This window comes from Pinus tabuliformis, chromosome 4_2, assembly GCF_031772625.1.
Source record: "Pinus tabuliformis cultivar Carrire ecotype Pingquan chromosome 4_2, CPIR1, whole genome shotgun sequence".
Lineage (NCBI taxonomy): Eukaryota > Viridiplantae > Streptophyta > Pinopsida > Pinales > Pinaceae > Pinus > Pinus tabuliformis.
The window spans coordinates 273,486,291-273,558,379 of record NC_142304.1 but is presented as its reverse complement, the minus strand read 5'-3'; the positions used below and the strand labels follow the sequence as shown (position 1 = coordinate 273,558,379).

The following is a 72,089-nucleotide window of genomic DNA, read 5'->3' as shown; positions in this document are numbered from 1 at the left end:
ATGTCAGCGAAAGAATTTTTATGTCCTGGAATGAATTCAATTTCAAAATCATACTGACTGAGAGTCATTACCCATCTTACCATAGCGGCATCTTCAAATTCACACTTGTGAATAGCAAACTTTAAAGCTTGGCAATCTGTCTTAACCAGGAACTTAGTGTAAATAACAAAGTCTTTAAACTTTTTTATTCCCAAACAAACTGCTCTGAGCTCTTTCTTGAGGCTGGCCCAATTTGCTTGAGATGTCGACCATAGTCCAAAAGCATATTGACAAATTTCCAGTGAGTTCTTCTTTTTTGGATCTTCTTGACAAAGAACAGCTCCCCATCCAATATCACTGGCATCTATCATAATTACTTTCTTCCATTGTTCTTGGATCGGACACAAAGGCTGAATTCTACGAATCCTATCCTTGATTTTCTTGACTGCATTTGTGTAATCTTCATTCCAAGGAATGGGATCTTTCTGTAATCTCTTATTCAGTAATTTCCTTTCTTGTGCACAATGATGAAGAAATTTGGAGACATAATTTAAGCTTCCTAAGAATCTTTGCAACTATGTTTTGTCTGAAATTTCATCGGGAAAATTATCTATTAAATCTAGACTTCTTTGGATTACTTGATATGAACCATACTGGATATTATATCCAAGAAAATCTATCATAGTTTTGAACAATTTCATCTTAGTTTCAGAGAGGACTATCCCTTTTTCTTTTATCCTCTGGAGAAATAGTTTCAGATGCTTAATATGAGATGGTATATCATCAGAATGTACAAGAATATCATCAATGTATTTTTTTATAAATTCCTCCATACCTTCAAACGTCTCATCCATTATGCGCTGGAAGGTTGATGGAGCATTGATGAGTCCGAATGGCATTATGTTCCACTCAAAATGACCTTTAGGAACAGAAAAAGTTGTTTTCCATTTGTCAGATTCCTTGATGCCTACCTGCCAAAATCCTGATTTCAAATCAAATTTTGAGAAAATCTTTGATTTTGAGATTTGTGTTAGGATTGTGGAGGGCTTTGGAAGGGGATAAGAATCATAATCCAATAGATTATTCAGTGGTTTGTAGTTTACCACCAACCTTGGTTTTCCTCTGGCAATCTCTGCATGTTTGTTTACATAAAAAGCAAAGCAGGCTATTGGACTTTTGCTTTTTCTGATCAGGCCTTTTTGTAAAAGACTCTTGATCTCTTCTTTACAGTGAACCATCTGTTCTTGGTTCATCGGAACAGCTTTTGATCTTCTTAATTTACCACTGAAGTCATTTTTCAATGGTAACTCAACTTCATGCTTATGCACATGCCAAAAGGCATTTGGGTCTTCAGAGCAGCATTCCAAAAATTTATTTTTCAGATTGGCTATCTCCCTGTCAAACTTTCCTTGTTCAATGTTTTCATCAATTTTTAAAATCTCCTTCTTCTTTTCCATTTTTGACAGTAAGGTTTCTAGTCATTCAATCCTTTTGATTCTATTGGGTGAGCTGGAATTTATAAAAGGAAAAAACAGCTATTTACCTTTCAGTTCAAGAAAATAACCATATCTCCTTGTTCGCTGATCAAATTTCGCTCCATGCTTTTGGAAATTTTGGAAGAAAGTTGTTCCCAAGTACATTGTGCAATCCATCCCTGTAACAATTGGGAAGACCACATTTATTCCAATAGAATCAGTTAGGAAAATATCAACTTGAACTTCTGAAGTAGTGATGATATCTCCACTGGCTATTGTAACCTTTGGACAAGTAGTTGGCCTTCTGAGATGAGTATCAACTACTGTATTATTTACAATATTTAATCTTGAACCAGTATCCATAAGGACTTTCCAATATTCCACTTTGGAACCAATTCTGACTTTTAATTTGATGCAATACATTACATCTCCATTAATCTTATTACAACCTAATCCTACCCTTTCATCATCATTCTCATCATCAATGTTGGGTTCTTGAATCTGTATACCTAGAAAGGGTTTCTGATGGAATGTCCAATTCTGTGTCTGTGCAGAAGTTGAAGGTTGTTCTGCTTTCATTTTCCTGAGTTGGAAATCTTGGTGACTTTCAATACAAAGCCTTCTATTTTCTTTTACTATCTTCCTTAGATCTTTTATTGCCTGGTGGATACTGGGCAAAGTCTAGGGAAGATCTTCTCCAAAATCTTCCTGCCTGAATTGCCTAGTCAAGGCTTCTACTGAGAAAAGAGAAGCTGGAGGAACATATCCTCTGTTAGGATTGCTTTGCTTGGCTGTCTTAGAATTTAAGTGATTGATTAGCAACTCTTTATACATATATTTTAATTGTGGATCTGTTGTTGCTGTCATTTGCATGAAAAGATTTCTAGCCTATTCATCAAATTCGCCATTCTTCATCATATTCAAGGAATGACACTGGCAGACATCTGGGTCACTGCATTCACAATTATCTTTGAAACATTCTGCACAATGTGGATCATTGCAATATTCTTCTTCCAAGTCAGAAGTATTAGAATCAGAATTAAATTTATTGATGTAATCTGATTCTTCTCCACTTGTTATTTCCTCACAGCTATCAGGAAGATTTAAACAATTTACCTTACCAGATTTATTTCTGTAAAATACTTTCTTCTTACCTTTCTCTGGTTTCTTTTTTTCTTTCCCCAACTCTGGACAGTTTGGAGAAATGTGTCCTTTTTTGTTGCAGTGGTAACATTGAACTTCCTTTTTTCTTGTAAATAGCTGTGTCTGTTTGTAGTCTTTTGGCTTCTTTTGGTGGATGATCTTTTTGCCTGAAAAATTATTTGTTGCATGATTCTTTTTCCTGTGAGCACGCACATCTCTCCCCTCTGAATTTTTTGGAGCAGAAAGGTGCCATTGCTTGCACATTTGCTGGTAACCATGCGGCTTCTTTGGATTCGTGGCTGCTCTGGCTATCTTCATTTGGGAGCAAAGTTCAACAATTATGGCTTTGACTGCCTGCCTAATTACTCCAAATTTGTAGTCACCAATGCTTCCTGGCAATTTGCTGACTATTGTTGTTGACACCCATAATGGTAATGATGAAACAAATATTTCCTTCCATTTGGGTTCAAGAATGAGTTTTGGTGACAAAGTATGCAATCTATGCAGGAACTCATTAAAGTATTCATCAAAATGCTTCACATTATGAAGTTTCATAGCAACAAGGCTAATGGCAGTCAGATCATTATTTATATGTGGGAAGCCAATAAAGTTAACAGTAATGCCATAAAGTAAACAACCAATCATACTGTTTACTGGAAGTGAGGTAAACGGATCCATGTAAGTACTTCCGTCGGCATTCTTTACCTGTGAATTTTCCCAATTAGTCAGCAATAGAGGATCTTTGATCGTTTCTGCTTTTAGCCAAGAATCTAAAGATCCTTCAAACCCGCCAATGATTCTTCTTGTAGAATTTATGGGTCCAATATCATCAGCGAAATAGGTCATGTAGCATACTAACATGGAGTGCATGACTGTTATAGACATTTTTGTGCCTTACAGCTCTAAGCATGAAATGTCCATAAACCAAGGGATCCTAAGTCTCTAAAAGTGTTCTTCCTACCCCTAGAGGAACAAGGTCAACCAATTACAGCTTCTCCCAGAAGTTCTCCACCAAAAACTGCTCAGAATCAGTCAAATCAGGATCATTTCAGCTGCTCCACTAGCTAGCTGTGTTGCATAGCACCCAAGTACACTAGCTAGGTGCGTTGCAACGCACCTAAATGCACTACCAGGGTGCGCTGAGCGTGAAATGACAAACGGCAGTGTCATTCCGCGAGGTGGACAGACAATGGAAGCTTCCAGAATCTTCCCCAATGACACTTGCCTCACTGAGTTCGACCAAGGATGAGTAAGAGGCTCTCAGTCTCCAAGTGGAAGCAAGAACTGACAGAGAGAAGCCACTAGTCAAATCATAAGCTGACTCATCCTCTTTGCATACATCTATATATGGATCCCTCATCCCAGAGATCCAGAGGTTGGAATTTTGTACATTGCAGAGAATTACTGTTGGTTTTGAGATAGAGATCAGTGTATTGGGTGATTTATGCTTTGTTGGAGGTGAAGAGGGGATTCCTTTGCTGGGGGGTTGATGCTGGATCAGGAATCATCGGTTGTAACTCCTCCTGGACCTTCTTGTTATATCAATAAAACTATTTGAGTTTCTCCTACATGCTTGTGTATCAATGATGTTTTGTTATAATTGCATGTTTAGCTTAAATCTGATCCTAAGCTATTTATGAATATAAATCCATGTCTTTGTGTAGTTTTCTTCTTCTGTGATCTTGCAGGAACTTGGTGAAGCTGGGCAAGTAAGGGAGCAGGTAGCTGGAAGCTGTCAAAGAGGAGAGAGATTGGATCAAAGGACTAGCGCAAGACACAGGTCGGTTCATCCTATTCCTCTTCGTTTATAGTTCATAAAGAAGAATACGAAAATAGTTTTCTCTGTTTGTTTCTAAGGTACTGTCACACCTTAGTGGGATAGGGGCGTTTTGAGTAGACACTTTTCCCGTTAACAAAATGGCGACTCCGCTGGGGAGCGTGTCTAGTTAGTTTGTTTGTGTTTCTCTTGTTGTTTGTTTCATAAATACAGAAGTAGCAATCGAACTGCATTTGCCATTATCAAATGCAAAGTAGACACCTACTACTTCAATCCATTCACTGGATTTGTTTATGATTTGAACAGCTGATTCACAAATGATCTGATTACCCTTTGTGATAGCTCTTAGACCTCCTTTAAATCCACCCTCTGATTGTGCATTACTGATTGCTTTTACTCGGCCAAAAACCATAGATTAAACTGCAAACCGTGACCCAGAACCCGGAAGGAATTCTCGTTTCTGCCCCAGCACAGGCTCTGTAAAGAGATTCTGCATTTCAACGCAGTTCCCGAGAGGGCTACCTGCGCTGCAATCCAGTTTCTCTATGTAACAGGTGCGCTGATCAGCCTAGCCCTGTGCAGCTGAGGTTATTTGCTTCATTTTTCAGTTTTGTCTCTGATTTTTGCAGCCTGTAATTAGTGTGTGTCTATTTAAAAACCCCTTTTTCTTTGCCTTAATTCTGCCTCCTTTGTACAAAAAGACTGTAGATGTTCTTTGTGTGTTTGTTACATCATTTACAGTTTTCCATTGAAAAAGTAGAATAGTCATACTGTCATCCTTTGATTTAGATCTGTCGTAAGTGTCGATTTTGATCTTAGGAGAAAGTTTATTTGCTGTTGACAGTCGATTATGCTTTTACTTTTGCCTTTGGTTTGAATTTGTGACTTTCTAGTGTCGAAACGAGTATTTATTTCAAAATCATAAAGTGTCGTAATCATCTCTACCTTTTGATTTCGAAAAGAAGCTTGTTTGTGTTTCTCACTTGAAAGCAAATTCAAATTTGTACATCAACTTTCTTTTTAGGCATCAATATTAAGAAAGTGAAAAACAAATACATGCACATGTGCATTTGCATATTGATAGTCTGTTTGGCTTGATTTAGGAAAAGTGCATTTACAGTGTGCTCTTTGCTCTTTGAGAAAAGATTGTGTCTTTCTTTTCCCCTTGTAGCTAGGATTTTCATTGCTGAAAAAAGATAAAAGTTTGCTTATCATCTTTAGATTGCATTTTAGGAATTACATCTACATCTCGTGGTGAACCCAAAAGGCAAACTTCATAAGAAAGATCAACTTAAAATAAATTGAATGAATCTAACAACGCTTTGGAACTTAACGCACAACATTTAGAGGTCTAGGCTAGAGACGTATTCCGGCGTCGTAAAGCCTGGTAACTGTTGTCCTCACTGATGGTTGGGTGATTCCTCCACTTTGAGACGATAAGTGCCAGTATGGACTTGTGCTCCCACGTACCGTCGAGTATATATTGGGAGACCCCTATAGGCTTAAAACCTTTTATCCATAGGAAGCCGTGTCGGCCACCCTACTGATCGCAATGCACCGAACACAGCATTCGGGAAGATTGACTGTCGTACCGTAAAAAGTATTCTGCAGTTTTGCGATTGGTTTGGTACTCCCTCTACCTAGATCTCCATAGCAGTCCCTTTCGTTCATTTTCAGACTCCTTAACGGAAAAGGTCCATCTGAGCACTTGTCACTTCAGGCTCATTAAAAATCGAAGGAGACTAGAGTCATCTTTTGTTTTTTCTCGACTCTTAAAAACTGAAAAAACGAGTTGTGTCAAGGCGTCTAAAATTTATTTTAAACGGAATAATCATCACCTTTCCCTCGTTGATCTTCGAAATTAGTCTCCGTTCATCACAAGCTCTTGTAGAATCGCTAGGAAATCTTTTGAATAGATTAGATATGTCTGAACAACCATCAACATCCAGGACTGTGTCATCCGATGCAGCAGTGGCAGAGCCTCCTGCGGCTACTCCAACGATGTTCGATGGTATACCAACTGTCCCGGCAAGTTATCAACAAGAAGCCGGAGTCCAATCGGGGACTGTTTCGACGACATGGTCAGTTCCTATTTCTTCATCCGGATTATCATCTGGTATTTCTTATGTTGAAACTCAACAAGTTGATCCAATGTGTCTTCAAAGGCCAATCTACCCTTTAAGTACTGGATTTCCACCATATGGAGGGCAGTATGCCTTTTCATTGTTCCCTCCCGGAGAACAACCATATGGGAGTTTACAACAAAGTTCAGGTCAAACTGGAATTACATCCAGCGGTTGGGTACCAATACTGCCTCAGCAACCAAGGGTTGTATATTCAATGCAACCAGTCCACCCTGTGTCAAATATTCCCACTATACCTGCTATGGTGACTGCATCGCAAGTACAAGCGTTACCTGTTGTATGTCAACCCCAAGTTTCTCAGGTTGCAATACAACAGCCTCTTGTCTCAACGACTCAATCACAACCTCAGGTTAGTGCCTCCTTATCTGGAGCGACTCAGGCTCAAAAAAGTATTATGACTCCTCATCTTGGTCAATCATCCAGTATTGGACAACAGAAAATGGTCCAACAACCAGGGCTGGTTCAATCTCAACAACCGCCATTCTAGCAATCATATCAAGGACCTGAGCAACAAGTCTTTGTAAGTAATGGGCAACCACATTTCCAAAGCGGTTATCAACAACCATATTATAGTGGTTATGCCCATCAACCTTGTCAAAGTTGCCAACATCAAATACATTATGCTGGTATGCAAAGACCCATTGCTCAGGCGATTCCATCTTATCCTGGGTATGCTTCGCCTAACCTGAATCAACAGTTGCCCTTTGTAGCAACTCTAGAATTACCAAATCTAAACCGGCTGACGAATGATCCAATTGCTTATGCCCCTTGGTGGCCAGCGATTCCGCATAAACTTCCGTCAGATATTCCTAAATTTAATGGAAATCTGGGTGAAGATCCATCGAATCATGTGATGACATTTCATCTGTGGTGTTCATCAAACACCCTAAACGATGATTCGATTAGGCTTCGCCTTTTTCAGAGGACGTTAACTGGTCCGGCAGCAAAATGGTATATCGAATTGCCTAGAGCTTCATTCGACAACTTCAATACCCTAGCCACAACCTTTTTAACCCATTTTCAGTTACCGATAAGGTACGAAACGGGAACCGAACTTCTTACCAACTTCAAACAAACGACGGACACTCACATATCTGATCATATACATGAATGGCGACGTCGTCGTAGAATGGTGAAAACGTATGTTCTCGATCAGCTTTTAGCTGAATGGTTTATTAAGTCATTACTGCCTTCCATCACGGAAGATGTGGCAAAAGGGGGAGTCGTCACAGAAGAGCAAGTTATCGCTCGTGCACAATATTTGGACTTGATTTACACTCAGTCCGGCACGCTCTACGATAAAATACCTGACGCCCCTAGACCGGAATTCTCAGTTCCTCCTCCTAAATCAAACAATGACTCTCATGCCATCGATGGCGTGATTGGCGCGACAGACACGAAATCGACAAAGGCTACATCTAAAAAGGCCTGTAAGATTTCTAGTCAAAATGCAAATGAGGAACTTCTTACCTCGGAAGTAAATGTCGTGTCGACTGACGAGGGCAAACAACTGAAGCAACCAGGGGGCAAGAAGAAAAAGAAAGGGAGAAAAAGGAAGCAGGATGAGTCATCTCCTGAAAAGCCTTCTACAAACCCTTCTGGGCAAAGGAAACCCCCTGCAGGGTGTCATATATGCGATGAGGATCATCGGACGAGAGATTGTCCACATAAAGCTGAAGTTAAGAAACTCTTTAAGAGTTCAAAAACCTCAGCAGTATTGACTGATCCGTTTCCAAGCCCGGGAACCAAACTGGTTGCTAATCAAAATGCTTCCCGATCCCAAGTGCTTATGTTGTCTATCTCAAAGCAGCAAAATGATGCTTTGGCAAGGAATAAAGATTACGGGAATCCACAGGTGTCGAATAACAAGGCTAATGAAAAACCTAGTAGTTCGACAACAACTTTGACCAAAGTTGTGCCACCCATCATTCCTGAACAAATGATAAAGTCGCCAAAGGGAGTAGTGCACAAATCGACATTTAATCCTCGTGCAAAAATAGCACAGAATTATAATATAATAGAGGACCTGGCCCAATCGCCGTCCGCTATGTCAACACTTGAGGTACCGCAAAATTGCCTCTCCCAAGAGCAAGCTTTATTATTAGCAATAGGTGGGATTGACCCAATGGATTCCAATCTTGTGGCCTTTAATCATAAAGGATATGACCCTCAGTTACCAGCTCAACTAGCTTTCCTTATTCAAGTGAAAGCCCTCAACAAAACTGTTCATCGAACAATTATTGATGAGGGGGAATCTACATGCATTATGTCGATGAGTTGCTGGAAAACTTTAGGATCTCCAACCTTGTCGCGATCTTCGACGACATTAAAAGCATTCGATGGAAGGAAATATACACCATATGGTATCCTAAGTAACTTGAAAGTTGAACTAGGAGGGAAAACAGTAGAAATTGATGTTGAAGTAATCGACGGAAACCTTGATTACAACATCCTATTGGGAAGACCCTGGATATATGCCATGGCCGCAGTTGTGTCGACCTACTTCAGGAAGATTGCATTTCCCTTCCAAGGAGGAATTACAATCGTCGACCAACAAACATTTCTCCCCAACAGTTCACAAGTTACGGGAAGCATTCCAATGATCCATGGAAGAAATCATTCGCTCCAAAATATCAGAATAGGTCTCCTAAAAGACCCTGCCTTAATGGGTACTTTTGCCCTACCGCCTCCGAGTAATCTGGCGGAAGTGGCCACAGTGGAATATGAAACCTTCTATATCTAATGGATTTGGACTCTGAGGACGGTTCTTATCTCGTGTCAACCTCGTTAAAAAATGAAACAAGGAGTCATGAGGATAGTTCTTTTACTGTGTCAACCTCATTAAAAAATGAAACAAATCCCCTTTTCAAATCTCAAAGGTAAACCTTCATTCCAACCACCGAGTTGAATGCAATGAAGCTTGGGGGGGCATGCACCTCGATTTGTGTTATTATGCTGGGGGCATGCAAACTTATCATCGATTTGCGTTATTATGCTGGGGGCATGCAAACTTATCATCGAGCAGTGTTACCGCAAGGTTCAAGCTCGTTAAAAAATAAACCCGCACCGAGCAAATGTTTCCACCCGCGTTTAAGCTCGTTAAAAAATGAACTATCCCCGGTAAGTAACCACCGTGAATGAAGCATTTCAGCCATTAAAGCCTTGGTCGTGTTTGCACCGTCACCTCCACTTTTCCATTGGCCGATCATTCACCTCCATTTGATTGTTTACCCATTTTGAGGAACAGCTACGAAGAGTGATTTCACTAGCCATCCTTGTGACACTGCCGTGATTGGAAAATTCCAAACCTTACCTGGAATCAGCTGCTACCCATTTTATCACTCGTTCCTCAAAAGACGAGTCTTCTTTAAGCTCTTTTCAACTGACTCGTAAAATATGAAAAGATTGCCGAGTTTTGGCCTTCCAGCTCGTTAAAGCGACCGGAAGTGTTATCCCTCCTCTAAATTTTAATCTTTTTGGACCTGATGGATTATTGCACAAAAAGATCGAGCGCTTGTTTTGTTCGGCTCGTTAAAACTATCGAAAATTCATCCCTTCTGTATTGTTTTATACTTTTTCGGACTTAAGGGATTAGATGACAAAAAAGGAATTTTGGAGTTACCTTTACGTACCTTTTCAGACTCTCTAAAGATGAAAAGGACCGAGTTATCTTTGTCGTTAAACTCGTTAAAAAGATTAATAGCGACAAACTTGTTTTTAGACGAGAACGAGTTTCACTATCGCTAGGCTCGTTAAAACATAGCGATGGGTTTGCCCGAAGGGCAAATTATAGAACAAGCATATGTTATCCTCCTCAAGCTTGACAAAAATAAAGAGGTACTGGTCAGCAATGACTGGGGAAAAATTGGGAAGAAACTCAAAGAATCTTTATTGGTAGCAAGTCGCTCTTGAACATGACACTTCCACTCCGTGCCTAAGTAGGGTTAGGTTGTTTCATTCACCGGTCACATCGCCATGGTCACACCATACCATCCACATTTGGGGTAAATGCTACCAATCCATCACATAAGTGTCGCTGACATGTTCAAGAGAAGTCATCCGTGTCCCATCCACTACCATACATTACACTTCATTCTTTCATGACCGCCATCCTGAACCATATATCATCAGATCGTTTTCACCTTCATCAAAATCATTTGCTCCGTTCTGTGTCATTGATGTGGGATTCATCAAGGCCCTCCTTTGACGGATCACTTCTTGTCGACATCAACTCATTATCCAAGAAGTTGATCTAGGAACACCCCATTCAGTACTTTGAAGCTTGCATGCCTCAATGGCAAGTTTCTCACTTCCGGCGACAGGTATACATCAATGACCTTCGACCGAAAGATTTTGCGTGGTGTTCGACGCCAAGTCCTTTATTCACACCACGTTAATTGTATTGCAGTACCTTGAGGGTCATCGTCATTATCGGTGATTCCTCTCACGCTTGTTAACAGTTTACATCATCGACTGGTAATCAAGCGATGTCTTTCCATGTTCGACTTCAAAACATTTTTCACATGGATCGACTTGTACTTCGAGTGAAGATCGGACGAGATTGAAGACCCCGGATCTAGTTTCATCCATCTGGGCTGCGATATATATTCAGGAAAAATAAAGACATTGACATGTACAGCATTGCAGCACAGATAATCATCCTACCAAAAGGATGATGACTTCATCAGAATCATCAGTCTACCATCAGACGATTGTCTGTCCTGTGTACATAAAAATGAATTTATAAAGCTGAGCATGGGAATGCCCGCCTCAGCTAGATCATGAAAACAGTATGAAGATAATGTATTGTATTGTATCTTATTACAGGTCTCCTCCCAGCATTGAAAGAACTTCGGATCCTCCTAATAAAGCATTTCACCCGATAAACGGCCTCATACTTTAGGCGGAAACTGTTATAGACATTTTTGTGCCTTACAGCTCTAAGCATGAAATGTCCATAAACCAAGGGATCCTAAGTCCCTAAAAGTGTTGTTCCTACCCTTAGAGGAACAAGGTCAACCAATTACAGCTTCTCCCAGAAGTTCTCCACCCGAAACTGCTCAAAATCAGTCAAATCAGGATCATTCTAGCTGCTCCACTAGCTAGCTGCGTTGCATAGCACCCAAGTACACTAGCTAGGTGTGTTGCAACGTACCTAAATGCACTACCAGGGTGCGCTGAGCGGGAAATGACAAATGGCAGTGTCATTCCGCAAGGTGGACAGACAATGGAAGCTTCCAGAATCTTCCCCAATGACACTTGCCTCACTGAGTTCGACCAAGGATGAGTAAGAGGCTCTCAGTCTCCAAGTGGAAGCAAGAACTGACAGAGAGAAGCCACTAGTCAAATCATAAGCTGACTCATCCTCTTTGCATACATCTATATATGGATCCCTCATCCCAGAGATCCAGAGGCTGGAATTTTGTACATTGCAAAGAATTGTTGTTGGTTTTGAGATAGAGATCAGTGTATTGGGTGATTTATGCTTTGTTGGAGGTGAAGAGGGGATTCCTTTGCTGGGGGGTTGATGTTGGATCAGGAATCATCGGTTGTAACTCCTCCTGGACCTTCTTGTTATATCAATAAAACTATTTGAGTTTCTCCTACATGCTTGTGTATCAATGATGTTTTGTTATATTTGCATGTTTAGCTTAAATCTGATCCTAAGCTATTTATGAATATAAATCCATGTCTTTGTGTAGTTTTCTTCTTCTGTGATCTTGCAGGAACTTGGTGAAGCTGGGCAAGTAAGGGAGCAGGTAGCTGGAAGCTGTCAAAGAGGAGAGAGATTGGATCAAAGGACTAGCGCAAGACACAGGTCGGTTCATCCTATTCCTCTTTGTTTATAGTTCATAAAGAAGAATACGAAAATAGTTTTCTCTGTTTGTTTCTAAGGTACTGTCACACCTTAGTGGGATAGGGGCGTTCTGAGTAGACACTTTTCCCGTTAACAATGACTGGTAATACTTCTGCTTATGTGCAGTTGTCAATATTCCAAGAATATGTCCAGGAGGCTGACCAATCTTTGTGATACTCGGATTTCATTGTATCCCTCCTGTCTAGAGCAGGGGACCAAGTGGAATTCCATGTGGATCTGGAAGTAGTTGCATGAACTGCTTCTTCATTTGGAATATTAAAATGAACTTTATCTTGAGGAGAAAAATCCTGTACAAATTCCTCAAGACTTTCTAGTGAAGGCTCATCATTGTTTATTTCAAGTTTGTTCAATCCTGTCTCTTTGTCTTCTTCTAAGTTTTCATAACATTTCTTTTCTTCTTTGTCTTCTTCATCTTCTGAAGCATTTTTCTTTATCCATTTTGTGAAAGAAGAGCTAGCTGATGGATCTGTTTTTGAAGAAACACAGGGATTTGGCTTTAGATGGCCAAAGAAACTAGGTGCAGCAAAAGGTGCCTAAGAATATGAAATCCCTGGTTTTGGAAACTCAATCTCTACTGGTTGTCTTATGAGACTAGAGACAGAGGATGAAATAGTATAAGGCATTTGAGAGTGAGGTTCACTAAAAAGAGTGGTAGATTTGTATGAATCTGTAGGATGTCTCTTTTTGAGTGAATCAACAGAAATAGAGACATTCGAGACTTGCCTCTTGAGTATGTCAAGGCTAGAATTAACCTTAACAATTTCTCTTCCCTGGATAATTGTTACATCTTGAATTTTCTTTTCTGTGGATAACTTGAGCTTATCCAGGCTTTCAGCTATATGTTTATCATTTTCTGCAAGAGTCTTGACATTCTCATTTAAACATACAGTAGCATAGCCATGTTTCTAAAGCATTCTAATCATCATTTCTTTTAGAATATTACTCATGTCCTCAATAGACTTATGCTGTGTTCTTAGAAATTTTTCCAAACTGGAAAGAGCAAGGTTCGTCCAGTTTGTAGCTAAGACAGATTCTTTGGTTGAATCTTTTGTTTGAACTGGAGACAGTTTATAAATTTTTCCATCATGTTGTCTGATAACAAAGTTTTCCCATGGTGGAAAATCATTTTCTGTTTGATAGATCTGTCCATCAAAAAGTTCCCATTTGTGTTTTGGAGGGGAATCAGATCTAATCATGTTTATTTGCAGACTGCTGCAAATTTCTTTCACCTGATAAACAGACACAATGAGTCAAATGGTTGCCTTTGGATGAATGGTGGTATAATACTTCCTTCCATACAGCAACAAAAATGACCCCATTTATGGCACTTTATGGATATCAGCCACCATCCATCACATCATATTTAAGAGAAAATTCTAAGATTCAAGCAGTGGAACATCACATCGAACATCAACAACAAGTCCTCCAACTCTTAAAGGATAACCTCGTGTTGGCACAGAATAGAATGAAACAACAGGCAGATCAACATCGCAGCGAAAGAAGTTTTGATGTAGGTAATTGGGTATTCCTACAGCTACAACCATAGAAGCAAATGTCCCTCAAGTAAGCTAAGAAGGATAATAAATTATCACCAAAGTATTATGGTCCGTACAAGGTGTTGCAAAAGATTGGTACTATGGCTTACAAATTGGAGCTCCCTGCAACTTCTCGATTGCACCCAGTTTTCCATGTTTCATGTTTAAAGAAGGTTATAGGCGACAATGTCCCAGTTCAAACAATATTGCCAGAACTTGACGAGGAAGGAAAAATTATATTGGAACCGGAAGCAGTCACAGAAACAAGCACTCGACAGCTACGAAATCGATCAATTTCGGAGTATCTTATCAAGTGGAAGAACTTATCCGCTGAAGATTCCACATGGGAGGATGAAAATTTTGTACAGAAGCATCCAAAACTACTCAAGTGTTGAGGACAAAACTTTTTTGAAGGAGAGGGGCATGTTAGGTCCCTATAATACTAGTGATTACCCAATTATTATTGTAGTTGTATCCCTTATTAATATTGTTGTGCCCCTATTGTCCCCATATTGTTATTACTGTGCCCCATAGAATCCCTCTATTGTTATTTTTGTGGCTTTATATTATTATTGTTAGGTAAGTTGGGTTATGTTGTGACTCCTTAGACTCCTATATATAGAAAGGAGGTTTTGTGATTTGAATCATCAAAGAATCATTCATTTGTGTAATGTAAAAGAGGTTGCCCCCTCAAAGACGTTGAATTCTAAGGCGTTGATCTAACTTTTCTATCTTTTTGTGAGCTGGTTTCATAACACCAAGTTGAGACTAGAGTGGAGGGACAGTGTACAATTTGTTTTAGATTTTTCTGAGTTGCATTGATAGTGCATGCAATCAGGCACTGATCCTTGACGAATTGTGTTATTTTTAGAAGCTTTATTTCACTTTAAATACAAGCTATCCTTCGTAGGAATTACACATTGGAATAAAGACTTGGAGAGCTTGTGAAGAGGCTAATATTTGGCTTTGAGCTTTCTTATGAGTTGGAGATTGAATTTGCTGAGTGTTGGGATTGTTCTAGAGAGAACAAGCATTGTAATTTCATCTTGATTTTCCGGATTAATACAAAACAAATAGTGGGGTTTTGATTTGTGGCTTTCTCCGGATATTTATTGTGTTGTGTCTTTGATTCTCTTCCTCTATTGATTATTGTTTGTTTGATGTTTATGGGCTTCCGCTATAAAGAGTAGGAGTAGATTATTTTCTCTTGCTTTAGCAAATTGCATTAGCTTATGATTCTACAGGATTTTCTACATGGTATCAGAGCAAGATTGTTTTTTGAACTGAGAGTTTGTAGAGCATATATGAAATTTTTAATCAAAATTTTCAGAAACAAATTGCAGATCTGGATTCCTTTGGAAAAGATACCCAAATTCAAAAAAACAATCGTCAGAATGGTAGTTTGGATGAGGGAGATATTACTGATTTAAAATCAGGTCTCTAGAGAAGATTTCGAAGTTTTGAGTTTATGGGTTACAAGTGAAAGTTGAATTTGCAATACATACTTCAAAATCGGTAGATTGGATTCCATGGGTTGAGGCTTGAGTATGCCTTGGAAGGCAACTCGAATTTCATAGCCTAGAGGGATAGGATGGAGGTTGTGCTAGATGACAATTGCTTGAAGGAATTTGTTGAACAAGCAATTCCTAAGCTAGCGATTGCTGATACACAGAACTTGGCCAAGTGGAATGTGTGTGGCGAAGGCAACGCGGATAATCCTTGAGGGAGTTCGAGACCACATTGTCTCGAGTCTCCATAGCAAAGAAACTCTGCATGCTATGTGGAAAACATTGACGGACTTGTATTAGAATAGCAGTGATCAAAGAAAGTTGGCACTGAAGGATAAACTTCGTAAAATCAAGTGGAGAAAGGCGAGATGATTCTAAAGTACTTGACCAAGTTCACTCAATGTCGGAATGAACTTGGAAGTGTTGGAATCACGGTTTCCGAGGAGGATATGGTGAGTCTTGCTCTTCTTGTACTCCCAAAGAGTTGGCATAATTATCAGGACTTTGTCAATGGTCGGGAACGACTATGATCGGATTTGATGCAGGATGAGTTCAAGAGGAACACCAGGGATGGTTCTTCATCAAACATTGATGATGAAGAGAGTTGTGCCTTAGGAATTAAGGTGAGGAAGGGGAAAAATAAAATTTCTCATTCCAAATCATATTCTTATCATGGAGGTAAGAAGAAGGACAAGACGAAAGTTAAATGTTTTCATTGTCACAAGATGGGTCACTTTGCTACAAATTGTCCATTGAAGAAGTCCAGGGAGAAGTCCTCAGGAGGAGCGGCAGGAGAGGCTTTGGCCTCCCAATTCGAATTGGAATTTTCCCTCATTGCATGCATGGTGTCTTCAATGATGGGAAGTGTCTGGTACTTAGACAGTGGAGCTTCTTTCCACATCACTGGCGACAAAGAGTTATTCAGTGAACTGGAGGAGAAAGATCTCAAGATGCATATTGAGATGGGTGATGATGGTAAAGTATAGTGTTACTGGTGTGGGCACTATTACTTTTCAAAGGGAACATGCGGCTCCACTCACCTTTAAGAATGTTATGCATGTATCCGGACTGACGAAGAACTTGGTATTCATTGCCATGCTTGAGGATAGAGGCTATGATGTGATCTTTTCAAAAGGAAAGGAATTCCTTCGACACATAGCTATGGGTCAAATAAATAAGATAGAGATTCGAGTTCAGAATCTCTATAAGATAGACGTAGAGGATTGTGTTGGTCTGAGTTCAAAAGCGGAAAAGATGTTGAGCCGAGACGTCGGCGAGTTTTGGCACAAGCAATTGGGCCACTTGCATCATGGGGCTTTGAAGATATTGCAGCAAATCTCTATTGTTCTTCCCAAATGTACACTTGAGCAAGTTGATACATGCAAGTGTTGTACTTTGGGAAAATACACCAAGCCTTGCTTTGGAGACAAAGACAATCGAGCATAGTCTATTCTGGAGAAAGTCCATTCAGATTGTGTGTAGACCATTCTTGACAACATCCACGGCCAAACACAGGTATTATTTTATATTTGTTGATGACTATTCTCATAAATGTTGGGTATTTTTTATGCATAAAAATGATCAAACTTTCACAAAGTTTTGTGAGTTCAAAGCATTAGTAGAGAAAGAGTCTGGCAAGAAGGTTAAAGCTCTACGGAGTGATAACGATGGTGAGTATGTGTCCAATTAGTTTAAGAACTTATGTGCAGCGGAAGGGATTAAACAAGAGTTGTCAACACCCCATAACCCTCAACAAAATGGGGTTGTCGAGACGAAGAACATGAGCATAGTAGGGGAAACAAGGGCGATGTTGCATGATCGGGGCCTACCACTACACTTGTGGGTTGAGGCATACAACACAGTGGTTTATGTTCAGAACCGTAGCCCACATCGGATACTTGAAATGACGACACCAGAGGAGGCTTATTCCGATAAGAGGTCGGATGTTGGTCACTTCAAGATTTTTTGGGTCATCAGTTTATTGTCATGTGACCAAAGATGCATGGAAGAAACTTGAGCCAACAGCAGAGTTGGTGATCTTTGTGGGGTACACTGATACACCCCACAACTATTGGGTGTACATGCCGACCAGTCGGATGACAGTGGTTCGCAGGAATATCAAATTCGATGAGGAGAAGGCCATGCGAGTATCCCTTGAGAGGGAGCTTAAGATACATGCGAATGAGGAGATTTTAGCTCATAAGGTTGAGGGGCCTCAAATTGATGTAGAGCAACCACATGCAGAGATTTAGAGATTGCAGACATCCACTCAGGCAGAGTCTTCTAGAGAGGGAAGAAAGCGCACTAGAGGGGCTAACAGATTGTTGGATGATGCACAGGAGAATGTGGGAGAACCCTCTTCTCAGCGCAGACAGAGGAGGTCACCAGAGAGGTACACTGGATACATGGCACTTATGGGTTCATGTGTTGTGACAGAGCCATCTTCCTTTCAGGAAGCAGTGCAGCAGTCGGTTTGGGTTGATGCGATGGTGGAGGAGTATGACCCCATAGTTCGAAACAGTGTTTGGGATGTGGTCCCGAGACCGAAGGACAAGTCAATTGTGATCTCTCGTTGGATTTACAAGGTAAAGCAAGCTGTAGATGGTAGTTGTGGAGAAGCATAAGGCCAAATTTGTGGCCCGTGGCTTTTCACAGGTAGATGGGATTGTCTGTGATAATACATTTGCTCATGTTGCAAGGTACTCGTCAATCAGATCTATTTTGGCACTATCATCACAGATGGGTTGGAAGATCCATCGGATGGATGTGAAGACTGTCTTCCTCAATGGCATGATTGAGGAAGAGGTGTACATAGAGAAGCCCGAAGCTGTCTTCCTCAATGGCATGATTGAGGAAGAGGTGTACATAGAGAAGCCTGAAGGTTTTAAAACCTTGGACCGTGAGTCGCATGTGTGTCGACTCAAGAGAGTGTTGGATGGGCTGAAGGAAGCACCCCATGCTTGGTACACCATGATAGATAAATACTTCACTGGGTTGGGCTTCACAAAGAGTGAAGCGGATGCGAACCTGTATCACATAGTGGTGGAAGGTAAGTTGTTGATCATTGTACTTTATGTAGATGATCTTACACTGACAGGTGATGAGAATCTCATCAAATTTTGCAAGGCCTTGCAAGAGAGTTTGAGATGAAGGACATGGGGCTCATGCATTACTTTCTTGGCATGGAGGTATGGAAGGGAGATGGGGAGTTGTTTGTATCTCAGGGCAAGTATGCCAACGAGATACTCAGGGGATTCTGCATGGAGGGAAGTAAACCCATGGAGACTCCTCTAGCTGGTAATTGGAGGAAGGAGGATGCTACTTCAGGGAAAGCAGTGGAAGCTACTATTTACAGACAGCTTGTAGGTTCACTCATTTACTTGGTGAACAAACGACTGGATGTGTGTTATGCAGTTAACCAGCTTAGTCAAGCGATGGTTAGGCCTACCACGCTGTATTGGAAGGCGGAAAAGCATGTATTGAAATACCTCAGAGACACTACTCAGTTTGGGTTATGGTACAGACGGACACAGGGAGTGAAGCTTCAAGGCTTCACCGATGCGAATTGGGCAGGGAATCCATCCGACAGGAAGAGGACATCAGGAGGGATCTTTAGTATTGGGTCAGCGGCAGTTTCTTGGTACAACAGGAAACAGAGATTAGTTGCACTCAGTTCGGCAGAGGCACAGTACATGGTTGCAAGTCAAGCAACATGTGAGGCTATCTGGATGAGGAAGATCCTAGTTGGTTGGTTTGTTTGGTCAGCAGATGGATCCGACAGTGATTTTATTGTGATAATCATAGTTGTATCGAATTCTCTGAAAATCCAATCTTTCATGATTAGTCCAAGCATATTGATATCTGGTATCATCATCTCAGAGATTGTGTATTGAGGCGGATCATGTTGTTATTACATTCCCATGGAGGAGCAAGACGCTGACATCTTGACAAAGGCATTGTCAAGATGTAAATTTGAGTTTCACAAAGATAGGATTGGGGTAGTTTATAATCTCTTTCTTGTTGAAAGGGCATGTTGAGAAATGGCAACAAGAAATTCCAGTGTAATTTGTCCTTGAATTAAACATTGAATTAAATTTAAATTCTATTCTCATAACAACTTAAAATAGTTAAATTAAGTTTATTAAACTTACTTAACTTAGGAAATTCGAGTTGGAAGTCTTGTATATGTTCTCTCTACTTTGTAGAAATTCAGTGAGTTAAGTGTGAGTTGTAAAATAGAAGACTCAGTTTCATGAGTCAGTGCAGTTAAATTAGTTTTCAAACTGATTGAGAGAACTAATAGTGACTTAACAGTTAGGGGTGACATTAATGAACTCCACCAGTGCTACTCTAATTAACTGAATATTTACTCATCAGAAAACTCATGCATGTCGATTCTAAGAAAGACCCACTTGAGACTAGAGTCCAGGGACAGTGTACTATTTGTTTTAGATTTTTCTGAGTTGCACTGATAATGCATGCAATCAGGAACTAATCCTTGAGAGATTGCCTTATTTTTAGAGGCTTTATTTCCCTTTAAATATAAGCTATCTTTCATAGGAATTACACATTGGAATAGAGAATTGGAGATCTTGTGAAGAGGCTAAGCTTTGGCCTTGAGCTTGCTTATGAGTTGGAGATTGAATTTGTTGAGTGTTGGGATTGTTCTAGAGAGAACAAGCATTGTAATTTCATCTTGATTTTCCATATTAATACAAAACAGGTAGTGGGGTTTTGAGTTGTGGCTTTCCCCGGATATTTATTGTGTTATGTGCCTTTGATTCTCTTCCTCTATTGATTATTGTTTGCCTGATGTTTATGGACTTCTGCTGTAAAGAGTAGAAGTAGATTCTTGTCTCTTGTTTTCACAAATTGCATTAGCTTGTGAATCTATAGGATTTTCTACAATCAAGGGACGGTAAGACAGCTTAGAGATGGTGTGAATTTAGTTTAAAAATGTCACTAAAAGAATGAAGCATTAGGTTGATGGCATGAGAGAGATAGTTTCAAGTTGGAAAAATGTGTCTTATTTAAGTTGGACATAAAACATGTCAAACCATTGGATGGCATGTCTAGTGCTTTGTTGTGGTGATTTGAAGGATTGTTTAAAATGCTTTAAAATATTGGAAATGTTGTTTACAAATTGGAGCTATTGAAGCACATGAGAGATCACCATCCAATTTTCCATGTTAATGAATTGAAAACTTGTACGATTGATAAAGGAAATCCTAACAAGACAAGTTATCCAAAGACCCTGCATTGATAGAAAACAAACCAGAACTAGAGGTGGACAAGATATTGGCACACAACACTGCCCATTTTGGCAAAGAATCAACAATGAGAGTACTTTGTCAATTGGTAAGGCAAACTTGAAGACGAAAACAGTTGGGAGAGGAAAGCGGCATGGTGGCAATATGAAGATCAAATTTAGGAGTTCAAGAACCAGAAGCTTAAAGCACTTGGACAAGTGTAGGTAGGGCATTGTTAGGATAGCAAGAGTTCTAGTGCATGAGGATGTAATGCCATCATGCACGAATAGTGATAAACACCCCTCCCTGATTGACTCAAGCAAGAAAAACAAATTGCAACAAGTAGCATTGTTAGATGGTGTGTGCCAAATGTTGGATGAAGTAGTGAGCCATTCAAGAGTCACTTTATACAAGATCGGGATGTCTTGGGCAGGAGTGCATGATTCAATTGGACATGGGCCCAAGGTGTTGAGCATTCCTAGACGTGGCGAACAAATGGTATGAATTTCACATTCAAGCCCAGTTGTGATCCTGATTTATACAGGAATGAAATGAAATACAGATATAAACATAAACACATAGATACAGCAAAAACGGAAATTTAATTCATTAATAACAAAGTACTGAAAATTGTTTACATGCAAAAAGGAAATAAGTTAGCTCAGGCGATGGTAGTTTATCTCTAAAAAGAGATGTGGCAACTACATGTTTTCTTAATTGTGTTACAATTAGGCTCGAAAACCTATTTATTATTGAGAAATGATGGAAACCCCTAAAAATCCAAAAACCTAACTTATTTGCCATCCACTAGCGAAAACAAAAATTTAATTAATGCATGAGGATGTAATGTCTTCATGCACAAATAGTGATAAACACCCCTCCCTGATTGACTCAAGCAAGAAAAACAAATTGCAACAAGTAGCATTGTTAGATGGTGTGTGCCAAATGTTGGATGAAGTAATGAGCCATTCAAGAGTCACTTTATACAAGATCAGGATGCCTTGGGCATGAGTGCATGATTTAATTGGACATGGGCCCAAGGTGTTAAGAATTCCTAAATGTGGCAGACAAATGGAGTGGATTTCACATTCAAGCCCAGTTGTGATCCTAATTTATACAGGAACAAAATGAAATACAGATATAAACATAAACACATAGATACAGCGAAAACAGAGATTTAATTCATTAATAACAAAGTACTGAAAATTGTTTACATGTAGAAAGGAAATAAGTTAGCTCAGGGGATCGTAGTTTATCTCTGAAAAGAGATGTGGCAACTACATGTTTTCTTAACTGCGTTACAATTAGGCTCGAAGGCCTATTTATTATTGAGAAACAATGGAAAACACTAAAAATCCAAAAACCTAACTTGCTTGCCATCCACTAGCATCTGGTATGTGGTGGCGAACTCTAAATCATCTTAATATAGTTGCGACCATCCAAAGCTCTCGTGGCCACGAGAGTTGAGAACAATTGTTAGTGCTGCAACTGGTGGCTGACTGAGGCAATATGCAACATGATTGGTGTTGCCCTTCTTGTATTTGATATCAAATAGAATTGTTGCAGATATGTGGAACACGTCTGATGGAAATCGTTCTGCAACTATCCTTGGGTTTGTATAAACTGCAAGGGTCAGTGATATGTGTGGATGATCGTCTCCTTCCCCAGAATGTAATGTTTCCATTGTCGGCAAGCTTGCATGATGGAATACATCTCCTTATTGTAGGTGGGGTATTTCTAAATTGTGTCAAAAAGTGTCTCATTGTGATAGGCCATCGGATGCCCTTATTAGGTGAGAACTGCACCAATAGCATAGTCAGAGCCATTTGTTTCAATTTCAAATGGTTGTTGCGGCTCTAGTAATGTGAGTATTATTGCTGAACAGAGGCGGTGCTTCAGTGACAAACGTCTTCAGTTGGGACTCGAGTTAGAAAAACTTTTCTTTCGCTCCGCCCAAGGTAACTTGACTCAATGGCCAAGTGATATGAGAGAATCCCAACACAAACCTTCGATAAAAATTGGCAAGGCCCAAAAAGCTATGAAGCTTTGCTAGAGTGGTCGCGCTGGCCAATCCCAAATGACTTGGATCTTAGTTGGATCCACATACACGCCTTGTTCATCAATGATGTAACCCAGATGTTGGACTTGGCCTATGCCAAAGGTGCATTTTTGAAGGACCTGTCGAATGTGTTGCAAGTGCTCTTCCCAACTCTTGTTGAAGAAGAGGATGGCGTCCACATATGCAACCACGAACAAGTTGATAAAGGGTCGCAAGATGTCATCCATCAGCCTCATAAAAGTTGCAAGGACATTTGTCAACCCAAAAGGCATGACCAACCACTCAAAAAGGCCCTCCTTGGATTTGAAGGTGGTCTTCCATACATCTGTGGGTTCTATTGGAACCTGGTGATAAACATACTTTAAATTGATCTTGTTGAAATACTTAGCCCCTTTGAGTTGATCAAGAAGGTCATCAATCCATGGGATTGGATACATATTCCTGACAGTGATTTTATTTAGTGCCTGATAATCAATGCAGAGTCTCTAGGTCCCATCCTTCTTCTGTACAAGTACAATCGGGCTCCCACAAGGTGAGGAACTTGGTCAGATGTGCCCTTTTTGCAGCAACTCTTGGATTTGTCGCTTGATTTCTTCATTTTCCATAATAGAGTGGTGGTATATCAACCCATTGGGTAGAGGTACTTCAAGAGTCAAATCGATCGAATGTTGTGCGAAGGTACTCCTGTGGATGAGGAGAAGATGTCCCTGTATTCTTCCACGACCTTATCCACCTACTTCTGTTGCGCGATGGAACCCTTAGCTTGGGCCATGGATGTGGCCACGATCTTCCCCTTAATTTCAAAACAAATCAAAAAGAAAAAAAAATTCCCAGTCTAGTAGATAATATTACTGCATTGCTTAGCAGGGATCAAAGAGATGGCGGTAGGCGGGGCTACCTCCAGTATTTTCTATAACTTACTACCCAAAGTAATAATAACAGTGTGAGTCTTCGACTCATACACAACATGATGCTTCCACAAGTATGGTGGACTTGATAATAAATCACAAACTTCAAGAGGAGCAACATCACACATTACTTCATTCGTGAAGGGCTTGATGTTGTAGGGAAGGCAACATTATTCGCTGACGCATAGATCTCGCCCTTGGTGAAACTACTCGATGATGTACAGTTGCAGGTGTGGTGTGGTTGGTAGACCCAACCACTTCACGACCTCTGCTGAACTGAGGCTATTTTGGCTCTCGTTGTCGACAATGAACTGCAACAAAGAACCCTTGACCCACATCTGTGAGTGGAAGAGACGCTCCCCCTCCTCTAGATCTTCAGGCTCAATATTTTGAATCTTGGTGGTGGCAACGATGGTGCTAGGCAATGCATCAATAATCTACTTCCCTTTGTCATTCCCCTTTTCGAGTTCTAACTCTAAAGTCTTTAGCTCGGCCACCAGTGATTGCCTAGCTTGACACTCACTTGTGTTGTAAGTGGGGCTCTTATGGAACTCACACCACTTATTTATGTTTGTCTTTGTCTTCGTGGTGTTATTCTTTACTTGTGGCTTTGACGGGTTGTCCTAGGTCACCCCACCTTGGCTTTGTCCTTTGTTCTGCGGTTTGGGGGCACATTTCCCTTGCTTCGGATTCGCAGATCCAAAGTCTCGCTTCTTCTGTTTAAATTTATGCTTGATCTTGATAGCATATCAATAGGCAGCGCTAAGCGAGGAGATGTCCAAGAACTCCATCTCGCCCTAAATATATTTGTGTAGACAATTGCGGTACTTGAGTACCAGATGCTGCTCAGAATCCTTGATACCCAACTTCATGCGAAGGGTATGAAAAATATTTGTGAACTTTGGCACATCTTGGTCCCTTCCCTGTCGCAGTGTGGTCCACTTTATGTACTTTTCATAGCTCCCAACAAGGTAATATTGTTCCTTGATGGCATCTCGGAAAGAGTTCCAAGTGGGTACAGCGAAAAATAGTGAGTGTTCCCTCTCATCTCTCTGCTCACAGTAGGTTTCCCACCAATCCTTGATGTGGGGCGCAGTTTTGAGGAGTGCAAAAATAATATTTTCCCTATTGGAAAAATAATGAACCGAAAAATATTCTTCCAACAGATTTAACCATTTATCTATGGCATTTACATTTATTTGGTCTTCAAGTATGTGAATGTCAAAGCTTACTTGTACCTTAAAGGGAGTGACTCCTCCAAGGTGGCTGTTGGATGAAGATGTGTCGTCTATGGGCATCCACCAAAAGATCTAGGCAAAGTTGTATATCATCTCGTTTCTTTGTTGTTCAAGGGCTTCTTCGTTGAACTTGCAAAGGTTCAACCAATTCAAGCCCTAATTCCTTATACCCCAACCTCATTGGGGACATGCACAGAAAAAAACAAAGAAAGAGCAAACCGCTTTGATACCACTGATCCCAATTTATACAAAAACAAAATGAAATACATATATAAAAAAAACACAGAGATACAACGAAAACAGAACTTTAATTCATTAATAACAAAGTATTAAAACATCTTTACATGCAAAAAGGAAATAAGCTAGCTCAAGCGATGGTCACTTATCTCTGAGAAGAGATGTGGCGGCTACATGTCTTTTTAATTGTGTAACAATGAGGGTTGAAGGCCTATTTATTATTGAAAAACAATGGAAAACCCTAAACATCCAAAACCCTAATCCTATGATATGAAGCAACAAAAGTTTGTGGGCCCCATTGGGGTAAATTGGTACATCAACCTCGTGGGGTCATAACTTTAGCATACGCTCTGTGTTTGACGCGTACGATACCTCCTTAGAAATATCTATCTGAGGACTACAACTTTTGACTATAAATCCATGTCGCAAGCTACTGGTTTGCCCATTTTCCAAAAAAAAACTTCGTTTAGGGCCTCAAAACAGCCGCAAAAGTTTAAAACCCGAAAAACTGCAAAAAATAGTAAATTATGCTACAATTAAGAAAACTCAAAGAAATAATGGTGGAGTCCAAGTGGAATAGGTGGGTGGCCACCAATATCCACCTGGATCAAGTTGGGCATAGGTTATGGTGTAGGGCACCTTAAAAGAAGGAAGTAGTGAGGCATCTTCCACCTATAATAAGGGGTGTGACCAATGTGCAAAGTCATTCATGAAGGAGACCTGCATAGGTGGTCAGAGTTACGAGGTGTTAAGTTTAGTGTTGGTACAGTGAACAACTTAGACATTGATGGTATGACTATTAAAGATATGATATCTACAAACAGCAAACTTAAAGGTGCTTCAAAAGCTAGATTGTGCAACCACTGTGGTTATTGGTGGCCACCCACTTATTCCACTTGGATCTCCATTGTTTCTTTCAATTTTCTTGAACGTAGCACAATTTACTATTTTTGGCAATCTAGGGTGGCCACCAAGATCCACCTGGATTGAGTTGGGCATAGGTTATGGTGTAGGGCACCTTAAAGAAGGAAGTAGTGAGGCATCTTCCAACTATAAAAATGGATGTGACCAACGTGCAAAGTTATTCATGAAGGAGACATGCATCAAGTGGTGAGAGTTATGAGGTGTTAAGTTTAGTGTTGGCGCAGTAAACAACTTAAACATTGGTGGTGTGACTATTAAAGATATGAGATCTAGAAAAGGCAAACCTAAGGGTGCTTCAAAAGCTAGATTGTGCAACTATTGTGGTTATAGGCACTTTAACTTGGATTATATGTACATCTATAAAAAAAGTCCCAAATAGTTTAGATGAACTCCCTTTGTTGTATTCTAAAAACATTCTTCTTATTATTAAAGTTAAGGAATACACATTAGGCATTGTCAATAGTCCTATCTTACGGTCTATTTATTTCACTACGGTTGCTCAAGTCCTTATGGCGAAGGAAAGGCACACACAACCCAAGGTGTCAAAAGTTAAAGGTTTTGTGTGGGACCTGCAAGTCCATAATAGGTGGTGGTCTTGAATTTCTCCATTGTCAAAGTCTTTCATTAAACCAAAAAAACACTATTTACCATCCTTAATTTTGGAAGGCCTTGCCCTGGGCCATAAGTTACAATATTTAAATATCTCACAGTCCATGTATCTACTACGTGAAAATAATAAGAATATCAAATATGTTTTGGTTGTCTTTGCTTAATCAATTTGTAACCCAGTACTCACCTCACAAATCCCCAAGTAGTCCCCTCACAAATCCCCTTAAAGGAAACACTCCTAGGAGTCTAGCTTATGTGGGCCATTAAATCCAAACAACCCAACAACTTCTTCATATTAAAATTCTAATTTTAATTTGGAAATGAAAAAATTAAGATTTCTTTACAGGTGTCGAGCATGGGAACAAGTCCAGTGCATTGATCTGTGAGCTAAGGCATTCGTGCATATTTGTCTTCTTAAATAACATGTTTTATGGCTTTCTCAAGAGATAAGATGCATGGCAAATCTACTCTAGTGGGAAGAAAATCTACTAGTAAAATCATAATAAAAGACTTGTAGTGGGGTATCGGATGACATAATATAAATTTTGAGTTGACAGATATGAGATAAGAGCATTTTAGAAAAAAGAAATTAATGTGGAATGGTGTCTTTTAGCGAATCTTCTGAGTAGAGAAATGATAGAGATTATATTAAGGGGCTGTAAAGGCACGTCACTGTTGTTAGAATAAAATAAAGTAAAAACCTATTAAGTATGATTCAATCTTCAGAAACAGATCATCCAGCCCATGGTAGGCGTCCTCTACAATAAAGCAGAGAGGAATTGCTTATGATATAATACACACTCAGCAAATATTAGTTTATTAGCCCCAAAATCTTCAACCTACTTTGAGGCTCTCAACTTGACAACAAGAACAGAGCTTCGTTAACTCTTAGAAACAATTCAATCCTGATTAAACAATTAGTTTATTTTAAATGTATATTAGAGAAACAAGTCTTCACTATACATTCTGATACCATGAAATTGAAACCAAGCCTCCACGTAATTACATTTTAATACCATGGAATTGTAGGGCACGTCTAGCCTAAATACTGTAGGCGGAAATTGGTTTGTAAAATACAACATAGGTGGAAATTGGCTAGTAAATGATCAAACACACGACTCAAATTTTGTTTATCTAAAGCGATAAAAGTATTAACAGTATTTTAACATTCTTGCTTTAACTACGCTTCTATTTTGCAACAAACTATGAGAAAGGGATAGGGAAAAAATGGGATGTATAAACATTATCCCGACACAATATCAAGTCTTACTATAGCTAGTTGGACACCCTCAACATTGCAACCTAGTGCAGGTGGTTTTCCACATCTTGCATGCAGATTGTGATCAGAATGTTCAGGACTACAGTGATGCAATCTGAACGCATGTACCCACCAGAAACAATCTGCTAATGCAAGTTTGGGTAAAGAAACCATATTACAGATTTGCATAAAATCTCAATTACAACATACAACTTAAAGATTCGGAGAAGATATTTATCTAGCTCCGAATGAAAACACAATTAGTACTATTGCAAAAACAAATACAGCATCCTGTGTGTCCATATGATTAGATCACTTGGAAAGCAAAGAGGTAAACTAGAAACCACCTCTTTGAGTTTTCTGCCTCGAAACACTATCCATCATTAGATCAAAATAGCGTAAGATTTAAAGATCATATTTACCTCTAATGCAAATACCTGAACAAATGAATGAAAATGAATCAGATTTCTTCAAAGCCTAATAATCAGGAGAAAAGAATCTCACAATCAGAAAATACAAAGCAGCATAGGGTATACTCTGTAGTTCCCCTGTGTAGTCATTGCCATGAAACCTCTTGCACTTAAGAATTTGCTCTTCGATTATCACTTGCTTCTTTCAGAGCTTCATGAAAGAAGACAAGTTAACAGCTATCACATCTAAACCCGCAACAATATAATAGCATTAGAATAAACCTAACAGTCTCCTGTTATGAGATTTGTCTGTCCCTGTCATTTGCAATTTCATTTGAATCAGCAGTATTTGCCTCTACTGCATTTCTGGAATGCAAAAGCCTTCCAGTCCGTGAGCTGTCATGCTGACCCATATCTTCTTTCCAGCCCAACTGGCGAGCCCTCTGTTCCCACAGTGATGACAGTTTCTTCTCAGCTAGTAATGTTGTCTGTGCCCTCTCTCTAGCTTCTTCACATGTTTCCATTCCAGAAGTACATTTTTCTGCTTCTTTTTGATACTGAGAAGCCAATTTCTTGGCTTCAAGTAGTGCCATATCAGCCCGTTGCTGATTTTCCACTGTTACAGTTTCCTGCAACTTCAACTCCTCAGCCAGAAGATCTGCATAATTCTTTTCCATATCCTCATTGACATCAGGATCATGTTTTCCACAGTCTGCATATTCAATAAGCAAAATGTGGGAAAAGTTAGAAATTGCAACTAATGTTAATCCCAGCACTGGAACAGTTAAAGAGATACCATTTTAAAGTTCAATTTCCTCGAGTCTTATAAAAATAGACCGGGAGTATTTTCTAGGCACTTATATCGTTAGACCATTTTCCAGGAATTAATATATATGGCATTTTCTAGGCATTAATATTACTGACAGCTAAAGTCATAAAGTGTTGTCAAATCCGACCTCCTGTCATTAGTTAAACCTATTTTCCAAATCATTTTCTGCAACGAAAAGCTTCAAGAGTGAAAGCTTTTCTGAAGTTTAATCAAGACTTTTCAAAAGTGACACCATAAGTAGAAGACTAATCAACCCACAAATGTCCCCAACTACCATGCTAATATGTTAGTGAGGTGGACCCCATACTAGAAAAGGGATAAAATTGAGAAGATGGAAGAGATGCTATATCGATTGTCTAAAATTGTTGCTAAAATGGAATAAAATATGAAACACCAGAAGCATCACGTAACCTGTGGTCCGAAAATTCAGAACCATGCTTCCTGTCTTTTTCCATGCTTTCTGTCACTGTGGAACCATGATGGTTCCATACACATTTCAGCACATGGTTCAGGCATGCTTCATGCAGTCTGGCACACAGTTCCTGCATGCTTCCCATTGTGGTGATGTGAGGAGAGGATAGTAGATAGATTAACTACTTTATTTGTCATAGATGATAGATTAGTGTTTTGAATTTGTACTTGCCAGTCTTCTTTCTTCAGTGTGTAGATCGCCTATTTTGTAAACACTACTATTTGATCATGTTGACAGTTGCTAGATAAACTAGTTCAATAATTTAATGGTTTACATTCTATTATATGCTTGAAAACGTGAAGTTTGTTTGTAATTGCTAGAATCTAGATGGTCGATGCTCAAATAATTAATCATTGATGTACTATGGATGCCATTTCTATCTTGTTTTACGTACAAATATGCATGTTTTCATATATTCTGCAACTAATTTGGCATTCTGGATGTTTTTTTAATATAGATGCAATATATATATAAAATAGATGCTTCTGAAGATTTTTGGAAAATGATGCCCCCAATGCTTCGCTTCTCAAAAACACTCCTGCTTCGTGCAACGTTGCCTGCAACCAACAAGGTAAGTAGTGATAATGCCAAGGCAAGTGGACCGCTGGTGCACAGCCAGCAAGGTGTCTAGTGATTGAAAATCTGGTACATTTTTTCACAGGATGAGATATGGAAATGTCTTTGTCCAGCTGCAAAGATTCATGCAATTTATGTTCTGATGCATTTACTACAGGATGAATACCCAGCTGCTTTGGTTACTCAAACTTGACAGCATTATCACCCAGCTGGTGCAAACTTTGATATGGTTCATAATGAAGGCAATCAAGTTTGTGATGCTTAGCCCCCTGTATCTAGATGGTTGATGCTCGAATAATTAATCATTGATGTACTATGGATGCCATTTCTATCTTGTTTTACGTACAAATATGCATGTTTTCATATATTCTGCAACTAATTTGGCATTCTGGATGTTTTTTTAATATAGATGCAATATATATATAAAATAGATGCTTCTGAAGATTTTTGGAAAATGATGCCCCCAATGCTTCGCTTCTCAAAAACACTCCTGCTTCGTGCAACGTTGCCTGCAACCAACAAGGTGTGATAATGCCAAGGCAAGTGGACCGCTGGTGCACAGCCAGCAAGGTGTCTAGTGATTGAAAATCTGGTACATTTTTTCACAGGATGAGATATGGAAATGTCTTTGTCCAGCTGCAAAGATTCATGCAATTTATGTTCTGATGCATTTACTACAGGATGAATACCCAGCTGCTTTGGTTACTCAAACTTGACAGCATTATCACCCAGCTGGTGCAAACTTTGATATGGTTCATAATGAAGGCAATCAAGTTTGTGATGCTTAGCCCCCTGAAACCATTGCTTCTGCAGACACAACCCGACACCAAACTGGAATAAGGCAGGGAGTTGATGGCAATGACAGAATGTCTTGATATACTCCTGATTATGGAAGTGCACTACCTACCTGTAGATGAACATGGGCCGCATCCTTCATAAATGCAGCTAGCTGTTCATGCATTGAATTGCTGCTGGGAGTAGGGGCCGGCAAAGTGGCTGGAAATTCAAAGGGCACAGCTGGCTGACATCCATAGCAAATTTCAAACAGCGAATAGCCCGTGACAGAATGGAACACTCGTCATAACAGTAATACACGTTGAGAAAAGACTTTATCCCACTACCAAACTTTGGCATACGCTGTCCTAAGCAATTGAACCAGGGTGCAGTTGACTACCTTCATTTGGCCATCAGTTTGTGGGTGGAGAGCAGTAGAAAACTGCAACTTGAACTAACAATTGCCATAGTACCATCAAAAACTGGCTGAGAAAGTGTGCATCCCTATCCAAGGTAATAGTGCAAGGAAGGCCAAAAGAGATCCAGAGCACAGCAGAACAATTCAGTTGTCCACTGGTCAGAGAAACCACATTCCACTATGAATACAAAATCATGCTTCTGGATGATCATAGGAAACCCTAAAATAAAATCCGGACACTACCTCTCAAGATCATGCAAGAATGGGAAGGGGCTGGTCCAAACCCAATCTTACTATTGGTAGGCTTGTTCTAGCTACACAATCCACGATGCCTTACAAAATCACTAACTTGCAAGGCCATAGAACGCCAAGAAAAGTGTTTCTGCAAATGAGTGAGGATCTTCTGAATAACAAATTGTCCCCCATAGAGAGATGAATGGGCTTCATGCGATAGCAGCAGGCATGCCTCCTAAGTAGGCACGCGGAGTTGTCATGAACAGTATAATCCAGAAATAGGGTTTTCCAGACTATAGTAGGTTCTTGGAGGGTGGACACAATCAGGCCAAAGATGGGATTTGCTTCATAATGTTGTTTCCAAGCATCAAAAGCAGGCACTCAAACTTCTAAAATACAATACCTGGACCAGTGGGCAACTCAGAAGATCTGCCACCTGATTGGCACAGCCATTCTTGTATTTAAGGTCAAGGTGAAACTGTTGGATATGGATGGCTCATTTCAGGTGGCACTTGCTTTGGAGCTTGGATTGGGAATTAAGAAAAATCAATGGATGATAGCCCATATGTAGGATAGTTTCTTTGCACAGCAAATAATGACACCAATGTTTTAAACTCTACACCAAGGCATGAAATTCCTTGACATAAGGCTGTTGGAAGTCTGGCAAGCAGATGACGGGCACTAAATATAAGAGATTCTTGAGCTGTTGAAATGTGGCTTCAGTATCTGGAATCCAATCGAGAAGATGTTGATTGGAGAGGTTATGCAAGGGATATCACAATCATGAAAAAAGGAAAATAGACTTGCCATAAAAATCAATGCCACTAAGAAAGCTCTTGATGTCTGCGGCTGAGTGAGGCAACGTCCAATTCAAGAGTGCTTTGGCATCGTGGAGATCATGTTGAACACCTGCTGCTAAAATGACAAAACCCAGGTAAGAAATCCACTGTTGACCAAATACAAATTCCCTGAGGTTGACTTGACATTGATTGGTACACAAAATATCAAGTACTAGGGTGCATATGGAAGATATGATCATCCCAGGTCCTACAGAAAATCTAAGTCACATGACACAAGGACACGAGACACGGAGGACACATAAATACGAGTATTCAATACAAAACGCAGTGACCTGGAAACAGGACACGGGGTACACGTTTTATATATATTTAATAAAATATATATATATATATATATATATATATACCGAAATATAGTTTTTTATCCATATTAAATTGCAGGTTGCAGCTTATCTAATCAAATTAAAATATAATTACTTCTCAAAGTTCATAATTCACTTTAAAAAAATAAATAGAATCAAAATTTACCATTTAGAAATTAGAATGTGATATGCTTGGTCTTGATTCTTGAATATTCAATGTTCATTGTTCATGTACAACTTACAAGCACATAAGAAAATAACTAAAGTCTAATCCTATTGATTTCCTCTGCCCCTCTTGCGAGAAAATGCCACAGCTTTCCCTTTCCCTCTAAATGTAGATGCTGGTGCTGGTGGAGTTGGCAGTGGAGTATGCTATGCTCTAGAAGCTGAAGAACTAGAAGTAGGAGCTATAGGAGGTAGACCACGTCCTCTACTGGTGGCAAGGGTAGCCCGGGCAGGTGGTGTCACCTGGAAACATTATAATCTCCCAATCCTGAAATCCTGAAAAACTGATAAGTCTGCTGCATTTTGAATGAAATCTAAAATTCTACTTTCTCCATATGAAATCCAATGAAGCCGGAACCACTCTCAAACATCTTGAGTCAATTCATGGTAATGTTAAAAATTTAAGTAAAAGGATGATCCTTTCACTTTAAGAATTTAACATTACCATGAATAGCATATCAATAACATTACCATGAATAGCATATCAATACTAGGGCCTAGACTTGATCATTAAGCTGCCCCACTCAAAAATTATTTGTTTCTTTCAAAAAAAATTGCAGCTTATGCAGGCAACGTTTTCTATCAACAGAATACGCATTTTCCAGATGCAGGACACGACGAAAACCGGCGAATACGTTTTACATTTTACAAGACACGATGAAAAACGTTTTCGACACGTTTTAGGGCCGTTTTCATGTCTGACACGTAAAATACGGAACACGGGACCTTGGAGGACGTGTCCTGTGACTTAGCAGAAAATCAATATGTCATCCAGATAAATAACAAACCACCAAAGATGCATATGAAACAGATCACTGATTAGCCTCATAAAAGTAGTTGGGATGTTAGTCAGGCCAAAGGGCATACCCAGCCACCCTTGAATGCTGTCTTGCATGGATCAGATTCTTCCATGTGAACCTGATGGTACCCAGAGATCAGATCAGCTTGGAGAAATAACAAGCACCCTGCAAATGGTCCAGCAAAACCTCAATGCAAGGCAAAGGGTATCTGATTTTGAGTGTTCGATAGTCAGTTACCAGACAGTATTCTTGTGTCTCCCTTGGAATAATAAAGGTCAGGGAACCACAAGGAGATGAGCTAGGTAAAATTTTGTAGGCTTGTATAAGTATTTGAATTTGTTTATCAATCCTAACAGTATTTGTAAGGGTAAGACAGTAATTCAGGGAATTAAGTGAAGCACCAAGCACAAGGTCGATGGTGTGCTTGATATGGCAGGGAGGAGGCAAGGCTTGGGGTTTACTAAAACCTGCCTGATATTCGGTAAGAAGAGGCTCCAGAGATGTAGGGGTTATCAATAGTTGGTCAAGTTTAGCTTCTTAAATTAGACAAAGATTTATACATTGAAGAAGGAATGGTGTCATTGACAAAAAGGGGTTCTGCCCAATGTTATCAGAACCCGATCAGTCATTGAACTGGTAGACCCCCTAGACTGGGAACTGGTCAGAACCGGACCAGAACCAGTAAAAAAACCGGTCAACCAAAAACACATTAAATATTCAAATTTTAAATAAAAAAAATAGATATCCACGTGCATCCATATGAATCCAAACCATATATAGACAAACAAGCAAAAGATCTCATTTATATAACATGCACATAACCAAAATAGCATTGAGTGCAATCTAGCTCTAAACTGAAAATACATCAACAAACAAGCTCCACATAGCCTCTAGCACCCAAAAAAAAATCATGCTACAACAAATACCTACATATCATCAAAATCAATGCCTATATTGGGATCTTTGTCATCAATATCACCCTCTAAGCATTAAAATAAGATAGAAAAAGCATGTGATGGGTACCTTTTTTAGTAGGCTCATGATAGGGAGTTCGACAACCAATGTCACTAACATCAAGGTACATAGAGGGTTTGGTGCTCTTGATTAAATATTGTTCCATACCCTCGCACATGACAAAATCCAATGGAGCATTGCAATCCCCCCAATCCTGAAATCTGGAAAACTATTAAGTCTGCTGGATTTTGAGTGAGATCTAAAATTCTACTTCCTTCATATGAAAACCAATGAGGTTATAACCACTCTCAAACATCATGAGTCATTTCACAGTAATGTTAAATGTCACTTTTACTTTAAAAATTTAGCATAACCATGAATTGCATAGCATTAGGAGAGCAATATGGTCAAATACTAAGCTTCCCCTGTCATAAATCATTGTTTTTTTTAACCAAATTGGTCGGTTTCGTACAAGAACCGGCCGGTTTGAAAAACAGTTCAAGTCATTGATCCGAACCAGTTTTGGCCTCAAACCGGTTCGGTCCAGCCCTAATAACATTGGTTCGGCCATGGAAGTAGCAGAAGAATGTAAGCGATATCGACAACCATCTTTATAGTTAGGGTGTAAGTTTGTGTGAGACTCATTGGTGGCTAAGTCACCTGACACGTTCCCCCCCCAAGTGTCTTGAATCCTTCATGTTCGACACGACACTCGTGTCAGGGACGTCCCAAATCATGTCCCAATTTTCAGATATGTGTCCTCGAAAAAGTGATCTGGCGCGCTGCTAAATGCTAGATTTGGGCCAATTTTGCTCATTCTTGTTTGTTGTTTTGGAGTTGTAGGAGTGTGTGAGCGACCAACAAAGGGGGAAGACAACTTTTGGAGGTGATTCAAGGTGCAAGTAAGTGAATTTCCCTTCTAATTTTTTTTAGTTTTGCTACAGCAGTTTGCTAATCCATTTTTGTTTACATGCACAATCTTACGGCAGTCCATTTTCCTTTATATTCACAACAGTCATAGCTCAATCAAGGGCAGCAGGAAAGGGGCAAAAGAAAGGGAGGAATTCCCCCCTCTTTCAATTTCATCAGCGTCTGTCAGTATTCCATCAGTTGGAAGTGGGGTAGCAACAACAACTTCAAATGTTAAGAGAAACATGACTTTAACAAGAGAGCAGGCCCAAGAATTGAAATATTCCTTATGGAAATATGCTACAAGACAGCAAGGGCCAGGGAGCAAGTTAAAGGGAGGAGACAATATTCTTTGGACATGCAATTTTTTCAACCATCAATTCAAGAGCACTTATTTCTGTGTGAAAGGGAATTTGTTTGGCACATCTTGTGGAATTGGAAAATGTGTAGAAGTGAGTCCATCTAAGAGGAAAGAACTAGAAAGAGAGACCAATGTGGGTGTGGCAATGGTTGTTGCAACATCTAAGAAAAACAAGAATGAGGATCTCCTTGCACTCTTGAGGAAAAGCAATTATCCATTTGCGAGTTCCAATGGGGGTGTAGTTCAAGCAGCAAAAGGAGGGCACTTGGTCCAATGGGCAAGATATTTCAGCAAGAGGGGAGAGAAGAGATTGATCTTACCATTGCCTTTTTTTTCTATCTCAACTTCATTTCATTTAATGTTGCACGATCACCTTTATTTATTGAGATGTGTCAAGCTCTAGCTCAACGGACTCCATCAAGGTATGTATGTGCCTCCTGGTTCAGAGAAGCTTAGAACCACATTGTTGGCTAAGGCAAAGAAGGTGGATAAAATGATTATGCCTATTAAATTAGCATAGCCAACATCTGGGGTTAGTATAGTTTATGATGGATGGACAGATGCAACACACCATCCACCCATTAACTTCATGGCATCTTCATTGAATGGACCAATTTTCTTGAAAGTAGTGGATGCTCTTGGAAAATACAAGGATGCACAATATATGGGTGAGTTGTTCATTAAAGTTATTAAAGATGTAGGTGTTGATTCTTGTGTGCAAATCATTATAGAGAATGCACTTGTTTTCAAGGTTGTTGGTTTGATTGTGGAACTAAATATCCACAAATATTTTGGACACCTTGTATTGTCATTCCTTGAATTTAGCACTTAAATCTATTGCTTTTGATGTGCCACGGATTGAAAATCTTATTGAGGATGCACGACATATACACAACTTTGTACAAAATCATACCAATGCCCTCACAATCTACAAAGAGTACACACATCTATCATTGTTGAATATTGCAAATACACAATTTGCCTCTACATTCATCATGCTGAAGAGGTTGAGGAAGGTCAAGACCGCTCTTGGGGCCATGGTTATTTCAGAATTTTGGTCTTTTTGGAGAAAGACAGATAGATCGAGCAACCTCAAAAAGAGTCAATGATACAATGTTAGATGATGCTTGGTAGGAGAGGGTAGATCTCACTATTAAGATCATGGGCCCTACCATTGCTTTGTTACGGTTTGCAGATACATACCAATTGCCAAGCCATCCTAGAAGAGGTTTATGAGGGATGGGATTCCATGATTAAGTTCATGAGGACCATTATTTTTCAAAATGAGTGCCCCAAGTATGAGACATAAGTGGAGGCCTTCTTCACCACCATACAAGATAGTCTTGTCAGCATGTGGAACAAGAATTGCACACCTTTGCATTACTTGGCTCACTCATTTAATCTAAAATACTACAGCAATGAGTGGCTCAATGGTGGACCTTCACACAAATTCCCTCCTCACATGGATGGTGAGATTTTACAGGGGAGGAAGGATGCATTGCGACAGATATTTCAAGATAAAGCATACCTTGATGAGCTAGAGGATGCCTTTGCATAATTTTTCGCTAGCACTGGGAAATTTTTAGAAGCTATGATGTGATTAGAGACAGGGGGTTAAGAAGCCCTGTGCTTGGTGGGAAACTCATGGCCCATGGGGCAAAATGCCCTCCTCTATAGAAGTTAGCCACGGAGCTCCTATCTCTAGTCACTTCATCCTCTTGTTGCGAGAGGAATTGGTGCACATATGGGAATCTGCATAGTTTGAAGAAGAGCAAGTTGGAGCAGTCCAAGATAGAGACAATAGTATATGTGCACACCAACCTTCGTCTTATTTACAAGCAGAGGGAGGAGTGGCTGAAAGGAAAGACAAAGATGTGGGATGTGTTTCCTAACGATATGGGTTTGAACAAAAGTGTTGAGTTGGCATTGACCAACTTGGATCTTAATGAGCTAGTACTAGAGCCTCTCACTTTTGATGATGGTGATACTCTTGAGGGGTCATCCTCCACACCAACAAATGTAGAGATTACATTGGATATAGAAGAGAGAAGTGGTTGTACTGATGTTGATGAGCTATAGCCTATGAGATTCTTCCATCTCAATCTACGATTATAGTATCTACCCTGTTTTGTATTTGCTATTTGCCACTGGTATTCCCACATGTAGTATTTGTGACTCAATTAGTCACGAGTCCTCAAGACCAGTATCTATGTAATACATTTTAATTTTGATGACTTAATGAGAAAACTACAATTTATGGTTAATTTCTTGTGTTTGTCAAGTCATCGATGTAGTAGTAATTACCAATTCTAAACTTGTATCATTGATGAATCATGATTGTAATATGTATGCATAATGTATAATTGAATTTCTATTATCATCATGTACATGTTTTATTTTCTAAATTGAATGAGAATTTGTGTCATGTATATATATATATATATATATGATTTAAGATCTAATTTGCATTTTCCATGCTCTCTGATATATTACATGAATTTGTCCAAGAAGTTATCCTCGGAGTATGACATACATGTGCCCAACTAGCTGATATAGACGTTGAGTCTATGTATAGGACTAGATTTCATACAAATGTCAGATTTGTCTTTACATTGGCTAGCAACCTATTATAGAGATCCAACATGTCTTGTGCCAAAATACAAACTGTGGGCCTACCAACTTTCCTCAAGGTCCATTTAATACCAAAGTATACACTCACCTACAAAATCCAGGGTTTGAAACTCACCACAAATGGAGCGGCTTCAACTCACCAACAATTTGTGGATGACACTATGCTGCAAGGCATTCCCACGGTCAAGGAAGCCAAAGCTTTTAAACAAATCCTGAATGACTTTGCCATGGCCGCTGGTACAGAGGTAAGCCTTGACAAATCAAAAGTTTTATTTTTTAACACTGACATTGCTATTTAGAGAAACCTTACCAGAATTCTAGGGTTCCAAAGGGATCAGTTACCCTCTAAGTACCTTGGAATGCCCCTTACAGACAAACCTCTAAGCAGGGGAGTGTGGGAGCCGGTCATTAACAAACTTCAGGATAGGATCCGGAAATGGACATGCAGATCTTTGAATTTAGCAAGGCGCCTTGTGCTCACAAAAGTTGTCCTACAGGCCATACCCATTTTCATGATGTCAGCTCTTCCTGTTCCTAAAGGAGTTTTGCAACAGATCAGGAACATTCAAAGAGATTTTCTTTGGGGCAAAGGGGAAGAGAAAAAGAAATGGGCTTTGGTAGCTTGGGATAAGCTCTGCAAACCTAAGGCCCATGGAGGTTTGGGGCTTCATGACCCCGAAACCCTCAGCAGAGTTTCGGGTGCAAAGCTTTGGTGGAGGTGGCTCAAGGAATCGGCAACCCCATGGGCCAAGCTTTGGAAACAAAAATATGCAAATAATTGGCAGGAGAGGGATCATATTTGAATGTCTGGGCTTATCAAGGGCTCCCACATTTGGAATCTTGCTTGGGAAAATAGAGGCATTGTCTAGCAGCACAGCTTCTGGGAGATCCAAGATGGGAACCTGGCAAGATTCTGGGAGGATAACTGGCAGCAAGAACCAAACTTGTTTAGGGAAGAACTAACCGATCTCAAGAATGACACTGACAACAAAGGTTTATGCATGGTAAGTGACTTCTGGGATCAGGTAAGGAACAATGGCAAATGGAGAACATGGAAGGATCTAGGCTACAGGGAAGAGAGCCCTTTGAAAGCTCAGGCAAACTCTCTTGCTATGGACTTGGAACAAAGGAAGATTTTGGTTTCATCCTCGTCTAACCAACTAAGATGGGGAAGAAACACAGAAGGTAACTTTAACCTCAAAGAAGCCAAACAAATAGCCATAGGGTGTGATTATCAAAACCCTGATAAGGCATGGAAGGACCTTTGGCAGAACCCGCATTGGATGAAAATAAAGTTGTTCATGTGGTTGGTTCAACAAAAGAAAATTCTAACTTGGGAAAATCTTCTAAAGAAAGGTTTTGTTGGCCCATCCAAATGCTATCTGTGTGGTACACAAGAGGAGACGATGGAACACTTACTCAACCTTTGCCCTTTCACCTCAACCTTGTGGGATTGGGTGGCCTCAGTCTTCAGGCAAACTGACAGGGATGGCCTCAGTATTACCAACACTTTGAGGAATTGGAGAAGAAACTTCTCAGGCAATGAGCTCATCAACAATGCTTGGACTCTGGTTCCAGGCTTCTTAATCTGGGACGTCTGGAAAGAATGCAATGGCAGGATTTTCAAGAGCAAAACTGGCTCAACCCAGAACACTATTGCACAGATATTAAGACAGCTCAAAGATACTATTGGTGCCATGTTAGGGAGACCTCCTGAGAACCCAACTCTGCCCCAGGACACTCGTATACTGCTGCAGTTGGGTCTCCATTCGCTAGTTCCCCAGAGCATACACAAGGATGTGAGCCAGATAAATGTTGGTAAAGACTTTTGGCAACCTCCTCCTCATGGTTTCTTGAAAATTAACATAGATGGAGCCTCTAAAGGTAACCCAGGGATGGCTGGTTTTGGCGGGGTCATCAGAGATGAGCAGGGGTGCATAAAGGACATCTTTCATAGTCATCTGGGAACTGCTACAAATAACATGGCAGAGCTCATGGCCTTAGAGCAGTGCCTGGAAATACTAATCGAGTCAAATTCTCATAATGCCATCATTGAAGCTGACTCGGAATTGGTTATTAATGCGGCCAAGAAGATCTGCAATGGAAAAGCACCTGGAAAAGTATCAAAACATTGGCGACTTTTGCAGGTCTTTCAGCGCATTCATTCCCACCTACAAACCCTGAGAACAGCCAGCTTTGTTCATGTGCGAAGAAAAGCCAATATGCTAGTTGATCGTCTGGCGAATGAAGGAGTGTTTTGCAAAGAAAGTTACAACAGGTATGCATGGGATTCGACACCCTCGGGGAAATTGCGTGAGGATTGTCAAAGACAAGCGGACAAAGACATGGAAAACTTCCAAACTATTAGGACTGAACAAGAAGGAAGACTAGTGGAAGCAGGAGAAAGCGGAAGTGTAAGTCATTCTTAACCGTTGATTTTCAAAAAAAAGGAAAAAAAGGGAGAAGAAAAATGCTTAAAATAGAGCTTTCCACAGGGGAGAGGCACTTGGTAAATAGCAAGCCTCTTAGTAGGTCGTCGGCCACGGATCCTGACAGCCTTTGTAATCGAATGGCCATCAGGTGGAAAAGTAATCGAAGGTTAACCACCAAAGTGGACCCAATGCTTTTTAGATAAGCGGTTTACAATCCTCATTGGGTCCGAAAAGGAAAGTAAAGATCGTGCAGGGTTTCGCTCTGATATCTCAGAGGACCGTCATATCAACAGGGGCTTTTTCGTATGGTTTTCGGGTTCTAAAAGTGATCGAAGATTATATTTCAAACCGGACCCGAACAATTATAAAACATTCGCTCACAATCCTTATCGGGTCCATGAACCGGGTAAAAGGGGTGCATGTTGCCGAGACGATAGTTTTGTGACCGTTGGATCTCACGGGATCATTGATGCAGACTTATTTTGTAAGCCTTAGGTTGAGGGTTTTGGGTTTATTTTGGGTTGTGTAGTTGGTTACCCTTCATAGGGACAGCCCTTGTTGGTCCTTACATTGTAAAGCCTGTAACATTTGTAATCTTTCATGCGGTTAATAGAAGGCTCCACTCTTATTTGACCAAAAAAAAGAATATTACATGTTAGAACACCTAAGCAATTTTTATCATTTACTAGTTACATTTACAGATAACCAACATGCAATGATTCCATAACAGTGGGACAGGGCTTTTAATAAAGAAACCAGATGAAAATGTCGCAAGTTAAATGTTTAAGGTGATTACACTGTGGGCGTTGTTCGAGTGTCGAATCCATGTACTTGAAAGGTTTGAAGCAAAAGCTAGTAGTGTGAAGGCATGAACCTTATGTGTTCCACAACCCTATTCTGGTCCCACACAAAGAAAGCTTGCCACCAACTCTACCAGCAAATATTTCAAATTGTTGTATAATTTAATGAAGCCCTATAAAAATATTTCAAAACGTCAAACTTGCACTTATCTCAGAAAAGTAGACATTACCGATTATGAGGTTATGATGTCCACAAGTTTCTGCCACTCTGCTTTTTAGCGTCTCGACTCTGAATTTAGAAATTGAGTGGTAGGCGATGAATTATATGCCTTCATCAGATGATGAAGCAATAGATGATCAATCCATTTTTTTTATGTTAATTGGTTTCCTATGCTTGGGGATGAACAATATGGACCTTTTATGATGTGATAAACTAATGGTCGTTACCCAACACAACTCTGATATTAGATTTGGTACGTCTGGGTTGTTGAGTTGAAAATTCCATTCAGAGTTGTTGTCAATGATGATATAGATGCGGTGATTTTTATCTTCTAGGAATTCTTTAAAATACTTCCACGCCTCTGACAAACCCTCTCCAGCAATCTCTCCGCCATAGCATTGGCATTTACCTCCAGAAACAGATCACAAACAGATCCAAAAAAAAATTAAAACCTCCAAAAACATTTCCAAACCCGTATCCAGAATTTCTAAAAATTCTGATACAGTTCAAATACGTTTTGATGGTGTTTCACGGCAGATCGTACCTGTTTCCGTTTCGGAAATGGGGAATGGTGTTTCAGCCAATTTCTCCTGACGTTTCCAGCAACTTAGCTATAAAGCCTTCACTAAGAAAACTAGCCACATTGACCAAGGCAATTGCTTCAAACAGATGACAATGAGATACATAAAGCTTTTAAATATGCTTCATCACATAAAATACTAACACCATACACTATCATAAACCACCAATAATACCTTTAACCAAATCAAGATTAACCTAACAATTGCATCTCAAACCTTAAAAACCTATGTGTTTATCAAATAATCTGTCATTGTCTAGACAACACCAACGGTTGGAAGCAACAAAAGGGCATTCAATTTTCAAATAAGCAAAACTCATTTTGTGTCAAATAATCTTGGCAAAGTATTCAGATTTACAACTGAATTACACTCTAATATAGATGAGCAAGGAAACCATTTGGGGGAAATTTGGACAAGATGTGCCCTCGTACTCACATATGAAGTTGACAACACATTACAGTTTACACATAAAGGGTAGTGAGAATGAGTACTACTTTTTGAAGGCATCCCCTATTACATACATGATTTTCCAAATTATTTGAGCAATGTTGCTAAGCATGCAACAACATAAACAATGCCCAATTATGATTCACTTTGTTGTGCAACCTTCCCTTCTCTCTATTTGCACGCTAACACGTCAAGAAAAGCAAGGTGCATTCTACAGCCCAATATTGAAGAGATTGCATTGTCCATACAATCCATCCATATTGCTGACTTCAGCATATGCTGGCCCCATATAAACGTTACACAAAACTTAAAATATAGTATAGTTAAAGACCAAAAAAGGGTTCTTATTGACTGTTGATATTTGTACCACATCAACTCTAGAGTCTAAATATTCAGAAGAAAGAATAAACCCAAAAAAAAAAAAAAAAATTGTTACATGTGATAATATAGTCAAAGACAAAAAAGAGGGTTCAATTAGTAAATAAGAGTATCTTATCTCTTTCTGGAATATGTATAGGAGTCATGTTCATATTCCGTACAAGGATTCTAAAATAAACAATGGAGTTGTTAGGATTTCAGGAACTATAAACATGAGTTTGGGGAAATAATTAATAGTATAATCTGCACAAACACGTTTTCTATTAAGATTTTACATTGGATAGCAGAGTAGTTGAGAATTCTAAGAGATATTGATATATATTTTGGGGAAAAGTAATACAGACGTCATGATTATAACATGTTATACTGAAAGAAAGAAAATGATAAGATTATAATATGTTATACTGATACAAAATCAATTGGGTTTATCTCGGGTGGTTGCGAGGAATAATTGTTATCCTCCCCACACAGGTTTAATTCCCACAAGTGACATGATGAGATTTGTTGTAATGGTTTTGAGCCTTATTGTTGAGTTAGAGTAGTCCTCCAAGGAACTGAAACATGTATATTCCTCACATGGAATATAAAGATATTTCTCATGTTAAAAAAAATGTTATACTGATACAATGAAAAAATAAAGGCTCATGAATAAAAATTTCCAGCATATTCTTTTTAGTTGTTCAAAAATGTAGGCATCCTAAAATTATGAAGATTCAAGAGCATTTTAAAGATTGAATGTATTAGTCCTCGTCCTTTATCATAATATGAATGCATTCTACAGCCCAAACATAAAATAAAGCGGAACTATTAAAGAGAAGGCTCAAGTGGAAGCCAAAATGGCAATGAAGAAGATAAGAAAGAATGTTTGTGAAGTTTCAGTGATTACAAAGGTGGTTAGGTTGGTGACATATACCAATGCTGGTCTCTATCACAAACAAGTGAACCTTATCCATACTCTACCTTGGTTAAGACTTAGCAGTCAGAAGTTGTAATTGGCCAGTTCCAGTTCAGATAGCCAGTCCAGTTTGTTTCGTTTTTCTAGTCCAGTTCAGGTTGTGAACCAGCTTGGAACCAGTTCTGATCTGAACTGGCTGGTTCGCCAAGAACAGACACAAAAACAATACCAAAAAAAGAAAATCATTCTCCATATCGAAATTCTCATTATCTTTTAGTAAGATTTAGATGTACTTATATTTTAACGTGGAGTCGTGGACAATTACCTTTGTTAATATTTTAATGTTCACATTTACCTTTATTTATATTTTAAAATTTCCCTTTCATTTCAGGATGTTTGGTGATGGGAATCAGAGTATTATCAGACCGCTCACAAATAGATGATAGAATTGGGATGTTTTCAGCTTACATCACAGTTTTTCCAGCATTTTAGAATATATTCAAAAAGGAACCCTGCACCTTGTACTGGGAATTTTGGGAATCTGAGATTGAAACCTAGAAGGGAAAAAGCAGTTCAATGGTGCAAATTGATTGAAAATTTGAAACCTGTGTTGAAAATAGTAGCGAGAAAGGTCCTTCTTCGACTTGTGCCTTAGTCAAAGAGACCAAGAAGCAGTTTTCCTTAGTATGCACGAGTTCCTAAAAGTTAGGACGAGTTCCTAAAATTTAGGACAAAATCCTAAAAATTAGGGCGAGTTCCTATAAGTTAGGACAGTTATGAAGCAGTTTGACTAATGTGCTGGAGTGGGAGGCTCAGCATAGTGTCTCCTAGTGCGAGTTAGTTTTAGAAATTGACATGCATGAGTCTCCAGTTCTAAATTTGGGCAGGATGAGTTACATGAGTCCGTTAGACTCAGAGTTAACACATCAATCACTAGTTCGATTTCCAGAAATACAACTTGCCAGATTTAGCCTATTCGAAAAGCTTATAATGGGAGGACCAAGGCACAAAATTATTCAATTGTTTTGTGAGCACGAGTTGGTGAGACAAGGCAATAGAGAGCATGAGTTTGTGTGCAGAACCTTGTGTGTGGGAAGGGCATACTAAGGAGAAACTTGTGTGCAGTTGATAGAGGAGAATTTCCTTGGGGTTTGTGCAAGGAAATAGGGAAGCAAGATCAGGGTTCTTGCAAGGTGTTTCAGCTTAGGACAAGCAGGGAGAACAGGATTGTTTTTCTATTGAAACAAGGTTGTATTGTAAGAGATCTATTGCTCAAAATTCTATCAATAAAATTCTCAAACAAGCAGAGGGTTTTCCCAGTTGGGTTCCCTGGAAAATATTGTGTTTTTTTGTCATTGTGTGACTCTGTTTATTTTTGTTCCTATTCTGCTGCAAACAAGTAGAGAAATTTTGTGTCTTAATAAAAAGAAACTAGTTTTCAGATTGTTCATTAGAGCAGTTGCAAAATTTCATGGATTTTCTACATGGTATCAGAGCAGCGAACAGAATCAAGACCAGCACAAGTTGAAGCAAGCATCATAGGAGAAGAACTTTTGAAGCAGTCACAGCCTCTAGGAGCCTTATCAATTGAGAAGGAGCTGAGCTTTATTGTGCCTTTCTGTGATTTGGTACAGTCCAAGTTTGAGGGCAGTTCATGGCTGAGCTTGAGGGCAGTTCTGTGTTTTTTGTGTGTAATTATGTGTATCAGCCTGAGATTTTCTGTGTGCTTAGTATTGGAGATTGCAATAGGGCAGCTATTAATTCAAACTCTGCTTAACCTTAATAATTGCTTGTGAACTTTAATTATCTTCTTATGTTTATTTATTAGATCTTTTCATCAAACAATTATCAAGAGCAAAACAATAAAGACAATGGACACAAGTATTAGGGAACAACCCAAAAAAAAATCTCTTCTCGTCTTATAGAATCAGCTTCAAATGGGAAAACCAAATCCCAGACCTCAAGACCAAGACCTCTTCTTAGCACCACGTCAGCCTTCCAAGAAACTCTCCCAATTAGGTCAAAGTCAAACCAAGTCAACAACAGTCAAACCCTTCCAGAGCTGCACCAAACTCAGAATTTTGGCCCCTAGCTTCTATATTTTAGACCTGCAGTAGGTCTGTAACTTCGGCCCCCACAGCAGCTCAGTATCTTCGCACATGTGAGATAAATTAGGGCAAAACTTTGACCAAAAACTCTATTTTTCTTCCTTCTAGCTCCAACTTCTTTTCTCCTTGCCTTTCTTGACTTCTTCCTTGAATTTCGCACTTCAGATCAAACTTCTTGATTGCAGATCGAATTGGTTGCCAAATGAGGTCAAGCAACTTCTATTTATACTCATATGTGGAGGTTGAATAGCCCTCTCTGGGCCAACTTATCTCTGGCAGGGCCAACTTGTGCTAGGAGGCTTATTTTGACTTTCTTGACTCAAAATAAATTCTTTTACATGGTACATCTTGCCCAAATGGGTCTTATATACATGACATTGACTCTCTTGACTCATGACAATAAATCTTATGACATGAAAAACCCTAGAAGCATGAAGAACATGCTTTACCTAGAAGACCAATCAAAAGAAGCATGAAACCCATGCTTAAAAATAATATTTTTCTTTCTTCTTTTTCTTGTTACATAAGATATACATATTGGCATGAGTACAATGACAATTATGAAGATCAAAACTAGTTACATTTTCCAACACTCCCTCTTAACTAGGGAGGTATTCATAATTGTACAATTGGTACAAGGTTATTCTCAAACTGGAGAGTTCTCATAAGAAGAGTCAGATTGGTAAGCCATCTTAAATGTCAATATTATGACCAGCATTGTCAATATAGTAAGGCCTTAACTTGACAAGATCTTTCTTATATAAGAGCATAATGATGGGAGGCTTTACATGAGATACCACACTACCTCTTTCAAGGTACATACCGCATCTAGATGTTCACTAGGTATGTCCTTTTAGGATTATTCTTATCTTAGATTCCCAATACTCAAAGAATATCGGTCCTCTTCGACCACTCGTCTTGGATACTTGTCCAATCCTCAAAGAGTGTCTGTCCACTTCCTATCTTGGATTTTCTATCCTCAAGGAAATCTCAGATGCTTATCCAATCCTTCATCCACCATTCTCTCTTCATGGCCTTCACTTAGACGTACGGTTGTTAGACCTAGCCTAGTGCATGACACAAGTAGAAGAGAATACAAATGTGATGTTTATCATCACTCCATCTCAACCAGAGATGAAATCCTCGTTCCCTCTTGATTAGGGAATAGATCCTTGCTCCTATTCAAGGGGACTCCTTTACTCCCTCTCAAATATATAGAGGAGATTCTTAACTTCCTTTTTAATTAGGAAGTCATAACCACAAGCTCTTTGGCTTGTCTTTGTAAATGTATCAACTACCAATTTTTTATGGAGATATTTGCATGGCTCCCTCTTACCTTCGCATCTCATTATATCGAGTTTTCTTCCTTTTTGGGTATCATGGAGCCATCATTTTTCCTTCAATCTTGTGACGAGGTTCAGGCCATCAAATTTGCATATCACTTTCCTTTTGTCATCATCAATGAAGGCCTTATAATATATATTGAGCCTTTTCAATCTTCAAGCCAAACCATAGCTCTCTCTAAACATGAAAGTGATGATTATCAGGTTATCTTCTTACACTGCTACCTTTCAATCCCAAGATGACGATGAAAACATCTTGACTTCATAGTCCTTTAAAGATTACCAAGACTATTTACTCAATCCATTTGATCTTTGAATCGAGTTTAACATCAACAGTTTACCTCAGTTGTCATCATGCATTTCTGCAACATCCTTCCAAGTAGCAAAACAATATGTTAACTAGATAACCAAAATCAAAATATTGATATTAAACTTACCTTGTCATAATGACCCCCTTTCCTCAAAGTATTTGCTTACTTGAGTCCTTTGAGATCAACATCCTTTCGTATGATTCATCTCCATAAGAATCTTTCTCCATGCATTCATTTTAATCAAAGTGCCCATGGATCGAACTTGATTACCAAGCTGGAGTGGGAGGCTCAGTTTAGTGTCTCCTAGTGCGAGTTAGTTTTGGAAATCGACATGCGTGAGTCTCAAGTTCTAAATTTGGGCAGGACGAGTTACATGAGTAAGTGAGACTCAGTTAACTCATCAATCACTAGTTTGATTTCTAGAAATAAAACTTGCCAGATTTAGCCTATTCGAAAAGCTTATAAGGACCAAGGCACAGAATTATTCAATTGTTTTGTGAGCAAGAGTTGGTAAGACAAGGCAATAGATAGCATGAGTTTGTGTGTTGAAGCTTGAGTGTGGAAAGGGCATACTAAGGAAAAACTTGTGCGCAGTTGATAGAGGAGAATTTCCTTGGAGTTTGTGCAAGGAAATAGGGAAGCAGGATGAGGGTTCTTGCAAGGTGTTTCAGCTTAGGACAAGAAGGGAGAGCAGGACTGTTCTTTCTATTGAAACAAAGTCGAATTGTAAGAGATCTATTGCTCAAAATACTATCAATAAAATTCTCAAACAAGCAGAGGGTTCTCATAGTTGGGTTCCCTGGAAATATTGTGTTTTTTTTGTCACTGTGTGACTGTGTTTATTTCTGTTCCTATTCCGCTGCAAACAAGTAGAGAAATTCTATGTCTTAATGAAAAAAACTAGTTTTCAGATTGTTCATTAGAGCAGTTGAATTGAAGAATTTCATGGATTTTCTACAACCTGTATGCTATAATGCTTCCCATTTGTGCCACACCAACTGATATTAAACATCAAATGAAAGCAGTTGTTGAATCCATTCACCAAGAGGGGGCAAACTTCAGATTCCTAGGCTCAGTTGAGTCAGACTTCAGATGAGCTACATGCTTATTTGATTATAGTATGATAATTTGTGCCATTTAGAGCCTCAGTGTTTAAATATTTTCATCCAGAACTTCAATTATATGTATCACAAAACTTATATCTCAATGCCATTTTATTATATCCTTACATGATATAATCATGAGCAAAATATTTAGTGTCTAATGGTTTGGATTTACATTGATACGCATTATTTTATGAATATTTTTGTCAACCAGTTCTTCAACCTGGTTCCACAGTTGGTTCTGGTCCAATTCATTTCCTGACCTTGGGAATTCTAGTTCCAGTTAAGTTCTGGTTCTGACTACTATGGACTCTACCACAAACAAGAGAACCTTATCCATTGTCTACTTGGGTCTCTACCACAAACAACTGAGCCTTATCCATATCCTAGCCCTCACCCTATGCTGCATAACTGAATGATATCACTAGACAGTGGACACTTGAATGATAACAAGTAATATTGCTATGATGGAAATACTTCAAGAGATTTAGCCAAACCATTATTTTCCTCCAGTATATATGATACAAGTGAGCTAATAGAATGAAATATGAACCCAACTAAAAGAGGAACAAATGCAAGAACCAAAACAAGGATTTGAAACTTTGTAAGACATTAATGGAGCCCATTTGTATGTAAGGCAGGAAACAGTTCCTGAGTCAACATATTTTTGTAAAGCTAGCTCAATCAAATTTATCAAACTCTGATCCTGACCCTCTGAAAACCCTATTCAAAGAATGTAGCTAACTCCCATACTATCTGTATTCTACTAATCCTGATATTTTGTTTAGGACGAGCAAAACCAAATTTAAAATTGGGTTCATAATGAGTTCAGATAAGATAATTTTATTAATGTCCAACAAATGACCACAAAAGTAGGTCAACTGGACTGAAGAATACAACCATTAAGAACTAAGAATACAATAAGGGAGTGCAAGCAAGGCTCCTAGAGAATGCTGAAAATAACATAATGAAAGAAAGAAACCTAGAGTAGTACAGCCTCAAAACACGTATATAACCGTGACAAAGGTACAGTGATACAAAATACATACTGAGTTTATCCAAGAGAATGGACAATTCAAGAGACTGTCAAGAGAGAGATCAGATGTTGAAACTAATGATGTCAAGGTCTCCTGGATCTGATGGGGAAAATTGAGCAATGGCTCGCACTGCTGGAGTCCTATGGAACCATCGGGGGGTCTGACTGTATGATCCTTGGTGGGGGGAATACTTCTAGCATCCTAGGTTGAAAAAAATAAACTCTGGATAAATATCTGGCTACTGAAGATGAGCAGTTGAAGAAGAAACACTGGAATGAATTTGAAATATGATGTGTTGTCAGGACTCAGCATAATGACCTTGGAGGTAATATTATTGATCTATTCCGTTAAGACTTTGATTGGCACATAGGTTATAATTTTAGTGCACCATACTTTAGTGCTCATGTTCTGTTTGGCACAGTTCAGAAAACAAATCACTAATTGTGTTTAATTCAATCCATTAATGTAATCATAATTTCCACTGTACTTATTAGAAACGTGGCTGAGAAAATTTAATTTGCACATTATTGATAAATGTGTCCCAAAAAAATAATATTATGAACAAGAAATTGGAAAGCACGCCAGAATGTGAACTTGTCGCAAATTCTAATTGCATGAATGACACTGAGGTTAAAGCAGCTTGAAAGATCAATCACATGGACGGACGCATTAATAATGTCAACTTATCATGATACTAATGAACAACAATGCCCCTGGAAATCCAGAGTAAAAGTAAAGGAGGGAATTGGTTGGCCACAAAAGGCTATTGTACCTAAATAGTCATGTTTTTAGAGATCCCAAAAACTACTTGACGAAAAAATAGATGCAATAATTTAGACGAAGTCAGAAAAGGGTTTCTCTACATTGTACATCGCAAGTCCATCCAAAACTATGCAGATTGCTAAAATGTGACATAAATCCAAAAAAAATATGTCAACAAGAAATTAAGTTGGTCATTTCTCCAAACTCATATACTACATATTATTTCTATGCAGATATAAGGAAATAAAAATAAAACCTCAGGTAAACGAATTACACACACAAACACACACAGCTGCATTCAGAATTTTCAACACTTAACATAAGTACGAAAGAAATGGTCCAGATTCCCAAGATAACTTTAACTATACTAGACATGATCTTGTCTAAAGTATTTTTCTCTTCAACTGAAAGTACAGTTCAAAAAACGAATGTTAGAAGAGACGAAACTGACCTGCAAAGGAAGTGTTTCCTAGCCCTGCATCAATGACCACACAACACAGCCAAAAATAAAATAAGAATAAATTAGGTAACAAGTAGGAAAGGTACAAATTTATACATCTACTGCACAATATGGGCATCTGTCACATAGTAAAGAACCTTACTGCAGTCGTTTTATAATTTATTCCAAGTGGAATCAAACGTGAGGAAAAATGCAAATAAAAAATGGAAACAGAAAAGGCAATAGGTTATATGGAACAAGCATATGAAAAACAGTTACCAAGATCTACTCATGAATTCTTTTAGGACACTATCAACATAAGAAAACAAACTTCTAAAGGAACAATGGAAAAGCACAGGGAGCAAAAGATCATTTAATTTCAAGGATATCAATACAAAGAGTTGTGGCAAGACCAGTTAGAACCTCGACAAGCTTGCTTGGCCGCGTTTCAACCAAATGAAGTTCAGAAAGAGTGCATCTGTGAAATATTTATTTGATTTCTTTTATTAAAGGCGTGCATCAAATTAGACACTAGTTATATTAATCTACTTAGTGGCTCTCCAAACTGCTTCATGTTCTCACAGATTTTCGACTAAGTATTTTCTGATGACATAAAACAAATTCCAGTAATTTCATGAACAGACATTGTAAGTTGCTTTACAACTGGGCAAAAATTAAATTATTTCGTCAGACTTATTTTCACTCGACAGAGTATTGCATTGTGAAGATTCTGAGCAGTTGGTTTCTGGATATCTGAAACTAACCTATGGTATCTTTGCATATTGCATTGGAATTTACATTATCGTAACATTTGCCATATAGGATATAAATAATAAATATATCATAGTCATAAGGATCTTTTAATTTATGACCTAAAGTTACTTGGGTCAAAGGAGTTTGAATGAAATGGAAATGCAATCACATAAGAGGTCCCTTATATAACATGAACTTCTTGACATACACTACACGATGGATAATTCACAGAAAGGTAGTTGTCTTCATTGACTGTCCCGCAAATACACTAATTGATATGCAAAAGTCAGATCCAAGCACTGATATTTTGAAGATACTCAGTTTTTTTATGGAAATTAATGCAACTTAATTTCATAAATTCATATCAAATTTGCATGTTCTTCATACAGAGAGTCCAGCACAAGTTAGATCTGGCTTCACTTCATTTAAAATCTTAGCAATTACCATGATAACGCTGGTTTGTCCTATGGATGAAAGTAGGAACCGGAAAAATAAAAATTTACCAACAAGCCACTTGGATTGTTCAGTTATTGAAGATCTGAGTTTCAGCATTTTTCTTCTCGCTGTTTTTATCATATAATTATTTATGACTTTTCTAGCTAGAAGATACAGTAATGGTTGGAATTTGCTTTCACTTTTAGGAGTTAACAACCATTTTTTTATGTTTTTCTCTATATTGGTCATGCCTTCTTATCAGGATTACTGCTCGATCACTGAGATGGGCATCAGTTTCAAAGTTATAATATCTCAGTGATCGAGCAAGTACACGTTTTATACATGTATGTGTAATTTTTTATGAAATTCCACGTTTGATCCTTTAGCTGAGATGAAAACCTCAGCATTTGACTAAACAAAACCAGGAAGCAGCTGAGACCACACTGTGAGAATATGCAAAATTGGCAGCTGTACTTTCTTTCAGATACAAGCATGGCAGACAAAAGACTTAGAACGATATATCTAGTAAGCCGAAGAGCCAGTAGCTTCAATTGCATAAAGCTTGATATGCTTGCAGCGACATACATGTTCAGGGTGGACAACTATATCACTGTAATCAGAGGCTGAACAACTATATCAATGAAACAAGAGACAGTGGAGAAGAAATTGTTAACATGCAATTTGTATCAGCACGATGATGTATGTTGCCATTTGTGCTAAAGCATGAGCCTATGGCTGAAATGGGAGAACAAAATCTAAGCATGATGGCATTCAAGAAACTGTAAGGTAAGAGAAGGATTATCTAATAATTTTCACCTGGTCAGTGTATGGATCATAGTGTTAACGGAGCTAAACAGATACAATCCCCTAAGAAGGGAAGGGGAATTCTTATGCCTCGACATAGAAAAAGGGTACTAATATAGATTGAATTGAATATAATGTATTATGAAGAGGAGTTAGAAAGGAAAGGACACTAAAATCACATGAAATATTATACTAACCTGTATGAATAAATCACATGAAATACAGAAATAGTATACTAAGCTGGATGAATATATAATAGAGATGTCCAATTTCTATTCACACAAACGAACAAGAGATCAGCCATAATGGAAGCGAAAGCAGGTAATATGGAGAGCATGCATGCAGGTGTAATCTATTTCCAGACATGGTTGAGGAGAAAAAGTGCTCTTATTAATGACAAATTGCAACCCTGAAGCACTACCCAGAAGGGTCAATGATTTTATTGAAGTACGCTGGAAGTAAATAAATCGGACCCCTATAACCTAGAGCAATAAATTCAAGGTTTGCTCTGAATGATGGTATTATCATGGCCGTGGTATCAGTTTCATTCATTGTGGATCCTCTCTGGCTTGAGGTTGTTGTATATATGATGCATTGACGAGCTATTTCTACAGTGGCAAATCCCTATCCCTTATGGTGGAGTTTCGTTCCACATTGATAATTTTATTTTACTATAATGTAAAGCAATTGTAAAAAGCTACAGATCTGTGAAATTGACCATAAAAATCAATTGAAGAAGCAAAGGAAACGTTAACAGCGAACTAGCCACTATCCTTATCTCAACCATAGCTGAGGTATTTAAAAAAATTTAAGTGGGAGGAATACCTGGAGGAATAGTGGCCAGAGATTCAGCTGGGCAATCACAGATGCAAGCTGGGCAAGCAGCTGCATGTCTCACAGATGCCAAACCCTCTGCCAACTGCCAATAGAGGGGAGGACCCAAAATATAGATTGCCAGCGACATACCCAGTAACACCATTATTAATTTCAGAGCACCCGGGCTGCACAAGTTAGATGCCTGGTGTGCCATCTATCTATGCTGCCCAAATGTTATAATGTGTCCACAAAGCTCTCTATTCCCTCTCACGGATGCATCTCTGCTGAGGCCAATATATGAATCAAAATTCTGGGTCAAGATTTCCGTCAGTAAATCTATAAAACCCAGCTCCAGACCCTACGCACGGAGATCGCTGTTAGCAAAGAGTCCTGGGTACATCAAAATGGTGCGCACCCAATAGCCCCTCCAGCGCTGGATCTGGGAATGCCTTCAAATTCTTTGGTAACAAAACAACCGAAACCCGTGACTGAATCTACGAATGCCTTAGTTTCTCAAATATCAGATGCCCACAGTAAAAGTTAACTGACTCTGAATCCCTGAGCAACTGGATCTGAGTTCTACCCTATCACTCTCCCACTAATCATCATCCTATATTTCTAGAACAGTGACTCCCTCTCCTCTTTCTCTATATATAGTTGTGTATTCCGACATTCAATGCAAAACCCACGCGAAGAAATTGTCAACTCAAACATTAAATGCAGGCTTGATTGTACATAGTTTCAACTAGTTTCTACCCGCCTGCTCCAATCCGCTTCTCCTAGCGCTTTGTAAGAGTCTGACCAGTGTGAGTGGATGTGTTTGTGAACTCCTCGTTAACCCAATCCATGGAGATTTCTCCACTGGTCACTAGAAACTTGAAAGTAAAGAAGGCCGGGAGCAGGGTCACCTGATGGGGAACTACATGGTGATGGGAAAATAGTGAAGTCGTATAAGAGCATCCAGGGAACGTTTAGTAAAGTGTTTCATTTTCAAAGTAGAAGCATAAACAAAGGATTAAACTGTAAATTTTTAATAATAATATAATTTAAAGGTTTCGATTAGGTTAGATAGGTATTATATTGGTATATAGGATTTTTTTGGTAAGATATTATATCGAGATATAAAAAAATTAGATTTGAAACCGTGAGTTTTGAGAAAATATATATTTTCATTATTAAAAAATGAAATTGAAAATTTATTATATTGAATAAAATTCTATTATATAAAAAAAAATTGATTTTTTAATTTACAAATATGATCTCTTACCACATCTATTATATTCATTCAAATTGTTTAATAATTTATTTATATAATAACTTTTGTCTTAAACACATATATTCATTCAAATTGTTTAATAATTTATTTATATAATAACTTTTTGTCTTAAACACATAAATTATTGGAATTGAAGAATAAAAGAATTGGAACTACTTCAGTGTTGTATTCACCTATAGATTCTAACCTCTTACACAATAACCTCTAGCTGAATCAAGTCACCCCTAGCACATCACCATGAATAAATTTAGGAGATTTGAACTTCAAAAAATTGAAGAATTATTTTTGTGATAATGAAATTTTATTTTTTCTGGATTAATATTAGAAATAAGTTTATAAATCTCATTTTTTTAAATCATTTCATAATGCAATTTCAGTAATCAAGTTTGGTCATTCCAATGATTTGTCAAAATCCGTACTAAAATTAGACAGAAAATCTTTAAAAAATAATATAAAAACAAAAAAAAATTACAATTTATTTAATTATAGGTATTTATTAATATAATAATAATTTAATTTAATATTAATATTTAATTAAATTAAAACTGGATATAAAATTTGGGTCTAGATATACTTTAAAATTATTTTTGATTGGTTAAAAGTGTATTTTCTTAGTATGTAAGGAAACAGCTTAATGGCTCACCTTAAAACTACTTTTGATTGGTTAAGAGCTTATTTTCCTACTATGTAAGGAAACAACTTAAGGGCCCAAGACCTGAGGCCTCTGTAGGAGTGAAAGACTCCCTGTTACACCACCAACTGGTACTTTTGATTGGTTAAAAGCTTATTTTCCTAGTATGTAAGGAAACAACTTAATGGCCCTGGTACTTTTGATTGGTTAAGAGCTTATTTTCCTAGTATGTAAGTAAACAACTTAATGGCCCAAGACCTAGAGGCTAGAGGCCTTTGTAGGAGTGAAAGACTATTGGTTACAGACCACTAGCTCGTAATTCCAGCTAGCATGGTTTTCTTTAAAAGTTAGATCTAAGACTTTTGTGATCCATAATGTAGATAGATGCATTTCGAATTAATGACATTATTAGGATTTGGTCCACATTTCGAACAAACTAATGTGGTCCATCTTCAGGGCAAGGTGAAGAATTAATCGATCTTAAAGAATAAATAGCATGGATGCATCATTGTCGAGAATTAGCTGTTGAAAATTAGCCATTGGTAAATTAGTTAATAAAGTAAGTAAAATATTATTTAAAAATTAGAGGTAAGGAATTATTTAGTTAAAAACTAGCGGGTCGTCTAACTAGGCAGAGGAATTGCCCGGACGGCCAAAAGTGGCCAGAATCCGGGCAAAAAAATTTCAAAAAATCTTGTGGAGGCAGTGTTTGAATCGTGTTTTTGATGGTTGAAATGGATTCAACAACAACAGAAACTTCTAGGACACCAAAAGTTTTAAAATTTAACAACTATAACTTGGATTTACAAAAATCATTGCCAAATTTTCTCTAAATATGACCAAAATTTTTATAACTTTCCGGGCAACTCTTCCACTTTGTTAGACTACGCGAAAACTCGTTGTTATGAATAAATAAATATATGAAATATTTTATACCAATATTTTAATAATTAATTATTTAATAAGGTAAGAAAAATATTATTTAGAAAACTGAGGTAAGGAGTTATCTATTAAATAAAGTATTTTAATCTAATATTTTAATAATTAATTAATGAGGTAAGTAAAATATTATTTAAAATCTAATCTAAAGAGTTATCTATTAAAATATTATATATTTATTTAAAAACTAACTGTTATAAAATATTTTATTCCAATATTTTAATAATTAACTAATAAGGTAAGTAAAATATTATTTAAGGTAAGTAAAATATTATTTAAAGTCTGAGGTAAGGAGTTATCTATTAAAATATTATATATTTGGGAGTAAATAAAATATTTTATTTTAATGTTTTAATAACTAATTATGTAGTGAGAGATAATAGATATTATCAATTTATAAAATATTATTAGGGGCTAACTTATTCCAAATAAGAACCACACTTGTTGGTTCGAAAACGGTCGGCAAGTGAAATATCTTGTGATTTACGCCGAAAAATCTCGCTTAAACCTAATATGGATCACAGAAGGCTCAATTCAATAAATAAAATGTACCTATGTTTAATCATATAGAACTAGGGTTACAGGTTAAGAAATGGTTCTAAAAATAATTTATCATAATATAAAACGAAAAATAGGGTACTTATTATTATTTAAATATAAAGAGGTTATTAGGCATATGCATAAATCATAATAATATTGCGAAAAGTAAATAGTAGAGAAAGACTCAACTTTTATATATATTCAGAAAAATGAAGATCAAGAGGGGAACAAAATATTTTAAGTTATAAAATTTTATAAATAAAAATCATTTACCAAAAAATATATAAATTTCATTTTGAAATAAATTTATAATGTAAATTTAATAATCAAAATTTGTAATTCCAATAATGGGTCTAAATCTGCACCACTAAAAATTAGTTGAATATAAATCACAATTCAATTAATTTTATATTTTACATAACAATAATTTAAATTAACACTAAAATTTAGTATAAATAATGAAGGGTGTCTACTTGATCCCCTGTTCTTGTGGGACCCCCTATATCGGGAAACAGGGCGCTCCATCCATCAAAGGATTAGCGAACATGCAGCGGACCTAAGACATGGAAGAACCAAATCTTCAGCATTAGCAGAGCATGCGGAAAAGACCAAGCATCATGTGTGTATTGAGGAGGCCAAGGTTATTGCCAGGGTTGCTCAATTCCATCACCGTAAATTCAGGGAAGCTATTGAAATTGAAAGAAGGTCGAGCAATCTCAATGGAGATGACGGCTGGAAGATCTCAATAGAGATGACGGCTGGAAGATCAGTAACTGTCGGATCCCGGCCCTTTCTTCCTAGTCTTACCCTTTCTTGCTTTCGTTGGTTCCCCTTTATGTCGTTGTTTTTCCTTGGCACCTTGTCTTCTCCTTCCTCATATGGTCTCTCTCTCTATTATTATTATTATTATATTTTATTTTATTTTATTTTTTAATAATATCTCTCACTTGATTTATAATTTTCATTTTTATTATTATTATTATTATTAGTTTTTTTTGCTTGTTTTATTTATTTTAATTAATTAATTAATTTTATTTATTATTTATTTTTTTGTCGCTCGCTTAATTTATTTATTCTAATTAAATTATTATTCATTTAATTTTCGTTATTATTATTATTATTAATAATATATATATATATATATATTTATTGAATTTATTTATTAAAATGAAATAAAATCTTTTTAAGTTTAATAACTTTCGTAATTAAACTTTATATATTATTATTTTTATGTATATTTTAATTTTATTATTCCAATCATTTTCTAACTAACCTTTGTATCTATATATATATATATATATATATATATATATATATATATATACACACACACTATAATTTATACTTTAAGTCCCATTTAAATAACAAATTAAAAATTTTAATAACTTTCTAACTAACCTTTAACATTTTTTAAATTATTGTATATTGTTATATATTCACATAATTTAACTAATTTCCATTAAATCTTGACTCTGGTCCTAAAGTCAAAATTAGTCGTTAGTCAGGATAGCCTTTGGAGTCTCTGCTCACACTATTTAACATGCTAAGCCGGATCTGTTTCTTCAACTTGTCGTGACGATGAACCACACTTGTTGGTTCGAAACAAGTCTTCTTCAACTTGTCGTGACGATGAACCACACTTGTTGGTTCGAAACAAGTCAACAAATGATTTATCAGGATAGCCTTTGGAGTCTCTGCTCACACTATTTAACATGCTAAGCCGGATCTGTTTCTTCAACTTGTCGTGACGATGAACCACACTTGTTGGTTCGAAACAAGTCAACAAATGATTTATCTTGTGATTTACGCCGAAGAATTTCTCTTAAACTAAAATTTAGTTAAAAATTAAATTCAATAAAACTTTATAAATAAGAGTTCAAAGAAATCACATGGAAATAATAATAATTACTTGTAATATTACATAAATAAAAATGGACAAGTCTACTGAGGCAGCGCGGCCACTTTTGGTGGAATCCACGTAAAAAAAATTCAACAAATCTAGAGTAGCGTTTAAATCATGTTTTTGAAGGTGGCAATGGATTCACCACCATCAAAAACTGGGGCACCCAAAATCTTGAAATTTAACAACTTTAACTTAGATTTACAAAAATTCGTACCCGAATTTATCAAAATATTGCCGGAATTTTCATGATTTTCAGAGAAAAAACAATCTAGTTAGACTAGGGCAATAAAAATCATTTACGAAAAAAATAGGCAAAAGTAATAAATGACGTATAAATCGGGATATATAGTATTGAATCAATATACACTTCGTAGTAGATTAATAAATACTTTATATGTCCAGATATACACTATTGGGTCCAATGATGTATATCCCAACCTATAGAGCATTTATTAATCTACTATGAGGTGTATATTAGATTAATAAATACTTTATATGTCAAGGTATACACTATGGGATCCAATGATGTATATCCCAACATATAGAACATTTATTAATCTACTATGAGGTGTATATTATTTGCCACAAGAGTGTGGTTCACACAATCACACTCTTCTACGTAATGTTTTTTAAACTTGGAAGAGGTCTTATACAAGGTTATCGGCCATCCCCCTTCACTCTTCTGGTTGGTAACTATGGAGTTGGTATAAATTTTTATTTTTATTTTTATTTTTTTACCATGGTAAATTTATAGAGTTGGGTTATAAATTATGGATCTTTGAAAGGATCAAAAATAAGGAGGTACTTCACATTTGGTGCTTTTTTATGATAGTTTACTTTTCTTCTCATGGGATAAGAAAGGATGCAATTAAATTAATACAAATTATGGATTTTGATATTTTCTTTTTACTATGGTGAATTGCTAACTTGTTGGAGTAATTTGGGCAAAGCCCAAGATCAAACATGTTGGTTGCCACTATAACACCAAGAGTATATCCAACAGCGTGTAAGCCAAATATACCATGAATTTATGACTTAGAAAAGAGTCGAGAACCCATGAGGGTTGGGGAAACTACTCCTTGAGCCTTATCACAACGGGTCAAAGATGTCCCCTCATGGGATTTGAAACCAAGTGGAAGAGATAGCATCCCATTGTACCAACCACTCGGTCGTCCCATGAGGAGACATGGATTTTGATTATTCACCAACAAGAATGGTTGTAATTTTGGAAAAAGGCAACATATCTTTCATGAGAGTTAGTGAGGAGGAAAGGAAGGAAAGCTCAACCACATGATGTTTAAGAAAGTTTGTATTTTAGGTTTTATATCACAATTAATGATCATTCAACGAACCATTGAGGATGGATGATTTCAAAAGTGGAATAGAAATTCTCTCTGATATAACAAATGACTCTCTTGGGGAGGCAATTTTGTGTTGGTCAAGTCTATGTTAGAAGCAATTCTTGTGAATTGGGTTTCATTCACCTTTATCCCAAAGTGTGTACTAGAGTAAGTAAGAAAGTTAAGTTTCAAATTCCTATGGATTGATAATAATGATAAAAAGAGTTTCCTATGGGATTCATGGAAGAAGATTGAAATCCCAAAACACCATCTCTTTCAGAAGAGTTAATGAGGAGGAAAGGAAGGAAATCTTAACCACATTCCATTTAAGAAAGATTGTATTTTAGGTTTTATATCACATTTAATGATCATTCGAAGAAGCATTGAGGATGGATGATTTCAAAAGTGGAAAAGAAATTCTCTCCAATGTAACAAATTACTCTCTTGGGGAGGCAGGTTGGTGTTGGTCAAGTCTATGTTGGAAGCAATTCTCGTATATTGGATTTCATTCACCTCTATCCCAAAGGGTGTACTAGAGCAAGAAAGTTAGTTAGTTTCAAATTCCTATGGGCTTACAATAATGATAAAAAGAGTTTCCTATCGATTTCATGGAAGAAGATTGAAATCACTAAACACCATCTCTTTCAAAAGAGTTAATGAGGAGGAAAAGAAGGAAAACTTAACCACATTCCATTTAATAAAGTTTATATTTTAGGTTTTATACCACATTTAATGATCATTAAAAGAAGCAGTAAGGATAGATGATTTTAAAAGTGGAAAATTAATTATCTAGTATAACAAATGACTCTCTTGGGGAAGTTGGTTGGTGTTGGTCAAGTCTATGTTGGAAATAATTCCTGTGTATTGAGTTTCATTCACCTTTGTCCCAAAGGGTGTACTAAAGCAAGTAAGAAAGTTAAGTTTCAAATTCACATGGTCTAACAATAATGATAAAAATAGTTTCCTATCGATTTCATGGAAGAATATTGAATTCCATAAAGATTTAGGAGAGTGAGGCATTAAAAATATTTACTATTTTGTAAAAGCTTTAGTAGCCAAGTGCATTTGGAGATTGGCAAAGAGAGAATGATTTTGGGTTAAGACAATTTAGAATAAATGAATAGCTTCTCCTTTAGTGGTAGAGTACATAAGATCAAATGGGAAATAATTTTGAAATGTATTTGCAATTTGGAAGGCATTATAGTTGGATTTTCCATTACTTAGGAAATGGATTGTATGGAGAATAGGGTTGAGGAATAAAATGAGTGATTGTGAGGATCCTTGGGTAGGGAATGATGAGAATTTTTAGTTGCCAGGGAATATGGTTGAAGCATTAAGAGGGAGAGGTCTAATTTAGTGAAATCAAGTTGTTGACCCGGTTAATTATATTATTTTCAGGGAAGAGTGATTATCAATTGAAGAGTAGGATTTAATGGGAAGTGAAGGGTAGATTTGAGAAGATATGTGTTTCTCTTTCTCAAAAACAGCCATTTGATAATTATAGAGGTTGAAGATGAAATTTTTTGGTCAAGAAACCTAATCAGAAGTGGATATACCCCAAAAGTAGATTATAAATCTCTTAGAGACAAAGAAGTATTTCAATATTTAGCCTAGTGATTCAAGGATGTTTGGAAGTTAAAGTGTCCCCTCAAGATAAGGGTTTTCATGTGGTGTTCTCAATAATAAAATCCCAATCTAGGATTATATGCAAAGGAGAGGTTGGAATAGGCCTATTAGATGACATGTGCAAAATGTTAAAGGAAAATATATGTCACATGCTTCTTTGATGTCCTTATAATTTATAGGTGTGGGAAGAATTAGAAGCTCAAACACTAAGAAATGCATGGGGAAGGGAGACTATGAAAGAATCACTTCGACTTAGATATGGAAATACATAGGGTAGTCCTTTCAAAGATTTACCTCCTTTAATATCCCAATATAATAGATATATGGCTTGTGAGAAACACACATTTATTTGATGATAAATGCATTCCTTCTCAATTATATGATACTCAAAGTCTATCTATACGTAAGACTCGCAAACAAGATTTGAACCCAAAACCTACTAGAGTAATCAAAGAAGAAGTTATAGATTGTTCAAGAGCTTAGGCATATTTCAATGGTGCAATGTAGGGGGACACATCTATGTGAAGAATTGAAGGCATATTATATAGTTTTAAACATTATTTCTAGAAGTTAGAGCAGGTTTAGGTAGAAGCACAAACAACAGGGTTGAATTGTTAGCTCAAAATTTGATTTTAATGTTACCAATGGAGAAAGGGATTCAAAATTTAGAAGCGATGAGTGATAACAAAGTTAATATTAATTGGATGAAAGGGGATTCCACTATGAGAAACTTTCATTTAAGGTGTAACAACCCTGGTGAAAATTCCATGTAATAAATGTTAAAAACAATAACCAAGGATACTGGGACACTTATTCCAAGGTGAATTTCGGGCAAGACATCCTAGGGGGTGTTCATTTGGTTGATTATGGCTAAGAAAATTGGAAAAGGCTAAGGCTAAGGCATTAAAAGGCATTTTGGCACAATTATTTATGAAAATAATCGAAATTAGGAGAAAAAGGAGGTGAAAGGTCACAGGTTGCATGTGAGGAGGAAAATGAAGGAAAATAATGGAAAATGAGGAAAATAGAGGCCTCATTCATAAAAATGCTTCTCATTCATAAAAAGGCTTATGAGGATCAGTTGGTAACCTTTTGTCAGTTTAGCTTTGGAGCTTTCTCATTATTATCTCTCTCTCTCATACTCTTGGACACTTAAAGTTTTCTTGGAGCACTTTGGCATTGGAGCAAGAAAGGAAAAGAAGGCAAGAGGAAGCAAAGATCAAGCAGCTACAACATGCTTCATTGCAGGTATCAACTTGCATGTGTATTTTCCTTGCTAGATTTGGCATGCACGGGATTGCATGTGTTTATTTTCTACCATGGCATGGGTTTTGCCAGGTGTGACAGTATTTTTAGCCTAGCCTTGCCATTTCCTGATAGCTTTTATGAGATGGGTTCTCTCATGCAGTTTATGTGGGATGGTCATATTGGATTCGAAATTGAGTGGGGTGGATCTCTAAATTGACAAACACATGGTGGTATTGGTCCCTGAACCGGACTAGGAGGCACTCAAATTCCTTGCGATGTAGGTGGATAAATCTAGTGGCATCCACATTGATTGGTGTTTTTGATGTGTTCTATGAGTCCCACATTCATGCTTGGAATATGGCACGGGGGTGATTGGCTGAAGAGAGACTTGGCTCAGCCAATCTATGGTCGGGTGGAACGTGGTAGTCCCATCTCTAGTCGGTTCATTGCATTGATTAATGAGAAATTCATTCCATTGATTTTCATGTGTAAATGTATTGGTGTATATATGGATTTTGATGGCTGATATGTTTATTGTAATTATGTTCCTATTATGTTGGTTATATGTTCATTTTATGGCAGCAGTTATGTTTGGCTCTCAGCATGTTTTTACTTGTATTTGAATGGATATTCTATTTATGACCTAATAAGTGATAAGGTAGCAAATGACATGAGGAAACAATCATTCATGGCAATTCTCAGATAAGTAAGAGATCCCTACACTTAACTCTGTTATTTACACCTATAGGTTACATGTTGATGATATGTTTGATGAAATGCCTGTCATGGCTAGTAGGGGTCTGGCTAAGGCCTTGATCAACTATTTACTTTTGCATCATTGTTTCCCTATACTCTACTTAATTATGATCTTTCATTCCATTATGGGTAGTGGTCTGGGCTTTGGGCCTAAAAAAGTGGCTCAAATCCTGGAGTCACTGGCACAAAACTGGCAAGTTTCATCCACAGTCACTGGCATGCAGGTCTTTGAGAGCGACTTTAGGTCTTTGGTCACTCCCTTGCCCATAGCATGAGAGCGACTAAGCCTTAAATTGTCCAGAATAATAGTGGAGCCCAGGGATAGGCTGTTTGAGTGGTTGACTTGTCTCCCAAGGGCTCTGCTGATGGTATTGGATGACTGTATGTGATGTTCTTTCGATTCCACTTCCTTCAGGTCACCTAGGAGGTCGAATCTTATCATAGTAGCCTCTTGACTCATGTTTACCCCAATTGGCATGGTTACTTGGGTGGATGTGGGAAGAGGGTGTTACAAAGTGGTATCAGAGCATGGTTTAACTCTCGGATTGAATGGGTTGAATGAGTGTGTCTCTTACACTTATATATTTGTTGCATTTGCTTGATGATGGATTAGGGTTGTAGTATGGTTATCATGGAGAATTTGATGTTGATTTCACAAAGAGTATTCGACATGAGTAAGTGACTGACTGTATATGGTTATTTGTCGTTTATATGTTGATTTTATGTCACCTACTTGCATCCTTGTATGTTAGGTTACATTTTGAATTTTTTGATTACATGCATCAGTCTTGTAGGTTGATTACAAGAACTAATCGATTATGTTCGACTACATGCGGTTATGCGTATTTGTAGTTGGCTAGGCATTTCTTATGCATATTGTTCGTTACATGTAGCAATGTGTACAATGGGGTAATGGTTGTTTTCATGCATGAGGTTATAGCATGCATTGTTGATATGGCCTTGCATTGATGACCGAATCCTAGTTAGAGTGATGTTTACGTGTTGATACATTTATTGTGTATGTCTATACGTTGTTATGATTATGTTATACATGTATCACGTTGATTTGGTGATCTTGTAGACAAGGTATCCTCCCCAAGCTATACTAAGGTACATCATTTTATTATGATTTGGTTATCTAACATATTATGCATTGTAGGAAGAAAGAGATCAAATGGCTAGCAAGGTGGTAGACTACGTATAATCTCCTTATGCATCAAATGAGTAGCGTGGTGTGGGGCGTACTTTTGATTTGGCCAATACATTGAGGAGCTTGAAGGAAGAGATAAGGATTTGTAAGGCAGATAATGACTGGATCATACAGACACAAGAGAAGCAAGCAAAGGTTAATGTTATACTTCTTCAGAGTTTGTCAAACTTGCAACAACAAGGGCCACTTCAGATTAGCCATGCACATGAGGATGGGACTAATGGAGCATATGCCATTAGATATCCTGGTAGACACAGGTCGAATAGATATGACACAGTGTTTTGGGGAAAAATGCCTATGCAGGACGATCCTATCCACCTAAGGTGTGACAATGCCTTAGCAACAAACAGAAACATCTATTCTAGTATTCTTCCTTTATGAATTAAGAATGAAGAGAGATGGATGGACTAACCGGTGTCTTTCGTTTGTCCCTCGATCCGGTTTCTCTTCTCTTGGAGGGTCTCCAGCTACTTGCCTTCTCGCTCGCCCAGCTTCAAGAGGTTTCTGCAAGATCACAAGAAGAGAACACTACACAAGACATGGATTCATATTCATAACTAGTTCAGGATTAGAAATAAACTAAACATACTAATGCAATCATACATCAAAGATACATCAGTATATAGGAGAAACCAAGATAGCTTTATTGATGAATAACAAGGTTCAGGAAGAGATACAACCCAGAGGGCTCCAATCCAGCATCTCCTTCCCAGCAAATGGAATTCCTATCTTCACCCCCTTCAAAGCATTAAGCACCCAATGATTCCAATCTCAAACCAACAATAATTCTTTGCAATAACAAAATTCCAGCCTCTAGATCTCATGGAGGAGAGATCCATATATAGATGTTTGGAGAGAGGATGAGTCAGCTTGAGATCTGACTAGTGTCCTCTCCCTCTGTCAGTTCTTGATTCCACTTGGAGGTTCTTGCTTCCACTTGGAGATTGGGAACCTCTTACTCATCACTAGTCGAATTCACTGAGGCAAGTGTCATTGAGGAAGATTCTGGAAGCTTCCTGGGTCTTGACACCTCTTGGAATGAACTTGCCATTTGTCAACTCTCGCTCAGCGCACCCTGGTAGTGCTTCTACCTGCGTTGCAGTGCAGGTAGCCAGTGTTGGCTTTGACATTCAGCGCAGACAGCTAGTGGAGCCACTGAATTGATCCTGAATTGACTTGTTTTTTAGCAGTTTCTGGTGGAGAACTTCTGTGAATTGCTGTGGTTTGTTAGCCTTGTTCCTCTAGGGGTAGGAACAACATGTTGAGGGACTTTGGATCCCTTAGATTATGGACATTTCATGCTCAATGTTGTAAGGCACAAAAATGTCTATAACAGTTTCCCCCTAAAGTATGAGGTCGTTTATCGGGTGAAATGCTTTATCAGGAGGATCCGAAGTTCATCCAATGCTGGGAGGAGACCTGTAATAAGATACAATACAATACATTATTTTTCATACTGCTTTCATGATCTAGCTGAGGTGGGCATTCCCATGCTCAGCTTTATAAATTCATTTTTCTGTACATAGAACAGACAATCGTCTGGTGGTAGACTGATAATTTTGATGAAATTATCATCCTTTGGGTAGGATGATTATCTGCTGCAATGATGTACATGTCAATGTCTTTATCTTTCCTGAATATATATCGCAGCCCGGATGGATGAAACTAGATCCGGGGTCTTCAAACTCGTTCGATCTTCACTCTAAGTACAAGTCGATCCATGTGAGAAATGTTCTGAAGTCGAACATGGACGGACATCGCTTGATTACCGATCAATGAAGTAAACCATTAACAAGCGCGAGAGGAATCACCGATAATGATAATGACCCTCAAGGTACTGCAGTACAATTCACGTGGTGTGAATAAAGGACTTGGCGTCGAACACCACGCAAAATCTTTCGGTCGAAGGTCATTGATGTATACCTGTCGCCGGAAGTGAGAAACTTGCCATTGAGGCATGCAAACTTCAAAGTACTGAAGGGGTTGTTCCTAGATCAACTTCTTGGATAATGAGCTGATGTCGACAAGAAGCGATCCGTCAAAGGAGGGCCTTAATGAATCCCACATCAATGACACGGAACGGAGCTAATGATTTTGATGGAGGTGAAAACGATCTGTGACATATGATTCAGGGTGGCGGTCATGAAAGGATGAAGGATAATGTATGGCAGTGGATGGGACACGGTTGACTTTTCTGAACGACTTCTCTTGAACATATGGCGACACTGATGCGATGGATCGGTAGCATTACCCCAAATATGGATGGTATGGCGAGACCATGGTGATGTGACTGGTGAATGAAACAACCCAACCCGATTGTGATACGGAGGAAAAGTGTCATGTTCAAGAGCGACTTGCTACCATCAAAGTTTTCTTGAGTTTCTCCCAATTTTTCCCCAGTCATTGCTGACCAGTACCTCTTTATTTTTGTCAAGCTTGAGGAGGATAACATATGCTTGTTCTATAACTTGCCCTTCGGGGCAAGCCCATCGCTATGTTTTAACGAGCCTAGTGATAGTGAAACTCGTTCTCGTCTAAAGACAAGTTTGTCGCTATTTAATGATTTTAACGAGTCTAACGACAAAGATAACTCGGTCCTTTTCATTTTTAGAGAGTCTGAAAAGGTACATAAAGTTAACTCCAAAAGTCCTTTTTCGTCATCTAATCCCTTAGGTCCGAAAAAGTATAAAACAATACAGAAGGGATGAGTTTTCGATAGTTTTAACGAGCCGAATAAAACAAGCGCTCGATATTTTTGTGCAATAATCCCTCAAGTCCAAAAAGATTAAAATCTAGAGGAGGGATAGCACTTCCTGCCCCTTTAACGAGCTGGAAGGCCAAGGACTCGGCAATCTTTTCATATTTTACGAGTCAGATGAAAAGAGCTTAAAGAAGACTCGTCTTTTGAGGAACGAGTGATGAAACAGGTTAGCAGCTGATTCCAGGTACAGGTTGGAATTTTCCAATCACGACAGTGTCACAAGGATGGCTAGTGAAATCACTCTTCGCAGCTGTTCCTCAAAATGGGTAAACAAACATATGGAGGTGAACGATCGGCCAATGGAAAAGTGGAGATGACGGGCAAACACGACCAAGGCTTTAATGGCTGATGATATTACATTCACTGCGGTTATTTACCAGGATAGTTCATTTTTTAACGAGCTTAAACGCGGGTGGAAACATTTGCTCGGTCTTATGTTTATTTTTTAACGAGCATGAACTATGTGCTAAAACTGCTCGGATCTTGCGTTTATTTTTTAACGAGCATGAACTGTGTGCTAAAACTGCTCGATTACCCAGTCATATGATAAGAATGTCTCATTAAGATTCTATTTTTTATGGAGCTTCATCTCACAAAGCTATGCCCCGCATCCTTTCGTTATGCAAGTTCGGAAACTACTAATCCTACGAGTTTAAAGGGTTAGACCTACAGGTTTAAAGGGAGGACCTAAAAATTTTAAAAATAAATAGCCGCCCCTTGCTTGCACTCCAAAAGGTTTGCATGCCCCCAGGTATAAAATAGAGTTTCAAGGTTACCCCTACTTTAGTCCGGCAAAACAATTGTTTTACCGAGAGAGGCCTACCTCTTTCAGGTTACCAAAGATTGCTCCATTCGCGGCCACGAATAAAACACTTCCTCGGCGATGTCTACCGAAATAGACAAAGGTGAGCGACGATGCTCGCCAACTCACATAACTTTGACAAAAGAATCTTATTCTAGAACAACCCCTCTTCCACTCACGGACGGGGTACGGACTAGTCATATTCTCCCGCGGAAACCTACCCTATACCCAAAGTTTTCCTTCCGAATCAGACCAGGATGCATGCCCCCTGGGTTCCAGTCATATCCTCCCGGATTACTCGCGCTCATCAGGAGGACGGACCGTGGGTTGAGACATTTCTTGCGTGAAGAGACCATTTAGGGATGGTATATGACTATTTGCGATGCGTGATCCGGGAAATGAAAGCTGGTCCACGAGCTTGACCACTCTTCCTTCGTGTGGAAAACACATTACTCTAAAGAGTGAGGAGACGATGGCTCCCATGCAATATATATAGTCTCGTCCAAGGAGTAGGTTATAATCCAAGGGTCCTTGAACGACCATCACGTTCATTTGAACGGTCTTCCCTTTCAATGTTATGGGCACATTGGGGAGGATCCCTAAAGGTCGACTGGTTCCTTTATCAAAGCCTGTCAGATTTCTCATTTCAGGCAAAAGCGTTGGCGAACCAAGCGCTTTCCAAGCAATAGAGGAAAGGATACTCACAGATGCCCCCTCATCAATGATAGTGCCAGCCATTACCATTCTGTATATTTGAACGATAATCCTGAATGGTATGCTCGCCGGCAAACGGGGTCTGCCTAGTTGGTTCCAGTCGAACGAGACAACTAGGTTGCTTGGTGGTGGGACCGAATAGACGGCCGGGTATGACTCTGACGAAGTTCCTTCCTGCGATAAAGGAATGGGAAAATTTCCCCCTTGTTCGTCGGAGTCTGTGTTGATGAAGAGAATTTGGACGGTGTCGTCTTTATTCTCCTCTGTGATGGTATCATTCGAAGATAGAGCCTCTGAAGGGAAAACCGGGTCAACTTCCACCTCAACCTTTTGACTTTTGTCAGGTATGGATTCAGACGGTTCATCTTCAATGATAGGTGCTTCGGCTGACCACCTGAGCGGGCCAGCCGGGTTCTAAACTAGTGAAGGACTTGGCAGGAGTTTTTGATATCCAGGAGGAAGTTGCACTGGTAAAACCGGGCGATCTTCCAAAACTCTTTTAGCCTCGTCTAAGAAGGGACAACGGTGGATGGCATGGTCGCCCTCACATAGTTTACAGGGAAATCTAGCTTTCCCTCTCTGTCCTGTGACTTCACTTTCACTAGTTGACGGTGAGCTGTCAACATGGCTATCAGAGGTTGACGCCACCGAATTGTGCAAACGGGGAGACTAGTCCCTTAGTATCCGAGGGATGCAGGGACAGTCTCTGTGGAAGTGGTCTCCCTTGCATATGACACATGGCGATTTAGGCCTAGTCAGTGCTGTGTGTGGATTTTTGTCAGACGCCACTTGTTTGCCCCCAGTCGCTTTTGTCTCCTTCTTCTTCTTCTCTTTCTTCTTCTTTTCTTTCTTCTCCTTAGGAACTTGGTGTTTTGTTTTACCAGTTCCATCAAGCGAAGAGGAAGGAGGAGAGGGAGAATTAGATGAAGTAGAAGGCTGGTGGGTAACTCTGGTCTGGTCTAACTGTTGATTCGACTGTTCAGGAATAGTGGTGTTCTGAACGACATTGGTTGAAAAGAGCCAGACCGGCAGGCCAATTGTCAGTCCTGGAAGCGACAATGTGGCCATATGGGGCGCACCAACATCTCCCCAAGAGGAGAAGGGACTAGGATTTCCACCAAGGGGAATTCCTTGGTTGGTGTGCTCCATTTTCTCAACCTAAAGATCAACGCAGGAATAGGGGTGATTGTTCCGTTTAAAATAAATTTTAACGACGCTTTAGACACAACTTGCTTTTTCACTTTTAAAGAGTCGAGAAAAAACTAAAGATGACTCTAGTCTCCTTCGATGTTTTAACGAGCCCGAAGTGACAAATGCTCGGATGGACTTTTTCTGTTATAGAGTCTGAAAAAGGCCAAAAGGAACTGCTCTAGAGTTCTAGGCAGAGGGTGTGCCAAAATTTTCGCAAAACCGCAGAATACTTTTTAGGGTACGGGCGGTCGATCTTCCTGAATGCTGTGTTCAGTGCATTGCGATCAGTAGGGCGACCGACACGGCTTCCTAAGGATAAAGGTTTTATGCCTATAGGGGTCTCCCAATATATACGCGACGGTACGTGGGAGCACAATCCGTATTGGCGCTATCGTCCCTCAGGAGGAATCACCCATCATCAACGAGATCGACAGTCACCAGGCTTTACGACGCCGGAACACGTCTCTAGCCTAGACCTCTATGTTGTGCGTTATGTTGCAAAGCGTTGTTAAGTTCATTCAATTTATTTTAGGTTGATCTTTTTAGAAGTTTGCCTTTTGAGGTTCACCACGAGATGTATGATACAATTCCTAAATGCAGTCTAAAGATGATAAGCAATCTTTATATCTTTTCAACTTATGAAAATCCTAGCTACAAAGGGAAAAGAAAGACACCATCTTTTCTCAAAGAGCAATCAGAACACTCTAATGCACTTTTCCTAAATCAAACATGCAAACTATCAAAATGCAAATGCACAATGCAGGTGTTTGTTTTCCGCTTTCTTAGTATTGATGCCTACAAAGAAAGCTTTT

The 72,089-nt window shown here is 38.4% G+C and overlaps 1 protein-coding gene across 2 annotated transcripts; it reads right to left on the bottom strand.

Annotated features, from left to right (window-relative positions):
* Positions 1–28,195: 28,195 nt before the first annotated feature.
* On the bottom strand, positions 28,196–55,302 carry LOC149169041 (uncharacterized). Of its 2 annotated transcripts, XM_089428532.1 has the most exons (4): positions 54,350–54,448; positions 51,545–51,568; positions 34,845–34,989; positions 28,196–29,043 (listed from the first exon to the last, which is right to left on the bottom strand). In XM_089428532.1, the coding sequence occupies exons 3-4, from the start codon at positions 34,951–34,953 to the stop codon at positions 28,628–28,630; spliced, it is 525 nt and encodes a 174-aa protein (XP_089284658.1). In that variant the 5' UTR covers positions 34,954–34,989; positions 51,545–51,568; positions 54,350–54,448; the 3' UTR covers positions 28,196–28,627. The 2 variants fall into 2 exon arrangements, with proteins under 2 accessions (XP_089284658.1, XP_089284657.1); XM_089428531.1 differs by lacking the exon at positions 34,845–34,989 and having other exon boundaries at positions 54,350–55,302.
* Between the last annotated feature and the right edge of the window lie 16,787 nt (positions 55,303–72,089).

What these genes read in the sequence shown, in the direction of transcription:
- LOC149169041 (XM_089428531.1), bottom strand. Translation starts at nt 54,554, where the DNA reads ATGGCACACCAGGCATCTAACTTGTGCAGCCCGGGTGCTCTGAAATTA. An exon ending in TCTGGCCACTATTCCTCCAG is followed by an intron (nt 51,569 to 54,349) that starts GTATTCCTCCCA and finishes TCATTGATGCAG; the next exon opens with GGCTAGGAAACACTTCCTTT. An exon ending in AGGAAACACTTCCTTTGCAG is followed by an intron (nt 29,044 to 51,544) that starts GTCAGTTTCGTC and finishes TTGAATATGCAG; the next exon opens with ACTGTGGAAAACATGATCCT.